This window comes from Pipra filicauda, unplaced genomic scaffold (genome assembly GCF_003945595.2).
Source record: "Pipra filicauda isolate LSUMZ 115617 unplaced genomic scaffold, ASM394559v2 scaffold36_size6622888_pilon, whole genome shotgun sequence".
NCBI lineage: Eukaryota > Metazoa > Chordata > Aves > Passeriformes > Pipridae > Pipra > Pipra filicauda.
The window spans coordinates 5,548,213-5,617,747 of NW_024104498.1; the positions used below are offsets into that span (position 1 = coordinate 5,548,213).

The 69,535-nt window shown below is 45.3% G+C and overlaps 4 protein-coding genes across 6 annotated transcripts; 1 reads left to right on the forward strand and 3 right to left on the reverse strand.

The window, feature by feature from the left end:
- Positions 1-6,480: 6,480 nt before the first annotated feature.
- On the reverse strand, positions 6,481-17,470 carry TAL1 (TAL bHLH transcription factor 1, erythroid differentiation factor). 3 transcript variants are annotated; one of them, XM_027747249.2, is made up of 5 exons: positions 17,383-17,470; positions 15,881-16,030; positions 14,278-14,706; positions 13,428-13,519; positions 6,481-9,021 (listed from the first exon to the last, which is right to left on the reverse strand). In XM_027747249.2, coding segments are annotated over exons 2-5 (942 nt in total). In that variant the 5' UTR covers positions 15,883-16,030; positions 17,383-17,470; the 3' UTR covers positions 6,481-8,602. The 3 variants fall into 3 exon arrangements, with proteins under 3 accessions (XP_027603050.1, XP_039240673.1, XP_039240674.1); XM_039384739.1 differs by lacking the exon at positions 17,383-17,470 and having other exon boundaries at positions 15,881-16,041; XM_039384740.1 differs by lacking the exons at positions 15,881-16,030; positions 17,383-17,470 and adding an exon at positions 14,845-14,851.
- Positions 17,471-21,895: 4,425 nt separating this feature from the next.
- Positions 21,896-27,298, reverse strand: LOC120323906 (SCL-interrupting locus protein-like). The gene is made up of 4 exons (XM_039384717.1): positions 26,740-27,298; positions 25,877-26,069; positions 25,004-25,257; positions 21,896-23,175 (listed from the first exon to the last, which is right to left on the reverse strand). Exons 1-4 carry the CDS (start codon positions 26,754-26,756, stop codon positions 22,359-22,361), a joined length of 1,281 nt encoding a protein of 426 aa, XP_039240651.1. The 5' UTR covers positions 26,757-27,298; the 3' UTR covers positions 21,896-22,358.
- LOC114001787 (STIL centriolar assembly protein) lies at positions 26,749-41,513 on the reverse strand. The gene is made up of 14 exons (XM_039384716.1): positions 41,443-41,513; positions 40,292-40,399; positions 38,799-38,914; positions 38,504-38,691; positions 37,298-37,545; positions 36,398-36,481; positions 36,189-36,275; positions 34,413-34,560; positions 33,175-33,284; positions 32,242-32,356; positions 30,406-31,458; positions 28,943-29,108; positions 27,955-28,180; positions 26,749-26,818 (listed from the first exon to the last, which is right to left on the reverse strand). The coding sequence occupies exons 2-14, from the start codon at positions 40,381-40,383 to the stop codon at positions 26,770-26,772; spliced, it is 2,682 nt and encodes an 893-aa protein (XP_039240650.1). The 5' UTR covers positions 40,384-40,399; positions 41,443-41,513; the 3' UTR covers positions 26,749-26,769.
- Positions 41,514-42,082: 569 nt separating this feature from the next.
- On the forward strand, positions 42,083-56,822 carry CMPK1 (cytidine/uridine monophosphate kinase 1). Its single transcript, XM_027747232.2, has 6 exons — positions 42,083-42,327; positions 51,077-51,223; positions 52,088-52,240; positions 53,730-53,806; positions 53,896-53,992; positions 54,466-56,822. Exons 1-6 carry the CDS (start codon positions 42,253-42,255, stop codon positions 54,505-54,507), a joined length of 591 nt encoding a protein of 196 aa, XP_027603033.1. The 5' UTR covers positions 42,083-42,252; the 3' UTR covers positions 54,508-56,822.
- Positions 56,823-69,535: the final 12,713 nt, after the last annotated feature.

Genomic DNA, 69,535 nt, shown 5'->3' on the forward strand with positions numbered 1-69,535 from the left:
GACCTGTAGAGGGTGGAAGAGTGGGGAAAAGGAAGGAGAGGGAGAGGAGAGAAGAAGGGGAGGGAGAGGAGAGAAGAAGGGGAGGGAGAGGAGAGGGAGGGGATGGGAGGAGAGGGAGGGGATGGGAGGAGAGGGGAGGGGAGGGGATGGAGGAGGAGAGGGGAGGGGAGGAGGGGAAGGGGAGGGGAGGAGAGGAGAGGAGAGGTTCGGAGAGGAGAGGAGAGGAGAGGAAGAGAAAAAGAAAAAGTGGAAAAGAAAAAGAAAAAGAAAGAAAAGGGGGAAAGGTAAAGGAAAAGGGAAAGGAAGAGGGGAAAGGACAGCCTTTACACACTTTATTTGGAAGACACCAAGATCCCCCAAGCCCCCACTGCCGGCGCTGCGGTCCCTCTGGCGGCCGCGGGCGGAGCGGCGGGAGCGGGGCAGCTCCGGCCCCGTGTCGGCCCCGCCGCGGGGCGGGAGGCGCAGTTGCTGCGGTCGGTCCGATGTGCCGTCTGTCTGCGAGCGGGGGTTCCCCCAGACCTGTTCGCAGAAGGCGCCACCCGGGCGGGGTGAGGGGCTCTGGTGGGACCCCACCGGGAACAGCCCCGCTGGGACAGCCCCTCTGGCACCCCCGGCACTGTGGAGGCGTCGAGTGCGAGCTCTTGCTGCAGGGCGGATGGGCGGGCAGAGCGGTGGTGTTGGCATTGTCAGCGTGGGGACAGTGTCCCCGCTGGAGGGGACAGACAGGTTCCCGCTCACGCCGCCCCTCTGCCTGTCCCGTTGCGGGGTGTGGATGTCGGACCGCATCCCCAGTCCCCGGCGCCTGCACGCAGCGATAGAGGGGGCAGCTCAGAGCAGGACGGAGCCAGCTGGAGGGTGGGTGGCCCCAGGAACGGGCAGACAGCCGAGATAGGAGCAACGGCTGCCACTGCTGGGCCGGTTCAGCCTTCCCGTAACCCTAAGAACACCCTGGGAAAACCATGGTACCTGCTGTGGATGGTTTGGTGCTATTTGACCCAGAAGAAGGGATAAAGCAGCTCAGGGTTTGCTTGGATGAGGCAGAGAGCAGCTTGGGAGTGATTTCTGCTGATGCAGCCAAAAGCAAAACCACCCTGGTGTTTTGTCTGGTGGGGACAACAAGCAGGGCAGCGTGCAAGGGACAGAGGACATGTGTGTGAGCATGTCATGGGCTTGGGTGACTTGAAGACACATGCAGGACTGCATGTCCACATCCATCCAAACGTGTGTTTAGGACTGGTGCATCCATGGACATGGCCACAGGTGTGGGACCTGCAAAAATGAGTGTGTGCATTCGTGAGTGTGTTTGTGCCCCATCACACCTGTAATAAATAGCACATGGGCTGTGCATTTGTGAGCAATTAGTGTGCACACTCACCTGTCACATGCAGGCACAGGTGTTCGTGGAATGTGAGTGTGTTTGTGACTCCTTGTCATACAAGTACTGATGTGTCACTGCTAACACACCTCAGTGATGTTCCACATTGGAGCCTCATCCAGGCCTGTTCCTTGCCTTCCCCCTAGCCCAGTATTCACAGGGCACCAGTTCACCAACAAACACAGAGCCTTCCCCACCCCAAGCAGCAGCTTCCCACACACAGCATCCATAATGGTACACTTTTAACAGTCTCCATCTACCTGCCAGGCCACCCCCACCAACCCCCTGCTCCCATTTTAATGCCATTCCTTGGGATGGAGCAGACTGGATGCTCAGAGGAGCAATGCTGTGATGCTGGATAGTTGCAAGACGCACGACTGGGACAGTGTTGATATGTTTTACTTCAGCTCCAGTAGTGTGTGAAGGGATATATCACAGCAAGCAAAGTGCTCTGGAGATGTGACAGCTGCTGTCTGGAGATGTGACAGCTTGCTCCCATCCCCTCCCAGGGATCCTTGGATGGGAAGCAGATGAGGTGGTGACTGGACCCTTTAGACATGAAAGAGGGCCCTGTATTTGGTTTCTGTGGGCTCTGGGCAAGCCCTGGGGCAGCAGAGTGCTATTCCTGCCCCGGAGACTGTGATGTGGATGGTGATGATGGTGTAAGCAGGACAGCTGTAGGATAGGGCTGGTCCTGCTCCCTTCCCTTCCCTGGGCTTTGGCCATCTCACCAGCTACACCTCTGGGGTTGTTCCCATCCTCAAAGGGCATCCAAGCAGCCATGCTCCTCTGGCCACTCTAGGCTGTGATGCTTGGCATTTTTGGAGCCATTCGCTCCTCCCAAGCCCGGCTCTGGGTCCCACATCAGGAAGGACCATGGCTTGATGACACCTCACACCTACCACCTCCTCCAGCTGTCAGCCAGCTCATTTCATATGATGCAATCCAGGATGCTCTGTCATGGCTTTCCCGGACACCTTTGGGCAAGTCCTCAAACCTCTTCCAGCCCAGTCACCTCCTCCCCTTGTTTCCAGCACTCCTTTAGCAACACGATGCCAGCCTGTCATTTTGCAACACCTGCCTGTCATTTCGCACCGTGCATGCACCGAGGAGCACGGTGCCACCGCGGCTTTGCCGGCCTCTTTGCCAAAAGCCCTTTGCTGCAGGACCCATTCCCACCTTGGCACGGCCAGATTAAGCTGGTGCCATCCAGGATTTACCGGAGGGATAGGCAGGGAGCAAAGTCCCCGGCCCAACCACGTGCTGCCGGGCGGGTTCGGCCCCGGCACATCAAAGTGCCGGGGCAGTCTTAACTGTGATCCAGACGCTCCCTCCCATTTCCTGCTGGATTCCCGTCTCGCTCCGTGCCCGCATCAGCAAAACAGAGTGCAAAAATAGAGGCCGGGCTTTACCATAACACAATAGTAAATTGTTCCCCGGAAAGGTCACTGGGGCGGCTGAGAATAGCTTCAAGATCAGGGGAAAAGGAATGTCTACCGGGGGGACAAGTTTGACGGTGCCTGCTGGACACCCCGTCAGTGGTGCAGGTCCGTCCTCCCGAGCCCCTGCAGCCTCAGGGCATCCTCATCCTTCCCCACCCACCCCCAGCCCTGATGAGCTGTGGGGCTTTCCCCTCACCCCGGGACCAATTTTGGGATGGAAAAAAAAAAAAAAAAAAAAAAAAAAAAAAAAAAAAAAGTGAGAATAAAGGTGAATGGAGAGGCAGGAGGACCAGAGAGAAAGAGCAGAGGTGGGAGGAGAGAGGGGATCCTGCTTGCTGCTCATCTCCTTGCTGTGTGTGACAGTGTGGTGTCCCCTGGGCATCACTGGCCGGCTGCAGCCTTTGTGCGGCGGTGGGAATGTCAGGGATGAGCCCCTGGATGAAGAGCATATCGAGCAGTCCCAGAGAGCCATAAATTACTCCCTCCTGTTGTCACTGGCCTGTCGTAGCGAAGAGGAGAAGCTTTCTCATCGGTTGCCAGGGTGGGAATGTTTGGGTCCTGTCGTTCCTGTGAGCATATTTAATTCAATTATGTGGGAATGCCCTTAATGAAGCAGGTCCTTGCTCCTGGCTTCAGCAGTGTTCCCAGGCAGGGAAGCCAGTGCAGGCTGCCCTCAACATGGCTTTGCCAGAAAGGCTGTAATTAAAACCAGACAATGAGGCTTGAAAATAAAATCTACCCAAATTTTGGTTGGTTATGGGGGTTTCTTTGTTTGTTTCTTGCACATCCCTTGCACCTTCTCTTTTATTTATTTCAATTTTATCCTAAAGCTACTTCCTCTCTGTTCTCATTCCCCAGTGTCATCCATACAATGGCAAGGGAAATTTTCTGCCACTGAGAACCTACCACCAGGTTCCTGCGACACATTAGAAACACGGGTGAACAAAAAATACCCTTAAACACACCTGTTTCAAGCTTGTAAAGAAATCACTATTTGCCAAAAGGTTTCCTGCACCACAGACCAGAACCCCCATCACCTTGTGGCACCACCAGTGAGAAATGGTGGCAATGCCAAGGGCAATGCCACCCACAACACCCTCCTGCTGCGCTGATCCCTTCTGTGCCGTGGAAACCAGGGCTCTAAGGTGCTTTTCCCAACTTTCCTTTCTGTTTTGCATGAACAGAGGAAAAAAAAGAGGTTGGGTTGGGGGTTTTCCCCCATGTATTTGAATCCACAGAGCAGCGCACATCACCATTTGTAACACAACACGACTGTGAAAGAAATTACCATTTGATGAGAAATGAATTAAATTTTCCACCAGAAGATGAGAATGAGAAGGGCTTCTGAAAACTACTTTTAAAAATAAATGCAAAGGCAGGTGAATATCTGCTACCTTCTGTGAAATATGCATCTTGGTGGCAGAGCAGCAGCAAGGTCCAGATGCTCTGGAGAAGAAGATAAAGGAAGAAGGATACTCTTCTCAGCATGGCCAGCATAAAGCCACCAGCCACCCAGATGGGGACAGAACCCCGAAGAATGTCCCAGCACAGCAGCGCTCACGGTCTCCCCACCACCAGAGTCAATCAGGAGTGATGCACATTGGCCATCCCACCAGGGAGCAGGTGGCACTGGCAAACTCTCATCCCTTTCCATCGGTTATGGAGCTTACATATGTGCCCAGAGTGGTTTGAAACCTTCACCTGGAGGATGTTTTTCCTTTTGCTGGTGGCAAAAGCCGTGTGGCCATGAAGGACATTTTAACTGAAGGAAGAAAAAAAGCAGAAGGGGGAGGTGGAAGCAGAATTGCCCCGGTGATGGAAGGAGGGAGGGAGAGAACCAGGAGGTGGGAGGCAGAGATAACCAGTGGCTGAGCTATCAGCTCGTGCTGGGCTGGCAGCAGGGCGAGACGGGTTAAACCAGCTGTGCAGCCCTGATCTCCCAGCTCCAGATAAACACCCAACAGCCACACACTGCCCCACACCTGCCCCGTGCCTGGTCCCAGTGCCTGGGATGAAACCAGCCCTGTCCTGGCTGCAGGGGCTTTGCTCAGCCTGGTTGTCAAGGGGTGCCCCATGTCCCTAGTCCGGGACTGCACCTGGGCAGGGCTCCCTGCACACCCAGGTTGGAGGTTGAAACGGGGTCCCCTCTTTCACACAGGGGGAAATGACACCCAGAAACTTTAAAAGCAAGAGTTGGCTGCTTGTCTGCTGTGGAAGAGGCTTTAGCAGCTAAACTTTTGGAGGCGATGCTTTAAGAAAGCCGAGGATGCTCTAAAAGGCTCTGTTTAAATAAGCAATGAGTCTGAAATTCACAGAAATTAAAGACAAAAAAAATACTTGAGTTACCATTCCTGGTCATCTGCTCTGTGCTATTGGTATGGTGTTGACCACTAGCAGCAGCGTGGCATTTTATGTGTATATATATATATAATATTATATTATATATGTAATATATATAATATATATAAATTAATATTATATATATAATATTATATATATATTAACATACACATGTTCAATGGACTACTTAGCCTGTAAACACTCCCTAATTAATGTTATATTTTTTTTAAAAGTATTTGTGCACATGGCTGTGATAACTTTAAAAAAAAAAAAAAAAAAAAAAAAAGAGGAATTGCAGTCACTGCCTATTAAATCATGGCCGAATTGTCAAAGGAAGTAGCACGGCTCCCCAGCAGCCCCTTCCTTGCACACTCACCCTCGCCAAAAGGAGGGAAAAGGCCACTGGAGCCTTTGGGGGACCTGCAAATAACGCGCTGGGGGTAACGCTCGCCTGCGGCGGGGGCATTGCTTCATCGCCCGCCTTCCTTCCTGCCGGCCCCGTGCGCTCTTCCTCCCGCCTCTCTCTCTGAAGAAGCCCAGCCCAGGCTGGACGGTGTGAGTCAAGCAAAGAAAAAAAAAAAATAATACGTCCTTTTGCAAGGTTTTTACTGCCTGATTATGACTTCTGGTGGCTGGGAAGGGGCCACTCTGGCATCTTCATCCCGCAATGAAATACTAAAGTAGTGATGGGTTCAAGCGATGAGGTGGGACAGAGGCAGACAGCAAGTGGAGGCTGCTTTGTAAAACTTTATTTAGAAATATTCTTGATATATTCATTATATATATATATTTATATATACACACACATTACAACAAATGTGTTTTCTAAATAGCACGTCCACAGAGGGTTTAGACTCAGGGTACCAGGTCTGGTTACTTCATTTCTGCAGAAAAAATGCAGAAATCCGAAGGGAGCGTGGCAGAGAAAGGGAGGGGGCTGAAAAAAACCCAAAATCGTAAGGCAGGAATTCACTCACACGGTACAACATTGCCCCAGAGCGCCGCTTCCGACAGAAACAGGGGATGATGGTCGGCACAGCGAGAGACGAAGCAGAGAGGAGGAGAGGTGGGCAGAGGAAATGTACCATTCAAATCACAATTAAGTACAACTGTACATACCCCAGGAGACCTTACAGTGCGCTCTGCCAAGGGCTACGAGCAGGCACGTGTGTGTGGGGGGGGGGTGTTTGAGGGTGCTGCCAAAGTTGTACCATTTTCCCAACTATTCAGCTACCAAAAAAGATTTAAACAAAAAATAATAAATTTGTGCGGAATGAGGAATTTCTAGATGTTGGTGGTTTGTTTTTTTTTGTCTTGCAATAGTTTAATAAAAAGGTTGTAAAGGGTTATTTTGAGACCAAGAATGGCTTTACCTGTGTGACAGCATCCCCCTCTCTCCCCAGAGGGTCCCCTGGCAGCCCTCAGTGCTTGCCTTTCCTACCCCTGGCACCAGTACCAGCCCAAACCTCTTCCTCAGTGTCACTTTGTCACCTGCCAGCACCTCTTCCCTGGCACAGCCCTGCAGGTAACCCTTTCTAGTAAAAAAACCCATGCATGGACAATCCAGACCCAGGAAGTTTTCCTCCTTTTCCCCAGTTTAAGATGGGGGAGATTGGTGCGTTCCAAGATTTGGGGTCTTGGAAATCCTTACATGGGCCAGGATCCCTTCTCAGGCAACTAATTCCACCTAATAAGCCAAGCCACACGCCAGACTCTTAACTATTATTTACAAAGAGGCATCAGAACCCGGCAGGGATGGAAATGACAGAGCTCTGAAATAAGCCTGGATGGGCTTGCAGACACCCACTTAAATTCTCTGTGTTCCTTTGTACCTCAGCATCCTTGGGAAGAAACAAGTGAGGTGGAAGGTGTCCCCACTTAAAAAGATTTATCCCCTTCCAAAGGATGTTTGTGTGTGGTTTGTTGGTTTTGGGGCTTTTTTTACTGTAGCATTGTAGAGATTTCTGTGCCTTCTCTGCAGAAGGAGAGGATGGACTTGGGGCAATTGCCCCTTCAGGCAATGGGTGGGTGGGTGGGAAATGATGGGATTGATGTGGTGATAGCACAGGGTGGTCCTCAGCTCCCAGCCCCCACAGCAGCAGCCTCCTGGTCCTCAGTCCTTCTGTTTCCCAAACACCCTCCCGGGGGGGCAGCAGGGATCAGAGGACCATCTCAGTCACAAATATCAACTTTGCAGCAACCTGAGCACTTGGGAATGGAGGCTAATCCCACCACTGTTGTTAGTGCTTCCCCTGCAAGGTTCAGTCTCATCAGTAAGGACCTCCCTAAGGCCAGAATAAATCCAGCACTATGGTCCATACTGTGGGCATTGGCACAGCTGAACCACCACCATTTTCACACAATAAAATCAGAAACTTCAAAGCATACCATTAAAACCCTTTTATATTCCTATGTACACGCACACTGTTGATACATCACTGACTCCTTTTGCCTTTTTGTTGCTTTTTGATCATAAAAATCCTCCAGTCCAAGGAGATACTCCACTAGTAAGTATTTTTTTCCCTTACCAATTCCGAAATTCATCTTTCTTGAGAGAAATTCTGGCCCTAAGAAACCACTGGGAAAGCTCTAGTAGACCACAACAGGCTTGGAGCTCACCTGCTGAGTGTTACCAGCAGAAGAATTAGGGACTGGGAGGGTGGCAGAAAACACCTATGTACCTTTTCATTCAATGGATACTGCATGACAGTGTTAAACAGAAGTAATCCCACGTCATAAATACTACAACCCCAAACAATTCAAAGTTAGGTAGAAGGGAAAGGAGGAAAGGGGAAGAAAAAAAGAAAAAAAAAAAAAAAAAAGAAAAAAAGAAGAGAGAAAGAAATAGTCTTAATCCTTTTAATAGTTCTTTTGCTGAGGGTATTTTTTCACCTCTTTAAAAAGATACAGACAAAAGCTCTTGGACAACAGGAACACGTGGCCCCAGCTCCTGTTCAGACCAGCTGTGTGTGCCACAGGCTGGAGAAGTGCTGCACTGGCATGATGCAGCAGTCTCCAGCACCACGTGGAGCAGGAAAGCATCGGTGGCCTCTGCCAGCAGTGAAAGAGGAGTTTCATGCCTCAACCAGGCGACTGTTTAAAAAGCAATGGTCATCAAACGGTCTGAAAGCCCTCTAAATGCTGGAGAGGCGCTGGCCACGTCTCCTCCCCCTCCTCAGGGTCACAACACGAGCAGTATGTACAATGAAGATGACTTCAATGCTTTTCTTCTTTGTACGATCACGTACCTAAATACTGAACGTCCATCTGGGTTGGTCTCGTCCTCAGCCAACGTTCCGGCCGCTCCGCCCCGGGCTGGGGAGAGCGGGGAGCCCGAGCTCCCGGGGAAAGGCAGAGTCACGGATCCCGCGAGCACAAGTTCCAGCATCCTCACGCTCGGGCCTTGCCTCTCCCCCTTGGTGCTTCGGGAGCAGTGCCAAGGTCATCACCGCTGCGCGTTGCCTTCTACGGGGAGGATGGCGTGGTGCAGGCTCCGCGTGTGCTTCGAGTCCAGCGTTTCGTGCTCTTCCGTGAAGCTGTCCGGGCTCGCCGCTCCGTCTAAAGAGCTTCCACAGCTAGAGTTAGGAGACAACATGTCCTGCAGGAGGTCTTCCTGGACTATCCCAGAGTCTTTGTTCACTTTGCCCCTTTGGTTTCCTTCTTCCTCCTGGTCGTTGAGCAGCTTGGCCAGGAAGTTGATGTACTTCATAGCCAGGCGCAAGATCTCGTTCTTGCTCAGTTTTTTGTCGGGCGGGTGGGTGGGGATGAGCTTGCGGAGCTCTGCAAAGGCTCCGTTGACATTCTGCTGTCTCCACCTCTCCCGGCTGTTGGTAAAAATGCGGCGAACCACCTTCGTGTGAGGACCTGGAATTCCAACCAGATAGAATTAGGAGCAGGGAATAACAGGTCAGGTTTACTTTGCTGAATAGGTCACTGTTTCCCAAATTGACTAACTGACTTATTCTAGTGACTGACATCAGCAAGGCGGTGAAACAAGAGTTTCCAGCTAACTGGAAGCTGATATGATGAGCTGAGATAGCCATAACTTCTGTTGAATCCAGTGGAAGGGAAAAATGGAATTGCATCTCTTTGGGTGTCTCCTCAGATGTGTAAATTTACCTCTCCAAGGAGGAAGGCTTAAGCCATGACACGTGTGCAGAAGGCTGCTATGCTTTTAGGGTATCTCAGCTCATTAACAAGGGTAACTCATCAACAAAGGTCCTATTGAAAGCTGATCTCACTAGATAGTTTTATTTTGTATCGCAAAAGTGTCTAAAGGACACATCATCGAGACAGGAGGAAATTGGCTTGAGCAGAGGCTTTGACAACTCTAAGACCCAGAGACCCTCCCTGCTGCAGGCAGGATCCAGTGCTGATAGAGATCATAGGATTGCCACCAGCCCTCTGGGTGTTTTGTATGAAACAGGATGGTGGGATTCGCCCCATAGCAATGAGGACAGGTAGCAATGTGACCCACAGAGTGAAGGCAGTGTCCTTGCTGGAAGGGTGATCATGAGGGAGGATGAAACAGTTTCACAGCTGAACCGAGGGCCTCCTGCTCTCTCTACATATCACTGCCACAGGGCAAAAACTCCCTCTGACACTAACTGGAGAAGTGAAAACATTGTTTAATTACGTGTGAATTCCAATTAAATCCCTGACATTTTACAGCCGTATTTCTGACAGAGCATATTACACAGGATGGACAAAACACACCAATTCTCCTTTCAGATCACCAGGGTAACTCCTCTTGCCTTGAGAAAAACATTCCTTCTGTGCTAGAAGGGACCCAAAAGCACATCTACTCAAAATATACTGCGGTACAGGAGCGACAATTCTGTAAATCAGGATTGCAGGTCCTTGGGTCCATGGAAACCAGCTCACATAAGGGGGCACTACCATAATATGCTTTTATTATTACAGCCTTTCCATCCTCATCTCCAGGAGACATCAACAGTGGAAGGTCACATCAATCTCATGGAAATCTGGGAGACTGACCATGGCAGAAACTCCCAAAGGGTGGGAAGCATCACATAAAATGAAAATCATCACAGAATGTGAAGCAAAGACTTGCAGGTAACACATCAGTGAGTTGTACCCCAAAGGACTGTGGAATCCCCATCCCCACGGTCTCTCCCTTGTATTCCCCACATTGAGACACTTGCCTAATTACTCCCTTCTGGAGGGAGCAAGTCCCTGGCTGTGGGAAGCAGTTTAAGCTACAGCTCTGCCATCACCCAGTGAAACCAGCACCCTGTGGGACATTTAAACATCATTATTCTTGCCTAGCAAAACTCTTGGCTGCCCTGACTGTGACAGAGCAGCTGAACAAATGTGACTTTGGAAGCATGCTACTAGGCTGCACCTCGACAGATTCCACCTTCCACAACACAAGAAGAGGAATCCCACATTCCAGATGATTAAACACCATCACACTTCACTCCTTTCAGGGGAAACTGAGTCCCTTCAGTCCAGCACATCACACAGAACACCCTGCACTGCAGGGTTTGTATGCGGACACATTCCCAAACAGCCAGGTTAAAGGTGCCACCTTCTCCAGAGTGTGAGCAGTCACTTCTCCTTACAGAATGCTCAGGAGCAGGGAGGCCTCCAAAATCACAAAGAGCCTCTGGAATAAGCTGGGGGATACAGAAATGAGAAACACATCTTCTCTGACCTCTAAGATTCCAGTCTGATGCTTTAATAAAGGTAATATTGACCCCTAAACAGCACATAATGCCCTTTGTATGAATTAATTTGCAAGAGCTCATGGAAAGGGAAGGCCTCTTGTCCCTGATGTGCACAGTCTGCTGTGCTACAGGATTGTGGTGGGGACCAAGGGGACCTCAACAGCACTATTAAGAAGGCATTGAAGAATGTGCTATAACCCACTACAATAATACAACAATTTTAACACTTCAATGCTCTTTCCAGAAAAGATAAAGAAACCAGCCTTGAATCCAGAAAAAGAAGTAGCTTAAAACCCATATACTCCCATTAGGTTATAAGAAAAAAAAACACATTGGATATTGTTTATTAAAAACCAAACCAAAACAAAAAAAGACCCCAAAACCACCTCAAGAGACTTCCAGTCTTCACAGGCTTCAAACATATGTCTGTGTTCACTGAAAACTGACAACTAAAAGGCATCTATTCATAAACAGGTCAGAAATCAGAAAAAAAAGACTTGTTCATTTTCATCCAGGGGCACCCAAACCAAGCTCCAGTATATAACACAAATCCTGACACCACTCATATTCTTGATTCCTGCATGAACTGAATTAACAATATCTTTTGGAAAGAGGTCAGGTTTGGACCAAAACATGTCAAGCAATGGAGAAAATTAAAATGCCCCATAGCTGTGTTATAATAGAAGATCTATTTCTTATAAAGAAATTTGCCTCACAATTAATTCAAGCAGTCAGATGAGAATTTTTGCCTGGATTTTGTTCCAGTTGATTGACTGATGCTTTTAAAATTGTAATTAGAGATCTAAGGAAAACTAATAAAAAGATGAGCTTCCAAAGTTCCAGGATATACTTTTTTACTGATACTTTTTCACGTTTTTATCTCCATTTATAGTTATTTTTAAAGAAGATATTAAATGCAACGAACTTTCCACAAAATAGATAAATGAATAGTTGCAAAAAAAATCCGCTCATTTCCTTACAGAGCAAACCAAACACCAAGTGCTCGGCAAGACTTTTCTGCCCTTCTGCAGCTCCCAAGGGCTGGGGACTCTGAGGAGTGATGCTCCTGTGTGCCACAGATGTCACCTGGCAGGTGACCACCAGAGCGATAAGCAAAGCCCATCAGACCACACAGACGCCTCAGCATGGGATGTACATTCCTGCAAATTGCTCCTGTTTAGACGGCATCGTCTGATACATATTTTTCTCCCCCCAAAAAATGTTGAGCCCCGTCTTGGAAATTCACATGAGCCAGAACTTTCAGGATTGGGCCCAATCTGTACACCTGAATCAAAGAACATATCCAAAAACTTGGTTGCAACCAAGTATGTCTGTAATCCTTAACACCTAATTAAATAGCAAGTCAAAAGCTTTAGTCGGACAATGTGATTTGATGGACTTTTCACCGTAACCATTAAGCCCCAGAACTGAAAGCCGGACAAAAAGCCCTTCTTGTGCCAGGGCTGTGACATCCCCCTGTCCCACGGGACTCCGGTCTGAAAGGACCAGGAGAGCACAGAGTGGGGAGAGAGAGAGACTGATTAATGCAGATAATACCCTGAGTCCGTCATTTCGGGCTGTATTGTTTTAGAGTGATGTGGATTAGGATTTGATCTTAGATTAGCCGAGTAGAAGGCACAGCTAGCTAAAAAGAAGGAAAATAATTGTCCAGCAATTGAAACACAGTGTTTACAATTGCTAAAGAGAAAACACGTTTCAATGGATCTCGTGTGTACGGGCTGTTAACTCCGCAGATGAACGGGTTGGCCTTCCACGTGTAAATTGTTCTTGCGAACACCCCTTTGCGTGGGCAGCGCTGCCGCCTGCACGCCGCATCCCGCACCCCACGCCGGCTGCCGGGGAGCCGGCAATGGATCCTGCACTGCCTTCTCCCTCCTTTCCATTCTCTGAAACTATCCCGCGGCTCCGACAGGAATGCCCATGCCTGGGATCTCTGCTCAGACACCAGGCTGTCACTCGCCGTATTTGCTCCCGCGCTCTGCCACGGGATATTTCTCCACGGCAGACAGCAGCAAGGTGTGGATGTACACAGAATTAAAATGCAAAAGGCAATCCCATTGCGCCCTTGCAGACCTCAGCACAGGGTTAGCTCTTTGCTTCCAGGCAGTTTAAAGGCAGTTTGTCCTTTCCGCCCAAGGCTGTGGTCTGCATTGCGAATGTCTCCTGGCTGAAAGGGTTTACAGACACAGCATCTCACTACAGTGGCCCTGATCTGAACTTCAACAAAGACTTACATTTAGGGTCTTCCTTCGGATTTGATCTCTGAGGGGTGTAATTAGCCATTACACTGAACTGCTTCGCTGGGTGAAGTCAAACCCACCGAGCACGCTGCTGGGCGTTAGTGGGGACTGGTGTGGGCTCCACTATCCCGAACCTTACCGCAGAGCCACCCCTGACTCCCTAGACGTCCTATTCGCATTTCACGGTTTGGGGCTTTAGTCCTTTTGTTATTTGTTATTTGGGGGTTTAATCCCGGAGTATGGCGCCGTCCAGCAACTTGCCCCCCTCAGCAGAAGGGGATCCCCCTAAAGACCTGGCGCAGGGGCGAAATGCTCTCACCGTCGGTGATCTCCATCTCGTACGGAGACGGTCTCCGCTTCACCCGGTTGCTGCCGTACATGGAGAAGGAATCCGGTTCGCCGAAAAACCCGCTGCAAACGAAAGGCAGAGAGGCCGTGAGGACACTCCGGCATCCCCCCGCCCCGGCTCCCGGTGGGGGGAGGCAGCGTCCGGGGGCAGCTCGGGGTCGGCGGGAAGCAGAGCTGCTCCGTGACCTCGGAGCGAGCTCACGGCTCACGAAGCCGAGCCCTGGGTCGTGAGGCGACACGACACGCGGCCGCCTGGGGACACGCAGCGAGGGACGCCAGCCCCCCGTGAGCAGGGGGATGTGGGCAGCTTGGAATATCCGGGCTGGAGGCTCCAGGCAAAACCCACCCGCATCCCCGCGGCTTTGTGTCCTCCCGCAGGCGGGCGCGAACGTCCAGCCGGGCCGGGTCCGCACCGGGTCCGTCCCCGCACCCCCCCCGGGCTGGCCCAGCCCCTGCCAGAGCCTTTGCTGTCCCTTGCGCTTATTTGAGGGACTCGTCGGAGAACAGAGAGAGTCCGAGGAGCTAAACCAGCTCTGGCCCGTTTACTGACGGACTCCCTTGCTCTGCCCGGGACATTTCTACTGTGTTTTTTTTTTTTTTTTCTAGGAATGACAGTTTTTCGTTTCCTCTTTTTTTTTTTCCCCCCCCTCTCTGCCCTTTTCCCTTTCTTCCTTTGCAAAGTTGCATGCAAACCCGCGATGACTAAGCCCCGAGCCCCGCTCGGAAGAAGAGATGCTGCAGCTCCCCTCTCTTCCCCGCACCTCCTTCCCTCCCTCCCCGGCACCGCATTCGAGCGGGGCACCCCTCGGGGAGACACGGACCTGTTGATGGTGGCCAGCGGCTGGCCCAGGTTGTAGAGCATGGCCCTGCCGTGGGGCTGCAGCGGGAGCGCGGGGGGGCTCAGCTGCACCATGCGGGCCTCGCAGGCGGCCTCGGCGGCGCGGCACGGCTCGGCACCCGGCGCTCTCTGCATCGCCTCTCCCGCCGCCTCCCGGCCTTTTATGTCCAGGGAGCCCCCCCGGCGCACCAGCTCGATGACGGGCACAGGGGCGGCGGGGGGCCCGGGGGAGGGCCGGCCCGCCTCCTTGGACGCCCCGTTGAGCAGCAGCTGGGGGTCCGCCGGCGCCTCCATGCCCCCGCGGCTGCTCTCCGGCTCGCTCGTGGTCTCCGCTTCCGAGTCGTGCCGCCGGGGGGGGCGGGCATCGCGGGGGTCACTGGGGGGCGGCGGGGCGGGCGGCCTGTCCATCGTCCTGCGGAGAGAGGCAGCGGTGAGGGGCGGCCCCGCTTTGGGGAGGGGGGTTTACCCCTCCGCAGGTACCGCCCCGACGGGGGTGGCCGCTTCGGGGCTCGGACTTGGCCGGTGAGAAACGGGGGGAGTTACAAATCACCCTAAAATCATTTAGAGTTTGCTGGCGGCACCGGGGGGTCTGCGGGTCCACCCCGCCCGAGCCGTGCGGGGCCGTGACGTCACGGAGCGGCCCTGCCGTGACGTCACGGAGCCTGGCGGAGCGGTGCGGCACTTTTGACGTCCCGCAGCGCCCCGGTCCCGCAGGACGCACCACCGGACCCGATCCCCCATCCCCCGGTACCCGCGGAGCGGTGGCACTGTCGGGGCGGCCGGTGCAGCAAGAAGGGCTCGGCCAGCGCCCGGCGCACCGAGTGAAATTATGCGGCCAAATGATGGAGGAGGCACAGCGCGCGCCCCCGCTTTTTTGCGGGGTACTTCTCTCCGCATCGGGGGCCCCGGCGGTGTTTGCCGACCTGCGGAGTCAGCCCGACCGCGGCCCGGACTGCCGGCAGCGGCCTCAGCCTCAAGAGTGGCCCCTTTTCCTCCCATGTCTAGTTTTCACTATTATTATTATTCGTAAAACAGCGAAATATACCCGAAACCACTTTTTGGGGGAGAGGGGGTTAAACCAGCCCCTAACGGAGCCAATCCCCCCGCGCATTCACTACAGCAGGAAGGAGGAAGGGGCCCGGCCGCGGACGCACACAGCATTGTCCCCCTTCTCCCTTAGAACGAATGCTGTCGCGACAGGGCACCTCGCGCCGAGGGCAGGCAGCGATATGGAGATTATTGCCATGCTTTTTCTCCCACATATCCCCTCGTTCGCTTTCAGATGTTTTGTTCGTTTGTTTGTTTGTTTGGTTTATTTTTTCCCCATATAAATAGGGAGCTTCACGGAGCAGGGAGCTGCCGCCCATCCTTCTCGCTCCTTTGCCTTGGGTAATTTTTTTCCCGTTTTTGATGGGCTGAATTGCGACAGAAATCCCATTTTTTTGCCATATCTCACCATCTCTCTGAAAAATAAAAAAAACCCCAGCCACCCGACATAAAGCACAAGCTCCCTGCCTTCCCTCCAACCCTCTAGAAAGAAAAATCTAATTGCCTATTCCGATATTGTATAGGAAGAGATTACTCACATGTGTCATATTTAAGTAGGGACACCGCAAGTCTCTCCTGTTTCAACAAAAGCGCTCTCAGTGTCAGGCTGAATTTACTCCTCCCACCTCAAGGTACTTACGACTTTACAGAGAGGAAGGACACCCGCATCGGGATAAAACTGCTAAATCCTGGGAGGAAGAGAAGGGGGGGGAGAAAAAGAGGAGAGGGTGGATCTCGTGGGTCCGGATTGCCAAAGATCAGTGGAGAGAGAAGGGTGCAGGGGAGAGGGAAGGAGGGAACAGCACCCCGGGGCGGCCCCTGTGACAGGGGACAGCGGCCACCCCCGGGTCCCCCCCCCGCCGCCGCCGGGAGCCACCGCCTCGCACAAGGGGCCACAACGAGCGACGGGCACGGCCTGGCGTGGAAAAAAAAATAAACAAGAAAAAAAAAAAGGCGTGAAAAAAAAAAGGCCCTAGGTTTGGGGTGAATTGGGCGTTTTTTTGGATACATTGCAAGCCCGATCTCTCCGGGAGGAAATCCCAGACGGGCCCGGACACGGGGTTGTTTTTCTCCCAGTGGGCTCGCACGAAGCGGCCGCGGCGACGGCGTTTCTCCCGCGTCCGGCTGGAAAATTTAATTCCTAAAGGGGCAAATTAAATTCCTCAAGGGGCCGGTTACCAGGCGCGCTCCCGGTCGAGGAGCCGCGACAGCCGGGACCGGGCCGGCAGCGGGGTGAGTCCGCTCCCCGCCGCCGAGCAACAGGAAGGCGAGGCCGGTTCCCCCCCCCGCCAACGAAATCACGAAAAATAAGGCTTATCTCTTTGTAAAAACAAAAAAAAACAAAAAAAAACCAAAAAACCCAATCCCGATGGCGTCTCCCCCCGCTTTCGTTAAAAACGAAATTCATAAACCCGCACAGATATCTGCGGTATTTTGCCCTAAATTGGGATGGTTTCGTTTGGAGAACGGAGGGGGGGGGGGGGGTAATAATTCCCCGCCTGCTCGTTTCTGCTCCGCAAAATCCTTTTGTTTTCCAGCAGCCGATCGGCAGGAAATTTCCAGCCCGAAAGCGCACCTCTCCCGCCGATCGTTTGTAGGGAAATCGCCCCAAAAAGAAGGGGTGAGAGGGAGCGGGATATGGGGGGACCCCCCTCCCGGGAAGAAGCGGTCAGACTCTGGCCGTCGGCCATGCCGTGTCCTGGTGTTTTTCCCTTGGGAGAAGCTGGGGGACCTGGGCCCAGTGGGTGCTTCACACCCGCAGCCGGTCCCCGGGGGTCCCGGGGCGGTGGGGGTATCGCACCCCACAATTTCAAAGGGGAAAGCGCGTTCTCCTCCTCACCCATCCCGCATCAAAGAATAAAAAAAGATTAAAACCCAGCGGCGGAAAAAGGTTTTGTGTTTTTTTTCCCTGCTTGCCTGCCTCTCACATGGGGTAGAAGCCCCCCCCAGAGCCCCCTCGCTGCCCGCCGGAGCCCCCCAAAACCCCATCCCGCTGCCCGCACTGCCCAGCTCGCTGCAGGGCCGATTCCTCTTTACTCACCATTTGCTTTTCATTGGGAAAAGTGAGTGGAGCCATTTTGTGGCCTACGCATCGTGGCTATATTTGTAGTAAGTGTTGGGTGGCTTCAGCTGGGTAGGCTCTAATTCCACATCACGTCCAGTTTCCTATTTAGTATGGAGAGCGGAACACTACTGCAATGTGGCCGAGAGAGATAAAACCCCAGCAGTGGCCCGCCTGCCCTGATAAGCTTCTAAACCCATTATTTATGAAATGATTCATTATTATTTGGCAATTTTATCGAAGGAAAGCGGAAAATTATTGCAGGGATATGCATAGGAATAACTCCGGAATGCATGCCTTCTAGCTTTTTATGTGTGTGTGCTTAGATGCTCTTAAAAAGACACTGCAAAAAAAAAAAAAAAAAAAAAAAAAGTAATAAAAAATTGCACTGTGACTGCCCGCATCTGAATAGTGATTCTTTATTTTAGTCCTCTTGGAGGTTATTATGCCCCTGTTTCCCCCCCTCCCTTTTTTTTTATTATTATTAAATATGGAACACCTACTCCGTTCTTAATTAAATTTAATGAGCCAAAATAAATTGTTGGAGATGCTGAGAGAGGGGAAGGGGTGTGTGCTGATTTGGGACGAGAGGAGGTAAATAAGCACATCTAGAGGAGATGTTTTGGAGAGAAGTGTCCCCATCCCCACCTTCCTCCCCCGTCCTGTGTGCTTTTTTTTATTATTATTAAATATGGAACACCTACTCCGTTCTTAATTAAATTTAATGAGCCAAAATAAATTGTTGGAGATGCTGAGAGAGGGGGAAGGGGTGTGTGCTGATTTGGGACGAGAGGAGGTAAATAAAGCACATCTAGAGGAGATGTTTTGGAGAGAAGTGTCCCCATCCCCAGCCTTCCTCCCCCCGTCCTGTGTGCTTTTTTTTATTATTATTAAATATGGAACACCTACTCCGTTCTTAATTAAATTTAATGAGCCAAAATAAATTGTTGGAGGTGCTGAGAGAGGGGGAAGGGGTGTGTGCTGATTTGGGACGAGAGGAGGTAAATAAAGCACATCTAGAGGAGATGTTTTAGAGAGAAGTGTCCCCATCCTCAGCCTTCCTCCCCCCGTCCTGTGTGTTTTTGCTAAAGGGCTGAACTGGAACGAGCTCCCCGTATTCTCTCCCGTGCTGGGGCGGGGGGAGTCCCAGCATCTTTGCGAGGCTGGGGGATGCTGGGGACTGGGAGCAGAGCAGGTACCCAGCCGGCACCTCACGCCCTCGAGAAATTTGGGATGTAAGCGGAGCAGCCTGGAGGAGAGGGATCTGGGGAAGGGGAGACAGGGCCCTGGGTCTCCCTGTAGCAATGCGGGGCAGCCAGAGGGGCTCGGGTCCGTCTGCACGCCCCGTCGGGGAAGGGGCTCGGCCCGGCCGCGGGGGTCTCCGAGCCCGGGTGGACAAGGACTCCCGGGCCTTCCCAAAGCCGCCGTGCAGCCGGAGCGGCTGCCAGGGACGGGAGGCGGGCGGTGCGGGAGTCGCAGTGCCCTGCGCGGGGGTCGCAAGGCTGCGGGAAGAGTGAAACCCTTCCCGAAATGCCAGAGGCTCCAGGCATGGAAAGAGGGGAGAAGGGGGGCCACTGTAGGGTCGCAGACCCCTTCCTCCGGACGCCCACGGGTAAAGCGGTCCTAAAGGCTCCTAAAGGGAGAGGTTTTTCGACAGCTCGGGGATCGGCCTGCACGGGAACAAAAAAATCAACGAAATCTCCCCCGGCGCGGGGTGGGAAGGAGGGGGCCCGGGCTGAGCGCCTCCCGGAACGCCCCCCGGTCCCTGCTGCGGGGTTTGGGCGAGGTGGCGGCCCCCGGCCGTGAGCGGAGCGCGGGGCTCGGGGGAGAAGCGGCGGTGCGGACCGGCCGCACCTGCCCGTGCGTGGCGGGGGCGGCGGCGGGGCTGGGGTGCGGGGGTCGCTATTGTCTCCCCGCCACCTGCACACCCTCCCGCAGGGGGGAAATGCCGGAGCTGTTATTCTTCCTTTCACTCCTTCCCCTCAGCCTCCCGCTCTGGACGCGGCCGTGGGAGAGGTTTCCCCAAGCTCCCCCCGCGGCACGGCCGGGGCCGGGGCCGTGTCCCGGCCGGCAGGAGCCCGCACGATGCCGGCAGCGTGAGTGGGGCGGCGGGGCAGGGGCGGTCACGACGCGCCGGAGAGCCCGCCGTGCCTCCCGCCAGGAAACACGACCATTTTCAAGCCGGCTCCTCTCACCAACAGGAAGCGTTAAAGATAGAACAGCCGGGGCTGGGCGGGGGAGATTAGGAAGCCGAGCATCTTCTGAGCACCGAGGGCCGCTGCGGGGCCATTCCCAGCCGTGCCGGTCCCCGCTGCGATGGGAGCCGTGGCCGAGCTCAACCCACCTCCGCCCGCACGGCCGTCCCACCCCGAGCCTGAGGGGACGTGTGGCACCTTTCCCTGCCCCTGCCCTGCCTCAGGTGGGCTTCCCGGCCCCTCACCACGCTTTCACTAGACAAGAGGTAGCAAGTCCGGCAAACAGAGTGGGGAGAACCAAAAAGACACAGAGTAAAGCAGTCAGTGATGCTCCGAGGAGGACCAGCACCTTTTAATCAAGCACTATAAAAATCTTTTATTATAATTAAAGATAGCTAGAAATCACAGAAGAAAAATAAAAAACCACCCCAAACCCAAAACAATAAAATCTTAAACTGTGCTGCCCCACCCCCATGTCATTCCCTTGTGAGCCAGTGCTTGAATTTGGGCCCCATTGCCCAGTTAACAAAGCCAGACCTGGCTTTCCATGTGTTTTTTACTTCAAACTGCAGTAGATGCTTCAGGAAAAAAAAAAAAGAAACACTCAGACATCTTGAAATTACTCAGCACCACACTATGAAAGGAAAATGCCGCTTTAGGGAAGGGTGGTTTTTTGTTGCTTTGGTCAAGTAAATTAATGTTTCGCTCGCTCAGAGGTTGCTGTCCAAGATTATATGATTTGTGTAACTTAATATAACACCACACCCTTGTCCTGAGCTGTGTGCAAGTAGTTTGGCTTTTGTTTTCAAATTGTTTCTAGCCCTCGAGCATTTGAAGAAAGTCTTTAAAATATTAACCAATACAACTGTCATCTTCCTGTGTTTCCAGACATTTTACAATAGGAAACAAAGAACAAAACCCTGCAACAATAGCTCAGAGGTATGAATTGCCTCATTCATCTCACTGGAATGTTCAAAAACATTAACTATTTTTTGACTGATTCAGCAGAAAATGTGCTGGCAGATAATAAGCTTATGCCTGATCCAGAGAAGATTCAGGGACTGAGAAAGGTTTTATTTTTCAGCACAGCAAAAGTAGCACCTTTCCTGAAAGGAAGCAAATATTCTTGTTGATGGAAGAGGCTGTGTGAGAGGAGAAATTCTGACATGGCTTAAAGGGAGCTGCTGCCTTCCTCTCTCTGTACTGGCTTTGAAATGGCACATGGCTTATCTCACCCCAATTCTGTAATAAATTAATTAGCAATTAGTGCCCAGTCAAACATACCATGAACTAACACTGCAGTCCTTCAGATTTGACTGGGAAAGGCCCAGGATTTTATAGGAGGTTGTTTTAACCGTTAGTTTAACAATCAGAGCAGGAAAGCCAAGGTCAGCACCACAGCCTGAACTGCTGTTGAGACAATGTCATCACTAAAACAAAGTTTGTTCCAGCGCCCATTAGAGCACGTTGATGTGCTACAGGCAGGGAGAAAACACATGGCTCAACCTGCCATCCTGAACTGCCCTCCCATCAGGAACGGTGGGAATGGGAGTGAATCACCACTTCCAGCACCGGTGTCTCATTCCCAGGACCAGGAGGTCAGCACAGGGCTGTGTTACACCACAGCCATGCATCCTAAGCCACGTCCTCAGAGGCACTGGCCAAAGGTGGGCAGAGCTGTCACAGCCAGCGCTGGGCACCCGGCAGGGCTCCAGCACCAGGGACAACACACCCTGACCCCAGAGAGGCCTATGACACCTGAAAACTGAACAAGAGTCAGAGTCTTAACAGAAATGGGCCTGTTAAACAATACATAATATTCCACAAGGTGAAGAAGTTGGTTATCAGCAGAAGGTTATGGAAAAGAGCTGTTTCATTAATAGACAGACTGCACTTGTATATTAACTCAGAACAAAGTAAATCTAATATTTTTGCTTACCCCGCCACCCAGTATCAGAATTCTTGAGTTCAGGAGCAGGTGAACCAGTGAACTTCCAGTTAACCATTCTAACAGTGACTGGGAAGCTGCATGTGTCTTAAATAAAGGCACCATCAGACAACTGAAGACTAATTTTTTTTTTAATGAAACCTTTGACATTTATAAGCAGTATGTAATCTTAAATAAATAGAAAACACGGAGGGGAGAGAAAAAATTCACAAAAAAAGTTTTTAAAAAGTGCTAGTTTCCCCCAATTTCCTTCAAAGATTTCATGATACAGAAAGTTACATGTGCCATTTTGACTAAATTCAAGATAATTTTATGCAAAGTAAAGCCACAGTTATACTTCCCCCCCCGACACAACCCCCACACAGTAATCCAACCATTTCATCAAATTTCTAGAAATTAGTGCTTTAGCTCTGCCCTGCTCTGCCATACATGGTATCAGTGGCTCACAGTTGGCACAAACATGTAAAAATCAGTGTTTTTAAAAAGTCAACAGAAAAACATTTAAGTAATCACTGTTAAAATTATATTAAGAGTATATCTTGGGCTCAGGTTGATTCAACTTTCATATGCTTTAAAATCACACCTAACTGTAAACAAAAGTGCACATGTGTCAGTGCTGACCTGCACTGCCTCAGCCAGGCACTTAGAGGTGGCTGTCCCTGACCTGGGCTGAAAACTCAGCTCTGCGAAGTTTTACACTGCTGCAGCAGAAGGACCTCTTCAAAGACAGCTTAATCCGTGGTTTCCTATAATCTTTTACAGAGAGGTCCCTCTGATTTGTAACAGTGGTTGCCAGCCATCTCGGGGGACGGTCAGAACAACTTTGGCAACTGCCTCAGCTGTTTCACATCAAGAATGGTGCCAACAGAATTTATGCTGTTTGACTGGTTTAACGTTTCGAGGGTTGGAGTACGTAGATTTCCAGGGAACACCTGAGTATCTCCGTCTTTCCTACCAGGTTGTTCAGTGAATTCAATCCTCCCAGGTAGCAATTTGGTTTTTGACTTTAAATCCTTTAAGAACTGAACTGAGTTCTCATCTGCTTGAGCTGCTCTGGGAGGAAAAATTTCATTTGCAATATTTCTTAATACAGGGTTGTTTAATTCTGGTGGAGAAGTCAACTCTCTGCTGTGACCTTTTAGGTGAAGGGGAAGTCTTCCATCAATTCTTTTGGATAATTCAGTCCAGTGGCTGAAGCTGTCCAACACAGCAGCACAGTTTTTGCCTGGCATGCTTTCTCTTTTGACAGTGCCAGAATTGCCATCTGGAACCTGCAGTTCCTCTTCGTCTTCACTGCTGTCACTGCCCTGTATCAGCCCATATCGCTTCATGTACTTCTTGGTTGCAAAGGACATATTGTTTGGTGAAATTAAGCTAAGACCTACCATGCTCCTGTCTGCATTTGAATGCAAGATGTCTTGGAAAGAGAAATCTGCAGGAGGATTTTGGCCTGAGCGACTGAGAGACAGTCGAGATAACTGGTTTTCACTGAGATACTTGAGTGCTATAGCGTTTGCTTCCATGCTCAGATCAACAACATTAGGAGTTAAGCCACACATGCTGACATTGGCAAGTGACATATAATTTAATCCAGGCACCACTGCTTCAGGATTTATGCACGCCAAGATGCTGAAATAAAGCATCAAAAAGTTAGTTTAGCATTACAGGGCAAGCATGAGGTTCACAATATAACAATTTTGCTCACTGTAATGATCTGTCGTTCCTCCTGAAGGCCACAGCTCCATCAGGCTGCTCAGCACCCAGACTGTACATTCTGTGTGTACTGAGAAGCAGCTACTCAACCCCACAGTATCCAAACACTGTTAGAGAATGGATGATATTCCCTTCTGATTCAATACAAAGTGCCCTCATATGAAGAACTCACCTCTAGCAGGTTTCAGAACTGGTTTTGGTTTTAAAGCAGGTTTTTCCTCAACAGTGAGGTGACATTATGTCTCTGATGCTCAGACTTTAGATTTTACCATCCAACCCAAATTTTATAACTAGATAGAAGATACAAGCCTAGTGACAGAGACCAAGAACAACTCTTTCCCTTTGTGTACCAATTCCAGGATTTTTACAGAAACTCTGACATAGTGTCTCTTTCCAGAAGCCTGCAAGGTTCTAGTTTTTGAAGGCATCCTTCAGTAAGGAAATGTTCATTCAGTCTGTTGCTTGGTACACAAATTTCTTGCATACATTATGTGTTAAAGACTGAAAGGACAAACTCTGGTACACCAGCAGTGGTTATAAAGCAGTACACTCAGTACACGTGTCATATACTAGTTCTCAAACCCAAACCCCTCATGTCAGTAGTTAAGAGGCTTCCTATTTAACTGAGCACCAATTCTGAAGTTTGCTTAGGGAGAATAAACTGGCTCAGAACAACAACCACTCATTATGCTGTGGAGTTGCACTGTTGTTTCTTTCTCTTCTGAGCTGTAGACCTTTTCTCGGAATTGTTTATCAGTCATGAAAGAGGCAGAAGGAAGAACTCCACCCCGCTCCCCAAGTTTGAAGACAAAAAACCCCAAGAGTTCCAGTTCTATCCTATGGTTCACTCATTAGCACATTAAAGGAACACTGACAGACTCTCCCAGCTGGGAGGGTAGCCCAGAAATTCCAGAAAAACACCCAATAAAATTCAAACAAAAAGGAGAGAAAAGAGTTAGAAACTGTATGACTGGATACAGCTTTTGATACGTGGCTGAAGAGATGATTAATTAGGAGGTGGCTAGTTTTTTTGTTTACATAACAGCTACATACAGGGATCAAGAAGACAATAAGTATGAAAGTGAAGCTGTACCAGGCAATCAGCCTATGCCCAAGCAGCTACAGAAGTAAATTCCTGTGCTAAAACCCCTTCTTCAGAAGTTACTTCCGCTTCTTCCTCTGTTTCAACAAGGCTGTTTCCCTCCCCAGCCTCTGCAGTCTCTCCATTCAAGGCAAAGCACTGACAGTAACAAGCAATTAGGACAGAATCAGTTTTGATTAGATACCAAAGCCATGATAACAATTTCATGTACACTGGTGAAGTGCAAGACAAAGGTTAAGAAGCAATGAGAAAATACACAGCTCTTTAACATTCAGTCTCCCAAATCCAGTGTTTCTCTGGAATACTTTGACATAGCCCAAAGGATTGAAATTACTCAAGCAGCCTCATTATTCTAGGAAATTGCATGCTACTGCATGTACAATACTTCAAGGATCACCAGATGCTCTAGCAGCTAGAACTACTTGTGTTATATTTAAATAATCTGACTTACTAGCAGAGCTCTTAAACCTATCTGAAATGCCCATAGCACGAGCCAGTGTTTCATCTTTGCAGGAAATGTAGATCAAGTTGCAACCAAATCCCCAGTGGCAAGGAACACAGTCTCTTCTCTTTACCCATTGAGCCAATCTTCATTTTCAGCTGGATCTACAAATTACTATTCAAAACCCACCAGTATTTTACCTGGCATTCTCCACTTTGTGTGTATTTTTCTTCATATTGTCAGGCGAGTCCAGTGTCACTCCAAGACTCTTCAGCTGTTTGAGTGTAGCACTAATGACACTCTCTTTATCCACCACTCTTGTGTCAGTCTCTGAAGCCACTTCTGTTGTACCATCAATATCCTGATACTTAGGACCATCATCATTAACAAATACAGATTTTACAGGCAAGTGATCTTGCTCTTCTGAGGACTTTAAGAGGTGGTTTACTTGGCCCTACAGAAAAAGGGAGCGGGGAAGAGAGCACATGACAAAAAATATGACATGTAGGACTTGTCAAAAACCTAAATCCTGGTTTATTCTTATGCAATTTCAAATACAACTTGATGGGTTAATAGCTTATTCTGACAAAGAAGGCAAATTCAGATTCAGTTCAGATGCAATCACTTAAAACTCAAGAGCAGTGTAGTCAAACCCTGGAACATCTTACATTTCAAGCTTTCTGTAAGAGTCTGTTCTGAATTTAAGCACATCATATGCTGATATTAGTCAAGATTAAAGTATCTACCCTTTAAGAGACTTGAAGGTAAAATGCTCTGTTATTTTAAAGGCCACTAATTTGGGAAGTTACCGGCTGATATCTTTGAATTACTATTTATTAGACAGTAGACAGTACCCCTTGTATGCACGAAAGAGTGAAGTACAAAATAACCACTTAAACCTTTAGAAAAAAAAAAAAAAAGAAGAACCACAACTTGGAACTTTCAGTAGAGCACAACATGTGAACTTGAAAACCACACGCAGTTTTCACTGATGCCAATACCACATCATAACTTCAGCGGTGGCTGTTTTGACTGTTGCACTCAGTGCAGAATATGAAATGTGCCTGAATTACCAGTAAGTCCTGGTAAAGCCTGTGATCCCCTGAGGGATGCCGAGGCAGCAGCGAGGCGGGTGGCTCCGAGTTCTGCTCACTTGTTACCACCACCTGGTTGCTGGCTCCCTCTGATGGTTCCTTCTGTAAAGACACGCTGACACCTTCTTCCATGGATGAGCGGCGAACAAGTGCTTGGGAGACGTTTCCATTCCTGGAAGAGGACACCAACAGAGCTAGATACTCCTTTGAAACAGAAGAAGCATAATTATCACTGCATCTACCTTATCATTTCATGAACAGAGGAGGATTAAAATCGAGTACTGGAAACAGATCCTTTTGGTTTGTCTGCTGCTTGGAGGCTTTGCTCCTTTCTGCAGTCACTTTCTTTCAAAAGTCATTTGAGGATTGAGGAAACAGTGTAACACTACAAGAGTTTTTCAAAAGACGATTTAAAAGTGGCAATGGCTTCTCTGGACTAAACTCTCTAGTCAAAACTCAATGACACTCTATGACAACCTTAAGGCAGATGAAAGGAAGGTTATTAACAATTTGAGTTCTTCTTATGTTTCAGCATTTGTATGTGCACTTGAAAGCCCTCGGGAACAAATATCTTCCATGTGCTTTGAAACATTTATTCAAAAATTGGTTTTACCAAGGTGAGTAACTGATCCTGTGGTAGTTTAAAAACTCCCCAGACACTTACAGGTACACACATGCACACTCAGTATCACGAACTGAGAACAAACACCTAGTTGAAATATTTCCCAAAATCAGATGTGAAAGAGGAGCAATAAAGGGTAAAACGGGTAAATACTCTAGAACGAGTTACAACATGATGTTCTGCATCCCCCTCAGCCAGCTGGTGTGTGCAGTGCACAAACCTTTTGAGACCAGACATATCAATGCTACCATCATCCTGACGAGATCCTTAAGCGACCCTCCTCCCCCTTCCTGTTCCTCCTGAGGAGACAAGTGTAAGATAAGGGAATTTCAGAACTCAACTGATCAATTGCCTGGGTTGAAAGAGATAAGATTTAAACCACGTGATAGACCAGATAGTCAATGTAGGTTATCAGCTACTGTTACACTAGCAATTATTCATCATTTCCAAAAAATGTTCCCCTCCTCCTCAAAGAAATCTGGGTGATGCTCTACATTCTTACTAGGATACTTATACTATTTTGCAGGTTTATGAATCCAAGTTGAAGAGAACCTTAAATGGCATCATCCTAAAATACAACATTCAGAAGACTGATTTGAATCCATCATATTTGTGGTAGCAGTATATGTTTGCAGAGAGTACTTTAATCAAGGACTATGAATGTTTAAGTTATAGTTTAATTACCAACATCTTTCTCAATATGATTATTTTAGAAACCTAATTTAACTGGAAGGGTATTCTCCCTCTTTTGGTTTTTTACACTTAGAGAATCTAAGTGCTAAAAGTGCTAAATTTCTGAGCTATTCCCTATAGAATATATGTAGAAATAGCATCCATTTAGAAAATTAAAGTTATTTTATAACTTCCAAAATCAGTTTGGGATTAGTCGTTGCACTATAAAGAATCTGAGTTTAAAAATCATTAAACTAACAGCAGTGAAGTCAGTACCTGCATTCACTACACACAAAGTAATTAGGTATAAAATCTAGAAAAATTCAGGGAACAGTCACGTAATCATAAACTCTTCATCCCAAGACCCTCAGAACTGGAAGAGTTCTGAATGCTGACAGGGAAAAGCCACTGTAAGAAAACAACTGCCTATAGCAGCATCCCCTTTTTCAGTCAGGATTTAAGGTAAGAAAAGGAATGCTGCCAGCACCGTACATGCTTTTAGAAGTTAAAGGCTTTTACCATCAGCTCCTGCTGATAGGTAGGCAAGCTAAACCTGCATGACTGATAAATGCAGACTCTAAAGGCAACTGTGTTTTGGTGAGCTGCACAATTCGATGCACAATTAAAAAAGAAAGAAGGAAAGAACACAGCTAAAGTCAGGTGACTATTTATAATTTCCGAGGATAAAAATGTTACGAAAGTAGTAACTTATGAAAGGCAGTTCAGCCTATTATGTGAACACGAGATATTTCTGGTTACTTACTGGGGAATGCTCTGATTAGTTCCTTCTTCCACCAGATGAGTACTCTCTACGAAGCTGGGAATGTCAACCACTCTTAAAGAAGAAGCAATACTTGTATTACTTGCATCTTGTTCAGCACTAATTGAAATGCTTATGTCTTCCTTGGAAATCTCTTCATCCTCTTTTTTCCCCTGGGGTATGGAATCGTCTTGTTTCTCTGAGGCTGTATTCCAAAATAAACTAGCACCTAGGACAAAAATTAAAGATTTACCCATTTAAGAAAGTCACTACTTTCTTCTGAGACGCTTTGGCTTTGTAAAGCCAAAGGAATAATTTTCTCCAATTCACGTGTTTTTTTGCCATTTAAAAAGTGATTTAGGGTTTAAATCAGCTAAGAGTTGCCAAAACATCATTCAAGTCCTAGTTTCTTCCAAAGCATACTTGACAAAAAGAAATTGTCATATTAAATCGTTTTAATGCACTGACCTTGAGCCTGTTTGAAAGTTTCCTCCAGACTAACCACAATATTTCCACGGATTTAACAGGAACCAATACATTAATATGTAACTTTACAGATACAGCTGCATAACTTGCCTAAATTAAAGCAAATACAGTCTCCTCTTCATGCATGATTTACAAACAACATCAATAATATATTTATTAGAACCCTATATGGCACAGAAGCTATTACTTTTTGAAACTGTATTAATTCAAAAAAGATGTGGATTTTTCTTTCAATAAGGCACAGTTTTAAATACAAGATCTTTCTAAAGCTATTGGACAAATAATTTTTTCAGTGACGGCAGTCACTGCCATTATAGCTCAAAGACAAAAGTAACTCCAGCCTAAACTTGCAAGTAACACCAAGAGAACTTAGCTGGCTTGTGGATCTAGGTGCACGTTTGCACAGCTTCAGCAGTTCTGCAAAACATTCCCTCCCTGGCCAAATAAATCCCAGAAACACCCAGAAAAAGCGGTGCCAGTCTATTTTAAAAGAATGCAGCGTTACCTGTGCTCACAGCAACGCTCACACTTCTCCTCATGTGCGAACGTGGTGAGGTCTGTGTTTCCATAGAAACGAGGTCCCTTTGCTTCTCAGGCTGCAGAGCATGGATTGCTGCTGCCGGCTCGGAGGAACAAGCCTGGCGAGCCTGTGCTTCCAGTAAGCGTTGGATCTGTAACGGTTATCGGGAAGTTACGATTTGCACAATTACATATAAACTATAACAGGCAAAAGTGAATTACTAAATTGGGTCCCTCTGAGATCTGGATTCAAGTCCAGGCTGCACTGCCAAAGAAGTTCTGATAACCTTCCAGTTCTCAGCAGCGCACACAGCATTAATCAAAACACCAATTTTGATGCTGGCAGAGCTAGCAAAGAAGAGGTTTAAGCACACTGGCAAAGCCAGCACCAAGACAGCTTGAGTAAAGCCTATTTGCACCACACTTGTTGGAAGTATTCCTTGTCCCTTTCATTCATACACAAAGCCTATTACCGACTTACCAGCCAAGCATTTATATGCCAACTGTCCCTATACCAACTTTGTATTAATTACTAAACTAAGCACTTAAGTGATAAAATTAAGGTTGCCCAGGAAATCTTCACTCTAAGATTTGCATCCATTCTGTCCACCCATTAGTTTGCAGCTCCAGGGAAAAATAACAGTAAAGGTTGCATTTCTGCAATAAGGAGAGGTGTGTCTCATGCACAACCCATGTTTGAGAGCTTGATTTGACACACAGGAAGTATACCAAAAACTTATTTCAGCTGTAGTTTTCTAGTTTAAGTACTGTAAACAACTTTCCGATTTGTATCATTCATCATCAGCAGCAAAATTTAAACTCTGGCTCTTCAGCCTCAAATCATACTCTGCAAAATACAGAGACAGCAATTTAATTAAGGGGCTGATACTTTGAAGAAACTTAACCTGGTAAGGTAACAGAACTCAGTGAGATTCCCGAAGTCCACTTTTCCAGCACAGCAACAAAGATCTAATGAATCCTGTCAGTCTGCTGCAGACAACTGACATCTTCAAAGCAAAAGCTCAGGGAGGTGCAGACTTGCAGGTGGACAAAGCAACAGATGAGAACATTCCGTGCTTCATCTGTATGCTTACAGTAATTTCAAAGCCTAAGCAGTAAGTTATTGTTTTTACACAGACAAACATACATGTGACAAGGCATTTATATATTTTGCATTGCAAAAGAGTGCTAAAGGGAAACTTTCATGTTATGGTAATGTGATAAAATAAACACAAAACTGAATCAGATGTGAGCCAAATAGTTTTCATTTAAGGGACACCAACGAGCAGAGCTCATCAGGACCCCTCTCCATCCCCAGACTGCAGCTGGTATGACAGCCTCCCTTGCTCCAACACGGAGAGACAACAGTTAATTTAATTCCTTTGGCAGTGGAACTATCAAATCATAATCACTAAGAGGCCAGAGGAGAAAGCTGCCATTTCCACAAACCTGAGCTTGAAGTAATTTGAGTTGTCTATCTTGCTCTGTAAGAACCCGGTATGCATCTGGAGATAATCCCATCATTCCATTATCTGATCCTGCTTTAGAAGCAGGCGTGTGCAGGCAGGGTGAGTGGGTTGCACAGAACTGCGGACTCGAGGGGCCCGCACTTGACGGCATCCTCGTTCCAGGTGATAAGCTGTTGTCCAGAGAACAGCTCCCTGCTTTCCCATGACAGCTCGGGCTTATAGGGCCGCTTGGGGCATATCCTGGATTGCAGCAAATATTTGGGCAAATGATATTTTGATGGAGCACTGCACATGGCTTCTGTTGAGCCATCTCCAACTGGATCTCCGCTCCATGTTTGGGGTTCATTTTAGCAATTCCTTGCCACGAGTTTACCGGATTATAGTGGATGGAAGCAGGACACTGACAGCTGCATCCTGGACAGCAAGGTGGCACTTGAACTGGCACCTGCAGGTCTGGTGGGTGTCTGCAGCTCTCTGGTGGGAAAGCAGAGTTGTAGAGGACTGGCTGTGTAACAGCAGGAAGCTGCTTGGAAGAGGATACCGATGTTCTCCTAACTGGAGGATCTCCCTGTTGTGTGACACTTTCGGGATTTAATACAAGTCTCTCTGATGGCTTTCTGGCGTGGTGCACAGATGTATCTGGGGAAGGCCCACTACAAGGGGTTGAAGGAGAAGACGACCCTGAACTTTTTCTTGATTGAGGGCAAGTGTTCTTACAGTGCATCTGCTGCTGTACTAGAGCTTGCTTTCCTCTGGAAGGTATTGAAGCTGGAATTTTCTGGTTTATAGGATTTGGTAATTGCCTCAAAGAGGGATCTCCCATATTAGCAGAAAAGTTCTGCCTGTCTTCAGAGTGCTGGGTGGGGTGACATGTAGATCTCAAGCAGGACTTCTTTTTAATAGGCTGATTTGGCACTGAGGGTAGACTTTTAGCATTTGAAGTCCCCATAGGCTTAGACAATTGTCCTGATTCCACGAAACTCCCATCCAAAATAAGTGACAGTTCTGGCACTGAAGGAAAAATCCTGGTAACCTGAAAGGACAATTACACAAATTTAAGATAATTTTAAAATATTATCTGATCATTACATGCAGAATTTCCTCAAAGAAAATGTTTTAATTTAAAATCAACGTATGACGATCATCAGCTCGAAATCAATTACACATTGAATACATTCCTAAAAGACTGGAGAATCCAGATACAGAAAAAGCAGCAAGCTCTCTAGGGTCATTCTTAAGGGAAAAAAATTGCTTTCATGCAGCATAACAGATATGTGTACCAAATGAATGGTCCATGTCATTTCAAAGTATGCATATTTCCCTTCTAGAAGGGAACTACGTGTCCCCTCTTGCTATTTTTAGACCCAGGAGGTTGGTACAACAGAACTTATTTAATAATCCACAACTGTCACATCCTTCTAGACCGTACAAGGGCTGTTATTTATTGTATTTGTATACACTTCAGTAAAAAAAGGACAGCAGATCTTTATTTACTTATTTACCCAAAACTACACGAGTTTGCTGTCTCTGTCGTTGCTTCCGACATCACAGCTCTTCCACTGAACAGCAGCAAGATTCCTAAAGTAGAAACTACTATCTCTGTTTCCAAATCCTAGCATATACAGGAATTAAAGTGTCTAGAATACTGGAAGAAAGGCAGGTTAACTACAGTAGGAGTTAGGCCTCTCAATTTCTTCAGTTCTGTTTTCCCCTTCCAGCACTTTGGGACAGAGGCTTTACACTTCTGGTCCCCTTACAATGAGTTCTGCTGCTCCAACTGTCACATTTGAGATGCCCAGAGCAATTATTTACTTACCTGTTGACTCACTGGGTGAGGACTTGGAATTGGTCTGGGGGATAAATCCTCATCTTCTACACCAGAGTCGTGATCGCTTGCTGACAACTTGCTGGGTGAAGAGCCCTGGAGAGGACTAAAACCAAAATAAATCAAAGTAAAAACGTTTGGTTGTCAGATTTGGCAGCAGTAACATGAAATTTCATGTTTTTCACTGTGCCATCTACAGTACAATATCAGCATCATTTTTCCAAGAAGCAGTTGCTATCCATCTTCTCCCTGGTTAGACAGGGAGTTCACACAGCAAATAGTTTTAAGATCAAACAGTGAAAGTACAAATGCTGCTTCTGGGCAAAGAGATACGAACCCTCCCTCCCCACAGCCTCACATATACACATCTTTTAAGTGACATTCTAACAGCAAAGCACTGATTTATACTAAAGATAGAAAGTGCTACAGTAAAGATTGTAACATTGTTTGAAGGAAAATAAAGGCCACCTCAGTTACAGATAAAAATTTGATGGATAAGCCAGGTTATTAAAATTGCTAAATTTCAACCTATCCAGGTCTTGGAGCTGTGAGAAGTGGGAAGAAAAAAGGAATTTTTACCAACTTAAGTAGATTTCAATTAGAGATTTGCTTCAAAGGACAGATCTCAAAAGCTTAATACAGTGAACTAAGCTTCATCAGTAAGGAAGCCTTTTTAGAAACATTGACTGTATTACAACCACCAGTACCAAGAGCAGAACTCTGAGTAGTTTCTCTCGGAATACAAGTCAACTCAACCATCTCACGTGAAAAAATATTAACTCTAGGAATAATAAAAGTGCATACACAGATTTTAATGCAACAATATGTATACATAGCTAAACTGACACATGGCACAGAAGAGGTCAGAAACCTCATCAAATAAACATTTAATTTTTGCATATAAAAGGCATCTGAAAGATTTACCTTCTGATTGGAAGTTTCTTGCAAACTCTGCTGAAGAACTCAGTTTCTGCATTTTGGTTTTCTGCACTCAACTCAAATTGGATAGGGGTCTTGTCTGAGGGTTCAACATTCTGGAAAGAAGTGTTCCATATTTGTGAAGCATGAAACATTCAGACTTTCAATCACTGAGGTACCACTCCCAAAGAAACAGTTTTAAGGACGTTTATAGGATTATTTTCTGCTTGTCCTCTACTTTCAAATTTTTCACCACTACAAGGAGGGAGGCAACTTCCCTTCCTGTTTAACGCTGTTCCCCTGCTACTCTGTGAAGTGGTTGGGCTAATTATAGCCATGAGCAGATGCTTCCTTGCTGTAACTGCTCAGACACTCCTCCACAAGCCTTCACCACTATAGGAAACAGCAAATGTTCCTATACTGCTTCACACACCAGAGCTGGGCAAGTCCTGGAGGCAACAGAAGTGAATCTCTGTTGAGAGGATGGTCATCTTCAGAAAGCTAAGCTGCACTTAGGCTAAAGGTGGAAGGCAGCCCTGAATAGGGAAATTTAATTGGAAGAACAGGGTAAACACAGCACAGGACACACACTACAGTTGCTGCTTCTTTGCCAGAGCACAGCAGCACTTATTGGGCAGATTAACAATTCAACTTCAGATTCTGAACAAGCCTAGGAAAACATGCAAGGGAATGATATTTCCTAGAATTTCCTCAAACCTTACTAGTTATGTCCCAGAGGCTGTATCATAAAATTCTTTCAAAGAGTTACTTTGCAAAAAGGTAAAATTGTTTGTACTTGATTACTGTAGTGCAACAAGAGACCTGTTGATTAGTGACCACTGAATTCCTTTTTGCATTCAACTTCAAGCAAAGCACAGTCCTCAGCTTTGCTCTCTAGAAAGCATCACCCACAGCAGCTGTTAGATGTGGCCAGTGCACACACAGCACACCAGATTAACAAATGCTACAGGAAGTCGAATCTCTGCTCATAAAGCCAAAGTCACTGGCAGGAGAGCACAACACAGCACATTTCAAAGACAGATCCTTAATGCTGTTAGAAAAGTGAGCAGTGTTGACTTTGGAAGTCATCTCTCAGTTTGAAGGACAAACTGAATTTACACTAATCACTGGGAAAAGGTAGCTTTATAGAGCTACATCATTTTCAAGCACCGTAGTTCCACTTGGGTCACATTATAAGTCAATATTTGAAGTACCATGATGCAGTAGGAAACCAAGCCACTTACTTTGAAGAGCTGTACTGTCTCATGGCAAGTTAAGATCTGAAACCCCAGTTCAGCCTGTCCACTGCAAGGAACACACTCATAAAACTCTGGTTCCTTGTGTGTCAATGAATAAAGCACAGTAAGAAACCTCCCAGATTCCGAAAACACCCTAAAATAGAAGAAAAACACGTCATTAAAAAACTTAAACATGAAGAAGGCCCTTAGATTCTCAATACAGGGAGCAAATTTTCACACAGTTTAGCAAACTGGTGAATCACAGCACTTTGAATGGTACTGAGCTATAGATGAAGCAGGTGGATTTATGATTGAAACCACATACAAGAATCAAGGAAAAGTAGAGAAATTCATCTCCTTTGTAGTTCAAACCTGTATGATCACTTAGGACTTTAAATGACTTCCTGGAAGACTTCAAGAATAGCACAGAAGAAAACATCTGTAAAAATGATACTGTGTTTAATTTTCTTTTAAGAATCTAATTGAAGATGAATTATAGAGACACTTAGTGGTTCAGTTATCCCTAAACGTCAAAAAAATTCTCAGTAGCAAAGAAATTAAAAGAAAAAATTATATTGAAGGTTTTTTTTTTCTACAAGCTGAGAACAAGGAGTAACAAGTCAGCATTTAACACAAAAGTTCAAGGACAATGACAATAATGTGTTTCCAGGAAAAGGTAGCACTACTTTCTTTTTATAGCACTTGTAAAATGCTTGTTTGTGGAATTTTTTTTTGTTTGTTTTTTCTTTAAATAATATATTTCTCTAAAGCAGTAGAAACAGGATGCTTGGAAAACGCATTTACATACAACTTCAAAATTATGCTTACAATTTAAAGAGTTAAAAATGTTTGAGGCAGATTAACCAGTTAGCCTGCAGAGGTTAATTCTGTTTGCATGGTTCATCAAATCTGTCTAATCCAGTTCCATGATGAAATCAGTGAGAGATAATGAGAGTCAAGCATCTAACTTCTCTATCTAATAATCTAATTGGGCTCTTATCTGTATTTAGATGTATTTAAGTTGTTAAGGCAAGGAAGTCTATTCTGTAAGTACACACACATTTGTTCACCAAATGTGGTTTTACTTTATAACTTAAAAACAGGTGTGGTCAAGCAGAAGAAGTGCTTATGCATAGAGCACATTTTAAAGTTTCATTTAACTGAAGTGCAGTTTTAAACTGTAAACACCTGAACTCCCTCCCAGCTTCCATGTAAATATAAACTGGCAAACATCACAAGTGAAAAGATTTAGAGAATGAGGAATGATTATCTACTAACATCATAATGAAAAAAAAACACCCCCGAATGCAAATACTATTAAAAAACCTGACTATTTAAGAGGAAGGCATAACAGGGCAGTATTAGCTGCAAAGCAATATGCTTTAATATGTTGGTCAGGTACACCCAGGGAGAAAGCCTATGTCAAGGAAAATACCCATAAGAAAAGTTCAAAACCAAAACTCCATCGCTGTTTAAAGTACTATTTCCTGCTTGCAGCTTCTTATTTAAACTAAAATGCAATGACCTTCATATTAATGTTTACCCTCTTCTGTCTTTGAGATATCAGCCCAGCTTTCCAACGATTCAGTCACAGAAAACTCTTGAGGCAGAAGCCAAAACCAGAAAGAACATTTAAAACAGACAGCCCTACCTCTGTACAACATACATATCACAGAATTCCCTCAAGTATCTTTGAACAGAGCCCATGCTGCCATGCATTTCTGTGGAATACATTTTCAGGCAGCCAATAGCTTCTGTGTTTTACCCATAAAAGTGACTTGCCTTTCTTGAATTGAAGAACTGAACAAATATCGCAAGCAACAGGCCCAGACTTGAGGACTACAGATATGAGTAACTCCACTCAGCCAACTAGAAGTAAGAAAAAATATCCAGTTAGAGCCAGTTCTGTTACCAAGCTTCCACTGTGTAATCCCTCAGATACATGTCAAATCAATGTGTATTAACATGGACAAACAGAGCACAACACTTACACTCCAACTAATGGCAGAGCGTAAGCCTTGGGATCAGACTCAAGCAGCAAAAGTAATTTCCGTGTTTGGTCCATAGTAAGGTAGCTGAAAGAAAGCAAAAGTTGGGGGTTTTTTTTAGTATTTTGGAAGGCAGTCTTTCAGAAAAAAATCCTGAAGAGGAAAAATACAAGTTTAGAAAATACTGTGAGAAAAGAAGTTTGGGAAAAAAAATAAAATAATCAAAACTGCTCTTATTCCACATTTACAGCAACTCCTCAGCTTTTCATCAAGTCCCCATGTATGAAAGAATTATCAAATATTCTAGTATTTTAGTGAATACTGGAATTAGTATTCACAACAAATCCAGAAGTGCAAGTCATGTTAAATTTGAAGAGTAACTTTCAGAGAGGCACTCAAAGTCTCTCTCCAAATAAAATGACATTCAGTTGCTTCAAATTGTTTCCCTGATCTATCCTTAGCTCATCCTACTAAATTAGTTCCCAGTCAGAATGATGATTCCCCAATACCATCTTAGAAGCACCATTAACAAAAGAAGCTTTGATTTGCATTCATCTGATTTTCATTCCCAGGACAAGTGCTGCTGTTGTTTAAAAAGCTGGATGGTGTTTATATTTATTATGTTATCTAGAGGTGTGCCTCCCCACCCCAGCAGGAAGATCCTTCTACTGAAGCCAAGAGCAAGAACTTCTACTGAACCAGTTAATGTTTTTGCTCCACCCCATTTCCTGTTTCTTCTTCACAACTTTCAGTATTTTTCCAAGACCAGAAGTTATGTTATTTTTATGCCAGCTATTTTACTAAAAAGAAAAGTACAGTTGAGGTTTCTCCTACCTACCTCCTTTAAGAAAGGCAACAAACTGCCAGGCAACTTTGACAGCTTTAGCAATACCCTTTACTCACCCACATTTACAGGTTCCTTGAACTTGTGCAATACTCATAGGGCTGTTCAAATTTCTTGCAAGGGCTGTTGGAATAATTGGGACAGACTTCACGGGGGTGTATTCCAAGGTATTTGCCACAGTAATAGAAGCCCAGCGAAAATTAAAATGTAGATTATCCAGGTTTTCTGTGAAAACAATGTGAGCTCTAATAGTGAGCAGTTTAGAAAGATCCAGTGATTCTTTACTGCACAGACTGTTCTGCAGACCCTAGAAGTAAGGAAAAAAAGAAGAGTTAAATACACTTATCTTCCTGTGATTACCACGATTCAGGATGTATTACATTAGGAACTCAAATCATTCATCATAGCTACTATTGCAACAGGTACTATACAAAAAGCCATTAATCCAGGTCTCCAAAGCTCACTGCTCTACCAAATATAATGACTAATGTAGAACACGCTTGAAAATTAGTGATGCATACCTTAGCTTTGTTTTATGATGTATTAAAAAACTTAGGGTTATTATATTTTTATATGAGCAACAGACAACTAGAAGGCTCAAGCTGATCTGTTGAAGTTTTCTTACTTGCAATCAGGAAATTTGTAATTTAACATCTGGATGTATAATCATGAGAAAATTTAGATGTGAAGCAAGCTTAATTTGTGCTATAAAATACACACTACAACAACTACAGGGAAAAATTTACAGGACTGGACAGTGGATTTAGTAGACTCTATGTCTACAGCAGAGCACAGAAATGACAGGCACAGTAACTATGGCTACTAACCTACAGAAGGCTTTACATGTTTCTTGTGAGTCACTTCCCTAGCAACACCTTATCAACAACTGCCTAAATACTGCAATTCATCCATAATAGTTTAAAAAAGAAAAAAAAAAAGCTGTTTTCTCTTGTTTAAGTAAGTTTGCTGCAATCGCTGTTTTGCTGGTTATGGTGGTTACACCAGCTGAAAAACCTTGGTCAGACAGAAAGATTTTAGTCCAAGATTAAAGACTGTGGGATCCCCAAACACCTGTGATAACTAACCGATTTCAACAGCTTTCAATACACTTTTCAATGACACTCAGGCAGCTCATTTCCCATAATTAACTACATAGTCTTGCCTCAAACATAAGCTTGTTGTGTTGGAAATCAAGCCCTGTGCATAGTCCAGCCTCCTGCCTGGAGGAGTTTACTGTTTAAGAGACCCAGCTAAGAGCTGCCAACCTTGAAAGCTGAGCCGATATCTTCAGCACTGTGCACTATAACATTATCTGAAGAAGGCCCCCAGGCACTAACTGTACATGGAATCAGAAAGTCTCCAGGAAGAGATGCAGTCGGAATTTTGCCCGATCCGCCAGCAACTTCCCGACCAGGATCAAAGCGGTCGACTGTCAGCGTTACGCCTTCCCCATCTTTAAAATAAACAAATAAAGTTAAGAGTCCAAAAGCAACAACTCAGGCTACTTAACAGCTTACTCAACCAGCCAATATTGACTGTCTACCTGATGCTTAACATTACCTTCGCTTACTGCAAGGGTCCCAAGCAGAAAACAGGAGAGCAATTTCTTTTCATTCTGCTTTGCATGGCGATAGGCAAGGCGTAAGGTTTTCTCCAGCAGAGATAACTTGGGGTTTCTGAGGAGAGACAATAAGCAAGTTTAAGTCACAAACCACCTTAACAAGAATATTTGGCTTGACTAGTCCAGCAAACCAACATCAGAAGGGAAACAATTTTTCCCATGGAGAATAAATAGCAAGGAGAGAGAAGAGCTTTTTCTTTTTTCCATGGAGAATAAGTAACAATGAGAGGGGAAAGCTTTTTCATCTGAAGGGCACTGTTGTCACAAAAACTAGAGATGAACACAAGTGAATTATTTTAATAGCACACAGGAAAAGTTAGAAACACTAAAAGCAAAACAGAGAACCTTTAAAAAGTCTCATAAGTTTAAAGAGTAGAATAGGCAAAAAAGCTTAACTAATTCTGAAGTGGTGTTAACTCATTTTAGCACTATATTTACTGTGGATGCTTAAAGCAGCAGCACACTGGGCCCAGTGACACAGGAATGCAAGTATGGAGAAAGGTTAGGTAATTATAAAACCCCTATTTGGTAAAAACTGTAGTAAATTGGAATCTAGGGCAGTAAATACATCAATGTTATTTTAGCTTGAGAGAGCTTATCTGATTTTGGCCTGAAAAGCAGTCAAAGTTGAAAATGAAGCTACTGGTTTATGTAAATATGGTAATGGTGCCTCATATCCTACCTGCTCAAGATTAAGAGAAGTGCCTCCATAAAAGTAATTTATTTTAAACTTTGTTAAAATGTTGAGGTTTTAATATTAACTCAAAGAAGACTGTGTGGCAAATTCAAGTGGAGGCCCCTTACGTAAGGGCTACCCACCACAAATATCCACATACTTGCTCTAATAACTACAGCAAGATTTTTGTAGCACCTACAGAAAAATCACCCATATAAGTAATAATCATTAAATTTTACCCTCCATTTGTTTTTCAAGTCAGATTTGGAATATCCTGCCCTAGAAATTCCAAAGTGCTTCAGATTTGCCCCTAGACCAATTCTAAGCAAACAATAAGAACCAAAACATAGGAACTTTTAATACTTTAATCCAGATTACTGAAGCAAGTCAAATGTTTAGCTGTAAGTTTTACCTGAGACACACCATCTGCATCCCATTTGTAAAAAAAACCATGTTTTTCTCTGTATATATTTAGAGACAAGGAAAAACATGTTGAAGAAAGCTACAAACATGCAGCTACTTGAGAAAACTGAAAGAAACTAAGTTACTTTAGACTGAGACCCCTCCAACCCCACTTGACTGTGCTACCCCACGGAAAGGGAAACTCAAATCTTTCCAATAAAAATCCCTATATGCTTATAACATAAGTCCTTGTGCCTTGTCATACAACAGCATTAAAAATTCAAAAGGAGGCTTTGAATCACACAATTCATAATTTATTTTAACCTTCAGCTTCACAAAGAGGGTTATTGATACCTGTAGTAGGTAACATGTGCGCCAATGACATCGCCCATGGGGACTGGGTCCCAAAGTGCACACTTGGACAGAGGGAAGCTGAAAGGGACCATCCTTTCGGGAACAAATCTGGGAAGAAGATCACAGAGATTAAAAATGGACAAAGGTACATCATTATTTTATTATGTTTAAAAGAAGGAACAAAAGTGTGACACAGCAAAAACAAGAAATAGGATACGTAAGCTGTTGGTTTTTTTTTTTTTGTTTCAAGTCCAGCTCAACAAAGCAGAAAGTTTGTCCTACGAAGTTGTCAGAGTTACAAAGTCAACACAAAGCTTTTATTTTCCGCCTGACAGTTTCTTCATGCAGACGAGAAGTCAAAATACAAGTTTCCAGATAAAGCCCAAGAGAAAGCTGCTCTGGATAGAGTTTATAGAAGAAGAGAGTTATCAGTAATTAGGAACTCCCATAGCACACAGAAAAGCTTGATTTAGCAATTTAACATGAGTGCAGCCTCCCAAAACCGTATTTTAGTCACTTTATTTAAAGCAAGCACACAATCCACTTAAGCTTTGAAGGCCTCTGAAATAAAGCTTTGGCTTAACTCAAATAATATAGTGCAAAACTTGCCATCAGACTTCAAAGAGCCCTGAAGAAATTAGTATGTAACTACGTTAAATTATTTACACGAGCAGATTTTTTTTGAGTTTTGTAAACCAACTATATCAAGTAAAATACAAAACAACTGACAGCCCACATCACTTGGCAAATGCCTCAACACCTTTTAACAAATAAGCGAGAAGTTTATTTTGTAGTTATTTGAAGCGCGAAACTTTGCCAAGAAAAGGTGCTTCCTTTGCGTTTCCTCACGCTACCAGGAAAGGACTTTATTTTTAAGGCAGTCCTTTAAGGAACTCATCTACCTCTCACGTTTCTAGCGGCACTTAAGTGATTCCCGTTATAAGTCAAAAATAAAACAAGTCAAATAAGCCAAACCAAAACAACCCCCAAATTTAAGTTTGCAAAAGGGGAGACTCCTTTAAAGACCCGGTTTCCACTAGTTGTTGGCAAGCACGAAGCAGAACCCCTCCCTCCCGTAGCTCTTTATACCCAGAGGGGCACTCGCAGAGGGGCCGGGGGCGATGCGGGCTCACCCGGCGCAGAGCGGGTACCTCAGATCCAGGTCGCGCCGAATGGGGGGTCGGAGCAAGGCTGCAGCTCTGCCCACCCTCCTCCTCCTCCTGTGCCCGCTGCAGCCCGTGGGGCAGCGGCGGGGCCCTGCGGGAGGAGAAGGGCCGGTGACACCGTCCCCGCAGAGACCGGTGAAGAAACCCCAATCCCACCGCGGTCCCGCCGGTCCCGTCCGCTCCGGCGCCTTCTGCGGCCTCCGCCCGTCCCCCGCCCCCCCGCGGACCAATCAGAGCGCGCGACCCGCCCCCTCCACCCGCTCCGGACCAATCGGCGCGCGGCGGGCGGACCGCCCGCTCGGCCAATCCGAGCGCGCCCCGGGCAAACCAACCGCCAGCGCGCGCGCAGGGGGTTTAAAAATGCCCTTAGCGGGGCGGGCAGCGCGCAGGCGCAGTGCGGCGGCGCGGAGGCGTTGCCATGGCAGCGCGGGGTGCTGCCGGGTCCTTCCCAGACCGGCTGTGGCGGGCGAACCGAGAACCGGCACCGCCGGGGCGGGCGAGCCGTGAGCCGGCACTCCCAATCCTGCTGCAGCGCCGCTCCGGCTTTGCCCGTTCCCAGCCGTTGTGCCGGTCCGTGAGCCCCGGCGGCGCCCACGTGTCCGCCCCGCCCCGCCCAGGACCCGGAAGCACTTTCCTGCCGCGGGGACAGCGCGGCGGTGGCTCCGCCACAGCCACAGCCCCGGTCACGGCCCCGGCCCCCGCCCCCGCCGCTCCCCGCCCGCCGCACGGCCGCCGCACGGCCGCCGCCCCGCCGCCGCTGTCCTGCTGCTGCTCCGCCGCCGCCTCCTTCTCCTCATGAAGCCCGTCGTCGTCTTCGTCCTCGGCGGGCCCGGAGCGGGCAAGGGGACGCAGTGCGCTCGCATCGTGGAGGTGAGACGGGGCACCGGTGGGGGCTCTGCGGGGCGGCCCCGGGGGGCTCTGGGAGGTGTCGGATCCCCCGCAGTGGGGTCCGTGACCCTCCTTGCGGGGATCGCTTGGGGCAGCGTGTCCTCCCCCGTACCTGCCCTGCGGTCTGGTCTCTTATGGAGCTGTCGTCCATCCCCCGCCCCTTGGAGGCAATAAATAAACATAACTGACCTACATCTCCCCGTTAGCGGGTGAAGTGGTGGGGCAGCCCCCACTCCTGCCCCTATCAGGCCGCCTAGACTTTATCCCTTCTCCTGCCTTTTCCCTCAGCCCCGCGGGATCCCACTCCGCCAGTGGGTCTGCCTGCGCTGGCATCTGACTTGGGGACACCCATTTGGGGTTTTTGCATCCACTTTGGGGACACCCGCTTAGGGTCTGGAGGCTGCCCCGCTGTGCCTTGGTGGAAGGGCGGGACAGAGGCCCTGGAGACATTCCCGGCTGCCCGGGGGGTGCTGCCTTGCCAGGCCGGTCCTGCAGCCCATCCCGGGTCAGTGGCTCTGTTACACGTTGGCACGGCCACGTAGGTGGCTCAGATGCTTAGACTGCCGGTGTCGTGGCCTGGAAGTGGATCTGAGGTGTCCCACGGCGATTGGGAACACGTTGGCTTCACATGTGTGGGATCAAGGTCCGTGTCTTCTGAAGCCCGTCCCATAAATGTAACAGCTGGCACAGCAGGCATTGCAGGGTGTTGGCTTTCTGGTTCGGTGCCATCTCAGTAAGTTGTAGAACTAAAATGTTAAAAATAGAATGAAAATTTGGTTCTGTGACAGAGTACAGTAGAGGTCAAGGAATGTCCTGATCCCATAGATCTCGTTCCTGCTTTTCAAAGAGACTAAAACTGGCAGCATAATTTGACAAAGCTTTCGGTTATATTATCAGATTTTCAGTTTTCCAAATACATTTTTACAGCGCTCTGAGACAGAACAAGTATCTAAGAAGGATCGGTGAATGCTGCATGGTGTAGTGCTGCCCTTTTAAAAACCAAAAACCACAGGGATAATTATACTGTATTCAGGTGGATAATTACGGAAGTAGTTAAGGCAGAACGCTTCCAAACATGTGTGTATGTTGGATTTGAAACAGCTCTTTGATTTTTTTTTCCATTTTTTTTTTCTGAGCAGTTGTATGTATTTTTACTGATTAAAAGCCATGTAGGATCAAAGCTTATCCATACCCTCACTGAAAGAAATGTCTAAGAACTGTGGTGATGCCCTTGTTCCTGAAACGGTTGGTGGGAAAGAATCCCAGAACTCCTGGAATGGACACGCTGTGTGTGTTGTCTGTTCTGGTGGTGCCCTGGCAGTGCTGTTACAGTTTATCCACGCTGCTGTTATATCCCAGACCTCAGTATTGTATAACTGAGTTACGTGAATTTGGTCCAGACTGAAAAATGCCGTTATGACTTTAGTTCTGTAGGATTTCAACCTCAAATTACAGACTCGCATTCAAACCAGCATATTCATTAAATTAAATTGTGGAATGAAAGGTTCGTGGTGCTCATAAAGCCTTTTTGGTAAGGTCAAATTCAGCCTCTGGCATGCAGCAAACAAATGAGCTTAAACTATAGGGGAATCTTGTAGGCTGTCATTAATGGCTTTCACCAAACCATTAGTGTAGCCTCAGGGCTGAAGTACCTTGTGTGTGGCTGCTGGCCTCTGTTTAGAAGTATAAATGCCTTTGGCTGGATAGGCTGATATAATTGGATAAAGACCACTTTATTAGGAGGAGTTCAAATGAGCCATTGCTGCTCAAATTGTATTTGCAGCTAGAAAGGGAAGCTGGAAAAGAAAAATTTTGCTTGTACTGTATTTATTTTCTTCTCTTCTCTAAGCCTGGAAAGGGAAATCCAAATTATAATGGTGCAAATTCGCTGTAGTTCTGCTAATCCTGTTCACTACATGGAAAGAAGTTTATGGAAGTCAGTGGGCTGGCAGTGGAAAGCACTCGGACCTGTTGACTCCCATAGAAGGCCTTCCTGCTTGCTCAGATAGCTCCGTGGGAGTCACTGGCTAAAACCTGGGGGAGAGAAGGTCTGAGGTAGCTCGAGGGAGAGTTGGACTGATGCAAAGCTGCTGGAAAACTTAGGAAAAGCGGACAGGAGCAGGGAAGTGTGGGTGAAACACAGCTGAAGTACTGAAGAGCAGTGGCTTTTTTAAGCACAAATCCTCGGCCTGGCCCCTGGCAGCCCCCAGAGAGCCCTGGTGCAGGCGGGCAAAGGGACCTAACGTAGTCAGTGCTGTATTTAGGTTGAAAGTGTGTTTTTATTTGCATTTTAAACCCTGTTGGCAGCTTGCCACAGAGAAAAGGGCCTGTAGCTGAGTCATAATAAACCTCATTCATCCTTGTTGTAAATGGACTGAATAATATCAGTTTACATTTGGAATGAATCTGACCCAGTATCTTGCTCTAAATCTGAAGGTTGTGCTGAACAAAAAGTCAGTATGAGCTATAAATATGTCTTGGTTGCTATTCATACTGGAGATCTGGGACAGAGCACATCACATGTGGAAGAAGTCTCATTTGGCTGAGGTGAGATCCTGTATTATTTTAACATCAAACTATTTTTATTAAAAACCAAGGGTGTCTGTGTTTTGTAAAGGTGTTACGTTACTTAGTACCTTGGAATGATTTCTCAAAGAAGCATTGTAATTGTTTTGCTGACTACGCTTTACGTTCCCAAAAAAGGGAGATGGGCATCCCGTGTTGTAGGTGAAATATGTATTTGTTAAGTACTAGCCTAAATCATGACTGCTCAGTATGTGTGTGTGCTGAAATCCCTGATTCTAGAGAAGGCATGTATTCATGCCAAACTTGGACCCCAATGGAGAAATGATTTGAGGGAAGAAGACATAATAACAAGCGGAAATGGGTATTGACACAGTGTAGGGAAGGGAACAGCAGGTAAGTGATTAGGATTCTTTATCTCCACAGATAAGGTTGGGTGAGACAGCTGAGCCAGGCTGGCTTTCCCTGACACAGAGGGAAGACTTGACTCTTGTACGTTCCACGAATGCACAGAATTGTCAGGGAAATGCAAATGCAGCAGAACTGCTGCTCCTCTGGAGCAGTTATTCCTATTTAGATAGGGATAAAGCAGAATTCCCTCTTAAGTTCTTATCCTCTCCCTTCCAGCTCTGCAGATTAACTCCTGAAACCTTCCACAGCTCTGTTAGGTGGAGCTTGGCATCATCTGGGACTGTCGTGTAGCTGTCGTGTGAGGCAGAATATTTGAGCGTGTAGTTGAGTGATGTCATTTGAATGCAGGTTCTTGCAATAACCTTCGTGCTTTCTACAGTGTATTTTCTGTGACTGTGAGATAATTATGTGTGCATAGGACAAAATGAATGATTCTTATCGCTGACTTCTGAACTTTGCTTATGAAATCACGGTGGTAAAGTCAAGGGGAAAAAAATACGTTTGTCAAATCTGCACAAAATACAGTACTTGAATTTTAAATCCTTACAGCCTTTGCCTGAGATACAAAGCTCTTTGGTTGGTGCAAAGAATAATAACTAAAGCATTTGTTGTTATTTCAAGCAAGATTTGACTTGTATGTTTTGTCTTTGTTTTAGCAAGGTGATCTGTAGGGATTTGGGGTATGCAAGACATCCCTTTAAAAGTGCCTAAAATATAATTCACCTCCACCACAACCCTAGACTGTATATTTGTGGTTAAATCTAAATTAATTCCGCAGGGTGGGATGCTGAGCCTTCTCCTTTTATAAGAGCATAAGTTAATATTCAAATAGAAAAAGCTGTTAAGTTGCTTTGGATATATGATAAGAAGATTTCCTAGGGTGAAGGAAACAATGCAAAGAACAACTCACTGTATCAGAAACACTCCTCTGAAAGTAGCAGAGGATTTAGGTTTTGCTGTCATGTAAATTGTCTTCTGGAAGTCTGCTGAGAGACAGCATTAACTTCCTTGAAATAAAAACTTTTTTTTAATTGTTTGCTTTAAACTCAACTTCTGCAAGCTCTTTCATGAGTGTCCGATATTAGTATTCTTCTTAGCCTTTAGTTCTCATAGTTGTTTTTTGGAATAGGAATTTATATTTCTGAACTTTGGAGCTTTTTTTCTATTTTTTTTTAAATATGGTGAGTGATAATTTAAATCTTCCCCCTGAAGATTTATCCCTGTATGCTTCCATTTTGCAGAACACTGGGTGTTGAATTTTGGACTTCCCCAAACATACTGGGTGCCTTTTATTGAGCTCAATCCTCCTGAAGCACTGGGGTGCCCCGTTTGCCCACCTCTTCCCTGCAGGCACTGTCAGTGGGATGCCCTTTGTACATTTTGGTTTTGTTAATGTGGTTTTTTTGTTTGTTTTTCTTCCCCCAGAGGCAAGAAGATATTTCAAACTAAGAAAATGTCTTAAATTTTTTTTTATTTGGAATAAGCAGATGGAAGGTCTGCTACTGCATTATTATCTGTATCCCAAAGCTTTAATTCCCTGTGCTAACAGGACAAGCAAAAGCTTTCTAGGTTAAAAAAAAATATGAAGGTTGCAGGCTTCACACAGTTCTATTTTTATTTTAACTAGTTCTTGAATGGTGTATGTAGCAAAAACATTGGTTTTTTATTAAGGTTGCCCAGGTCAGCACTAGGGCAATAAAAGTTTGTATTTTATTTGTTTAAATCTTAAGCCCTGTGACTTTCATTTTCGAACTAACAATGATAAGCTAAGCTAAGAGTCAAGGTCAGAGGAGTAATTTGTGTTTCTCTTGCTTTTTCTTGGCTTCTGCTCACTTAAGGAAGTCTCAAGCTGTGTGTTTAGTGGAGAGATGTGCTGCTGGACCACACAGGGCTGGATCAGAAATAAACGCTGTGCCCCTTGAAAGGGGTCTGTGTCAGGAGTCCCCGCGGCAGCTGCCGCTCACCACTGATCCTTTCTTGCTGCCTCGAGATTGCCGGGGCAGACTCTGCCTGATTCCAGCCTGACACAGATATGACTCATGTGTTTTCACTTCTGTTCATCTGTTTATTGCATTTACCGAAAACAAAGCATGTTCTGTCTGTGGAGTGGAAGTTGCAAATCCTGGCTGACAGGAGAAAGCTGGAAGGGCTGTGGGACGGGAGAGGAGGGCATCCCAGGGAGGCTGCGGTCTCGGGTTGTCATTTGGAGATGTGGAGCACACAGCCTGTGTGTCCCAGTTTGTCCTGCTGCCTGGGGACTGAGTGAGCAGGCCACTGGGAGACAAACAAGTGAGCAGTGCCCTGCTCTGCTCTATCCAGTGCTGCTGAGTGCTGTTCTGAGGAACACCGCTGTGGTGGGATTGATGGAAACTTGAGCTTGCCTTCCCGTTTCACTGGGATGAATTTATTTTTTTTTTTTTACTTGTTATGTTTTATTTTTTTTATTTTTTTAAAACAAAGGTGGAAGATGTCTAAAGTGGTGCTGAAGGCAGAACTTTTTCATTCACAGTTGATTTTTGTATGTTTTGAATTATGGTTCTCCTAACATAAAAATAGTTTTAAAAATAATGAGAACTAGTGCAATAGCAACTTAGTGATTTGATCTTTTTTTTTTTCCTTCTTCTAGAACAGCATGCCAGTCTGCTAGCATAGCAGAAGACATTATCTCTGAAACATTTCAGAATAGTTAATTCCATATTTTCTTCTTTCTTCTCTGTAATCTCAAAATCTGTCCAGATTTTAGGTGCTTGGCGTCTGAGTATTTGGAAATTTTTTTTAACCTAGTTTCTCTTCAAGTCCTCCTTTCAGCCTGACATTATGCATCCTGCAAGAACTGGAGAAACTGCTTTTTCATTGTTTGGCAACCGCAGCCCTGCTCCCTTTTTGATTGCAGAGGAGAAGGATTAGGCAGTAGTGGCAACAAGTCACGTTCTGGGGATTGCACCGAGATGGACTTGGCACTGCTGGAAAGTCCTGCTGGCACAAGGCAAACCTTGTGAAGATACAAAAGTGTTTTGACCCTTGCAGTCACATCACAGCCCCTTCTGCGAGCTCTTGGGGTTGTGATGATTTGCCCCAATTCAGGACACTTGCTGAGGGTTTATCTCACCTAAGATGAAAGAAAACTTTGTGCCCTGAATGCCTTGATTAAAACTGGCAAGAGTAGCTCGAGTGCCACATCTCTGAAGCCTTCTGTGTGTGAGCAGCAGCCAAGCCGTTCTCCCTGCTTGTTTGCATTGTTTAAACCGACATGTTTTCCTTGGCTCTTGGCTCAGTACAGTTAACAAATACATGTTTTGCCCCTGAAGGAGAGGTTTGTTTTTCTTATTGCCTGGTTAAGCCATTCTGAAGGTTACTCTTAAATACATATTATTATTATCTAAAACAAGTCTATTTGTACAACAGCACTTTAAAACACTTCTGTCTCTTCCTTCCCAGTTTGGCTGTTAAAAACTACTTTAGTTTGCTGTTGCAAAAGACAGAGAATTCCAAAAATTGTCTGACTCAATTTTGTTTTCATGCATGAAAAGGGAAATGCCAAGGAAAATTAAATGGTTTGGTAATCCTCTAAAACTGAAGGGATTATATTTTCCTCCTGTTTTCTCCTTTGTAGAAATTTGATGTTAAAAAAAATCACTGTTCTTTAAATTCAGCAAGAAGAACTAGATGTTAATTTAGTTCTTCAGCAGAGTAATGTTTCGTGCTTATAAGGAAAGATTTATTCTGGTTTATGGCTTCTGTAGGTCATAGTTAATATTTAGATTTGCAATTAAGTAGGCATATCCAAATGCAATGCACATTAAAGCAGGAGTACAGTGAGCTTACAGAGAATGTCTGGAACAGTGAAGCTTTTTCTTCACAGTTATTTACAGTAAAATCTTACTTCTTTTTTTTGCCAACCGTGTACAGTTTTGGAGATTTACGTAATTATATCCCTTCTTAAATTATGACTATGGCAGAACTAACTTGCCATGCTTTTGTGGGTGAAATTGGAAAGCAACTGAAATGTTTTAGAGTCACTTAGTGGGTTGTGTAATATTTCTGTTGTACCTAGTCCAGTAGCCAAGTTTTTAGTCCCAAGTTCACAGCCTCATGAAGTGTATAGTCACATTATTATGCCTCTCAGACACCTTGTTTGGAATTTGCTTTGGATGTTGCTGCAGCCAAAGTGCTAACCCTGAAGTTTTTTGCTGTTGCTTTTGTTTTGTGTAAAAACTTTAAGATGAAAATGTGTATGTGTGCTCTTGGATATCCAGCTAGCTTGGGTAATAACTAAGGAGATGTCCTTATTGCCTGTTTTTATGGACTGTACTTGGTCGAGGAGCATAGTACATGTGGTCAGTTTTCTTGTGGTGTTAAATGAACTGAGAAAAACGATAGTTTGGTGCTCTGAAATCTCCTTTATAACAATGCCTTTCTCTTTGGTAGAAATATATTTTTATGCTTGCACTAGGTGTCTATTTACAATGAGAAATTCCTGAGAAATTCAAGTGTAATAAATACTTTTCATTGGTATTTTGTATTAGAGACCTTTTTTAGCTGTAGTTTGAGGTGAAAGAGAAGAGCAATGGTTTGTGCTGTTTTCCTGCATGTTGCCATCAGATTGATGATCTGAACCTGATCTCTCTGCTCTTTCTGTTTACTGTACACGGCTGACAGAGGGTGGCACCAGTGTAGCTGTTTTACCTTCATCTGCCACGTCATCCTTAGGAAGAAGGCACTATCCTCCTCAAGGGCTGCCCTGAGTTTGTCATGTTCATCCCAGGAAAGGAGGTAGCAGGGGCAGGCGGGGAGGAGTGGGTTTGGAGGAGTGCAGGAGGACTTTTTGTGCAGCTGCCGTGTTATAGGTGATTTCACCAAGGTGGAGGCGGAAGTTGGTGCCAGAGCCACAACAGGAACATAAGGATTTCTGACTTATGCTTGGGATATTACTCCAGCTCCAAAGGACCTGGAATCACCTCATCTGCTTTTCTTTAAGTAGGTAATTAGACAAAATTATTGTCTTGTCTTGTTTCCAAAGATAACAAGATTGCCTTTGAAAGCCATACGCAAATACCTGACCAAAGCCCTCTTGAGCATTTTACTCAGGGATGTCCAGTTCTGGGCCCTTCACTCCAAGAAAGACATTGAGGTGCTGGAGCATGTCCAGAGAAGGGCAACAAAGCTGGTGAATGGTTTAGAGAGTAAGTCCTATGAGGAGCAGCTGAGAGAGCTGGCATGGCCTTTAACCTGGAGAAAAGGAGGCTCAGGGGAGACCTTGTCACTCTCTCTACAATTATCTGAAAGGAGGTTGTACAAGGTGGGGATCGACCTCTTCTCCCAAGCAACTAGCAACAGGACATGAGGAAATGGCCTCAACCTGCACCAAGGGAGGTTCAGGTTGGACATCAGGAAGAATTTCATCACTGAAATGGGTGTCAGGCATTGGAACAGGCTGCCCAGGGAAGTGGTGGAGTCGCCATCCGTGGAAGTGTTCAAGAAATGCCTGTATGTGGCACTTAGTGCTGTGGTTTAGTTGGCATGATGGTGTTTGGTCAAAGGTTGGACTTGATGATCTTGGAGGTCTTTTCCAGCTTTAATGATTGTATGATTCTGTGGCTGCGCTTTCCATGCGTGGTGTGCTATATTGTCAGACTGCTCGCTGAAGAGCGAATAGATCCATCACCAGCAAGATGCTGTTCCTTGTGTTTTTCTGTTGCAATGCAAAGATAAATAGGGTTGACACTGTTGCCTGATGTTAACCTTGCACATGTCCGAACTGAAGGGATCCTGTGCCTGTTTGTTTTGCATGTTCCAGAAATACGGCTACACGCACCTTTCTGCCGGTGACCTCCTCCGGGATGAGCGGAAAAGGCCGGGCTCACAGTATGGAGAACTCATTGAGAACTACATTAAGGAGGGGGAAATCGTACCAGTTGAAATAACGATCAGCTTGCTGAAGAGGGTAAGGAAAGGGCTATTTCCTTGCAGGGTCGCTCCTGCAGGCTAAGCAACAAAGCAGTGGCTGTGTTCTGATAGAGCTGCCTTTCCTCCAGTGCGAGTACTGTGAGTTGGCAGACACGTAGGTGCTTCTCTCAGCAACCATTTGTGTTTCTTTCTGTCTGCTGGAGAGTTAATGTCTTCTGATACCTGGGGATCTGTGGGAAGGGATTATTTTTATTTTATTTTATTTTTAGTAGCTCTAGGGAAATCAGTGAAACTGTATTTTTTTTATTTTCCCGCATTAGCTGTTGACCCTCTTGGTCTGCTCGGTCATATTTGATTGGAGGGTAGAGGCCTTAAAGACACTAAGATTTGTAAGTTTTATCAAAATAGATACTCAGGTGAAGGAGAAGAGCATCTACTGATGTTCTCGTGGAAAGGTAAGCTCCAGCCTTTATTTTTATTACATGTCCATGAAAACAGTGAGAGTACCTCCTTTAAGACAGAAAAGGCTTCTGTTATTCATGGCATTACATTTTTCTGGAGCTTTTCTGCTGGAATTAATTCTAGATCAGGAATGTGTTGATGTCTTACTGTGTAACAACACTTTCCAGTATCTTGTGAAAAGTCAACTTTAAAGCTGGGATTGTGTTAAGAGATTTTGAGCTTTATGAACTGATTAATTCAGTGTGAACAATAGCTACGTTGGTGCATCAGTGAACTAATTAGCACGCATTGAAGGTGAAACAAAAATACATTTTGTAAATCTGCAATAATCCCAAGATAAATGCTTTTCAACTTACCATGTCAACATTTGGGGGTAAATTAATAAGTAGATAAATCAGTGTACGTGTGGGAGACTGTGAATTGAACTATCTTTTATCAGGCTATGGATCAAACAATGGCTGCCAATTCCCAGAAGAACAAGTTTTTGATTGATGGATTTCCCAGGAATGAAGATAATCTTCAAGGCTGGAATAAGACTATGGATGGAAAGGCGGATGTTTCCTTTGTTCTCTTTTTTGATTGTGACAATGAGGTAAAGAAGTGTGTCATTCTGTAACTTCCTTTCTTGCAATATTGTGAGAATCATTCAAGAAGAAAATAAAACTCTGTCAGATAGAATGGGCTAGTTTAAGAGTAGAAGGAAAACTTGGCCTGTGATTTGGAAGGATTTTTTGGCACTTGTTTATACAGATGAAAAGCTGCATGTTTATTGAAACAGGCAGCTGATGACTCTTGGTCTAATCATATGTGAATAAATTATTTTGAAGAAGTACTTCAGGTAATTGCATTCTTAAAGAAAATTTATCAAAACTTTAAATACATTTTACAAAATTATTTGGTTACTTTTCAGAAGATATTACTCTGTTTACTCTTAGTAATTTGTTGTTTAGTCCAAAATGAACTTGATACAATGTCTGCTTTAATTCTAAAGTGCAGCAGCAATCTTTATTTTCATACTAACTAGCTGTGCTATAGGATAGCAGTAATCAATGTTCTATTCAGCAAGTCATTAGATTACAAGGGCATTTTGACAGTGATGCATTATATTCATTTAACAAGTGCCATGATATGCTGTATTTTTAATATGTCAGTGCCCTTGAGGCGTAACATAAAACTGATATAAGAATCCCAGCACCTTAAACTGACTTTTTTTCCTTTTATCCTTTTCCCCAACTTCCTGAGGTTTTGTTGCATTTTTATTTTAACTTACTTGCATTTATTTTTTAATCTGAACACATAAGGGATTTTTTTTCTATTCGAAATCTTAAATAAGATTAATTTTTTCAATTGGTGAGGAGTTAATTTGGGATTCTGATTTTTTTTGCTAGATCTAAAAATAGACAGTGCCTACGTGATCTTCTTGGTTTCTTTTTTTTTTTTTTTTACTATGATTGCATTCTGTAAGAAAAAGTAATTTTTAACCATTGTCCTCTTGCATCAGTAGGATAAATGTATTCATGAGGTGGCCATGTGTCAGCTTTGCTTATTTAACTTTAGGTTTAAAAACTTAGTCCATTGGGAAGCTTTTAACTATGGTTAGTTCTTTCTTCATTTTTTTACTTATCTTTTGAAGTCTTTGTTATAGTCATGCCAAGTAAGAACATTTTACCTGACAATAACTTAGTTTTGTCAGTTTGCCTTACAAACAGTGACTTTCAGGCAGGCATATATTAGTAATCTCATTTGACATGCTGCTTTTCAGAAAGCCTGAACACTCCCTTGAAAATCTGGTAATTTTCTTCTTAGGTTGGAGACCCAGTCAAACCACAAAGCTTGATGTTACTTTTACTTCCTCTGACCCCAAACCCATTTTAATAAACTGATGAAGTGTAAAGCTACCATCCTTTTCCTCTGGAAGAATCTAACTTTCCCTGTGAGTTCTGATTACCACCACCAGATCTGGACAGCATTTTGTTTCTCAGGCCTATTTAGATGTTCAGGGTCTTTGTTTTGTTCCTGCTTTCGAGATGGCACTTTGTGTTCTTGGTTTTAATCATCCTTTTGATGTTTTTTTCTTGTAGATCTGCGTTGGCCGCTGTCTTGAAAGAGGCAAGAGCAGTGGTAGGAGTGATGATAATCGGGAGAGCCTGGAAAAGAGGTACTGTCTTCAAAACTTTTCAGTTCCCTTCTGTTTATGTTTTACTATGTAATGTGTTTTTGGTTTTTCTTCTCTGTGCTTTCTCCTAGAATTCATACATACCTGCAGTCCACTAAGCCTATCATAGATTTGTATGAGAGAATGGGAAAAGTCAGAAAAGTGGATGCCTCTAAATCTGTTGATGAAGTAAGTGTGTAAGCCAAAAAACTGTGGGGATGGCAGTGGCAGGGTACATATTTTTGGCACTCTTCTGAGATGTGTCTATGTGTGATTAGTGTGCTAATTAAGCACTGATGTGTATTACTGAGGGAGGTTGTGGAACTCTCGTTTTGACTCTGGAAGAACCGAATGAGATGTGAATAACTTTAGGAAATTGATTAGTTCTGCTTGAACGTGAGCTCAACTAAACATATTTTCAGTGTTCCTGTGTTTAAGTGCCTTGCCTTTTTCATTTTCATGAGCTTTTGCTCTTCTGAAGTAGTGTTGCTCTTCTGTCTGTTTGCCAGAATTGATGCCAATTTCACTGTTAAAGAATTACTGTGAATGTTCTAAAAAACCCTATATATTTTTAAAATGCTGTCAAATACTATTTATGTTGTTTTGACTTGAAGTAACTGTTTAACACTTCATAAAATTAATATTTTTCTTTATCTTTTTAGGTGTTTGAAAAAGTTGTACAAATTTTCGACAAAGAAGGCTAATTCCCTGCTTGAAACTTCATTTAAACTTGTGCTTGAATCTTGCTTGAATAGCTGCTACTGCAGTCCACTCTTTGTAATTATTTTAAAAGATTTTTTTAATTTTTTTTCACATATCTAATGATGATTGTAAAAGCAGTTAATTAGAAATTGATCTGTTTTTTTAAATAGGAAATCATTTCTTGTGGCTATAGTATACAAATTTCAGGGTTCTCTGTTAGTAGAAGTCCAGTTACTCACATGGCAGAATCACAGTTAATACATCTCTCTGAAGAAACTATTTATTCCGTCACAGTTCTGTGCCTGTTATGGGCAGGCAGCCCTTTTTATTCCTTACTGCCATACACCTATTTTTATTTTTTTTTAAGGATTAACTGAACAGCAGCATTAAGCAATGAAGGACCCATGTGCCCTTGTTTGTTTTTTGGATGCTTGGACCAAATTTAGCAAGTTTTTTTTGTTGGGTTTTTTTTTTTCAAAATATAATTTTGTCAAAAAGTCACTGATGTCCCCAAACACGAATTCTGGAAGTCAAGCTACAGTTAATATGAGAATCTGTTTTAGCAGTTCTCAAAGAACTATTAAATGTGCTTTTCAGGAATAGACATACAAAATACTTTATGGAAAGTGGTGCTTTCTTATGACTCTGGATGTAAACTGTCTTCTAAGTTCTTGAGTACCTGGATGACTTGGCTCTGGGATTTACCTTGTTTTCATTTGCAAAAGATTAAGAAAGTCAATTTAATATTTCAATGCTCATTTATTTTAAATTATAGTTATATTCTTAATTACAGCATGGTCTTCACAAGATGGCAAAGCTCTTAAATAGTGTAGTAAAAGCAAAATCTTCTAACAGTTCTGTCTTAGGTAACAAGTGGAAGGGATTTTTCTTTATTATTGCTGAAATACTGTGTTACCAAATGCTTTAAGGTTTGTTACCTGGGGAAATATTTTTATGGTTAAACTAGTGAATTTGTTTCCCTAAAAATGTATAATTTTAATAGCTGTTTGTTTGAGAAGTTTGTAAATTATTGCACTTTTGTTACAACGTGGTCAGCTGAGGGGAAGATAACTGCAGAAAATGTTTCATTCCCTTAAACAGATTGAGTCCTGCTTCACCACGTTCTCTTGGAGTAGCCAAGTACAGTCAACAGCAAGCTGGGATAAGCAGAGAACTAATTGAAACAAACTGGTTTAAATGTTTGCACAGATGTGGTGCAATTTTGTCTTTTGTTTAACCTTCTCTCTCCCTTGTATAGCATGCATAGGTCTGTGGGGGCCCAGCCATGCATTCCTTGCATGCCCTGAGCTTCCACTGAAGGCTTGAAGGATGAGAGTTTTAACTAATTTTAGTGATAGAGTGGTTCTTCCTACATTAACTGACGCTATAATTGGTTTGTGATATGCTAATTACACGGAACTGCAATTTGGAAATCTCGACGTTCAGCTTTTCTTTAGTGATGACTTTGTCCATTTAGGAAAAGGTTTAAATTATGCCTGGCTTCTAATTAGAATCAGATGTGTTGGTCCTCATCCTGCAGTCAGATCTGTGCAGGCAGATTTGTATTTGCAGGAGTTCTCATCTCGCTGAGGTTGTTGAGGCTGCTGATCTGGGGACGAGATGGGTACAGAAACAAAGGGTAAAAAACTACAGTAGCTTTTCCAGTCTGGTAGGAGTTCAGACAATGGACTGGGCACAAATAGCTGTTTACTACTGCAGAATATATGGACCATGACTACTTTTGTGAGTGTGGGAGGCTGATGCTTTCACTGCGAGTTTCCCCTTAAAAAAAAAAAAAAAGAAAACATGGTATTTAGTTCTTACTATATAAGTATACTGACATAGGATAGGATCCCGCAAAACTGCATGTTTTGATATGAAGGTTAGAATCAGGGTTTTTCAAAAAATATTTCAAACAGGATTCTCTAATCCAGTTAGATTTAATTATCTTTTGTTTCTAAGTTATTGGTTTTTATGAGTTCTGTTCAGAATAGAATATCCATTTTCTCTCATCCTACACTTTTCTGTGTATTTAAGTGCTGAAACAAAAATAACTTTTGGAGCAAGTTTTAGAAAAAAAACCCCAATGTTTTGGCAGTATTGAATTTGGAGTGGATTGTAATGTGTCTGTGCAAGGACTAGATTTTTTGTCATTTTATTTATTAAAGATGCCATTAAATGTGTTACCACTTCTTCCAAGTTGGACTTATGATTGAAATAAAGATTAAAGGCAATATGCCAATGTGTTGTGTCCATTTAGCAGCAAAACTGTATAAAGAATTTGAGGAGATCCAATAAACTCTCTTCTGTGGCTTAATGAGTGCTTGGATACCTGTCACAAGGGATATTTTTCATATATATCTGTCTATATAAAGTGAGTTTTTATTAGCATTACCTACTTCACGTGGCTGCATACACACAGGTACATGTATAAAAGTTATAAAAGCTCAGTTTTCACAATAAAAACTGAAGTCCTGAAGACCCTGTTAGGCAGAGGATAAGACCAGGCAATTGCCTGGGGAATTGGTACCTTTTCTTGGTTATGTAGGTTTATCAGATGACTCTATTTGTATAGTTGTGCAATGGTAATTCATTTGGCACATCTGTGAAAGAAAAGGGGCTAGAAGTGGTCTAGGAAACACAAACCTGTTGTGCAGCTGCTGTTGGAGACACTTTTTGTCTTGGTTTCTCGTGCTTCCTTGCCCAGTCACCAGCTGATCTGAATGCCATTCTGCTGCCTTGCATCACATGCCTATGTGCTGTACTCGACTGTGTTCTTAAAGGAGATTGGCACAGCATGATATCCTTTATACAAGAAACTGAGAGGGTGCCAGGCTTATTTTAAAGTAACCCATTTTGTGTAAAGGTTTGCCACAGAATGGATTGTTTTGTCACGCGTAGATTCCCAGTAAACAACATGTTGGACTTGGAATCATAGAATAATTTATGTTGGAAAAGACTTCTAAGGTCATGGAATCCAATCCTTCCAACTTGAAACCTTACTCTGGGAAGATTTGCAGAGCTGGCCTGAAAGGGGTGGGTGAAGGAGGGGATTTTCCAGCAGTGGTAGGTATCTTTCTGCTGGTAAAACCTCACAGACCAAACTCTTGCTGGAACCTCACCCTGAGGTCGTAGCATGTCCTCAGGGACTGACTGACAGGGAGGGGCAAAGCTCCCCATCAAATTAGCACCTTCTGGACAGACATTTTCTGTACAGTGTCCCACTGTGGGAGTGGGGGCAGGCAGAGAAGACCATAAGCATGCAGTTGAGGATTGCCTCAGTGTAAGATACTCCCCACTAGCAACATTTGTCCTTAATAAGAAGAGCTGGCTCATGAGGGTGTTCCAAGGTCTTGTGGAAAATTCTGTGTCTTACAACAGTGGGGATATCTATGTGCTGCTGCCCAGGCTGAACTGGGGAGAAGGGGAGAGTTAAATGGAAAAAACCCTCAGTTCAGACCGGAGCTGCCAACTGTCGTTACCGGTTGGCAGTTTGTAGCTGCCAGCATTTAGGAAAGTTGCAGCTTAGGGGATTACTTTTCTGCTTAGTTTGAGGTTCAATACCAGTTCGGTCCCTGTTGTGACACAGATGTCTCTGAAGGCTGCGAACTGTGACGGCTCCCCTGGCCTTGTGCTCGGGTGGGGAGGGCAACACTTGGCTCCTGGGCACAGTCAGGTTATTTCTTCAAGATGTGGTACAGCAGGACTTGGAGACCTGGGGCTGTGCCCTTGCCACAGCCCAAAGATCCCAGGGGTTAACAGCTGGTAGTGGAAACTGCAGGACAATGTGAAGAGGATTCGGCTGATCAGGTAACAAAGGAGACAGTAACAGAAATACTAATACTTGGTTTCATATAGCAGCAGTGCACACACTCTTTTGATCTGCAGAGGTTTATAAACCTTCCAGTGGAGATAGGGGAGCATGGATGAATTTAATCTTGCAGCTCTCTGCTGTTTTTCGTGGATTGCTTAGTTTAAGATGGTGGTTTTCAGTCTGTGGTCTGTCGAGTATTTCTGTTGGTAACAATAGGCGTCTTTATTGAGTCTTCTAATCTGCTCAGCTGAAGTATGCTCTATCCTCTTTGCTTTCTGCCTTTTAATGCCTTTTCTTTACGTTTGTGAATTGCAGATGTTCTTTGGGATAGGGAAGGGACTGTGCTTACCAATCTCTCTGTGCTGTGCAAAATAAAGAAAATCTTTAAACCTTCAGCTGGAGCAACCTGAACCTATTTCTGACATGAACTTGGCACATAAGCTGTTACAAAACCAACATTGCACGTGGCTTTTTTTTGTTTTCCCAACTACAGAAAATCTGTTTAGTACCTCTGCTCTTTTCTTCTGTGAGTCAGATCAGCTGTGTCTGTCATGCTTCAGCACAGTGCTTAGCAGCAGTTGCATGAAGAAACCTCTTCAATCACTAGTGTTAAACCAGCAGTGACCAGTTATGCTTCAATGGAGGCAAGTGAGATGGTTGAGGAGGAGAGGGAAGATGCTTAGAGAAGCTCAGTCAATTCTGCTTCACTAGCCAGACTTCAGCTTTAGGTACATACCTGTTCTGCACAGCAGTGATGCTTGTGGAGTCCAGCTGTTTCATGATTGTGCTGTATGGAAAATAAGGCAAATGCACTCCCTGCCTACGAGTTTCCTGTCTCCCCTCATCGACTGCCCCCTTAAATTCCAAGGGTGAAGACAGGAATTTTTCTTCGGGATAATGCCATAGAAACTGAACTGGGCAGGAAGAAGGCAACTTGAACCTTGCTTGTGAAGCATGAGAAGCACAGTGTACTTCACTGTGGGCAGCAGTGCCAGGCTATTTTGTCATCCTGGCTTATAACTGCATTCAGACAGCAAAAGCAGAATTTTTCTCTTTCCCCTCAAATGTTTGGCAGAAAGCTCGCTTTTGTCTAAAATGCTTCTTAAGCACTGTGTGAACCATTCAGTCCTAAACCAAATACCAGTTTGAGTTGTGCTTTTTCTTTCTAATTTACAAATAGGAGGGTTTGGTTTAGTTTGTAATAGCTGCTGCAGCGAGACAACTCTTGGAAAATACAAGACGCTGTCCCAAAAGATATTATCTGCTTTGTTCTGGAGGGCTTCTTAGCACAATGCTGTTTCTGTGTGGTAAGAAATGGGAAAGATTGCTGTGCAGCTACCAAAGTGTAATGGGATGGGGATGGTACATGGAAATGGTATCTTGGACAACTTCTGTTCTCAGCATGCACTTTTATTTAGAGCCATGAGATATGAAGAGAGATTTTGGGATAGAATTAGATGAAGTCTTAGGAGTGACGCTTAATCTATTGTGGAGGTCTTCAAGGACTATCAGGATCTATTGGGGTGTATGGAGCATGTAGTGTGTGGTGGTCCTCTCTCCTGACTAAGCATAGGGCTATCTCTTTAGGTTCCTGTTCAGGGCTTTGCTACTGTTGTGTTCTTAAACCAGAGCCAGCTGAGGTCCCCAGCTATGGTCACCAAGTATCCTGAAATCTGAATTATGTTCTAACTCAAATTTCTCCATTCTTGTCTGAGTACCCTCTCTAGTTTCATTTGGATATGATGGAAATCTTCAGTGCCTTAATTTCAGGGGGAGGACTGGCTCAGTTCAAAGTTGAGCTGCTGCCCCACCTCGTACTCCACACATAAGCTTCTGTGAGAGGGAGATGCTTTCTGTGAGTTTTAGTGGCTTCCTTCCTTCCATTTTCCCTTCCAGGCCATGCATCCTGGATGCACAAGATTTCCCAAGGTACAGTAGTATCTCCATACCCCAAGAGGGGAGGTGATAGCTGGACCATGGAAGAAGCCCTTGGGCATAGAAGACAACAATGGCACAAAAAGTCATGGATGCATTTTTCAAATGAAAGTATAATCAGGAGCCACATTTTTGCTGGGTAATCAAAATGTTTGTGGAAAACAGAAACAGGGATAATTTCACCATATTCTTTGTAATTTAAAAATTTCTGTGGAAATAAAGAGCATTTGACCGCTTCCCTGCAACGGCAAGCGTGAGGTTGTAAGAGCTGTTCCTGAAGCAAGCATAGCTTTTGGCTTGCTATGTGTGACTCCTTGTGAAGCTTCCCTGGGCTCTTGGATGCTGCTCTTGCCAGCGAGAGCGGATTGCTTCCAGCAATAAACATCCCACAAAATTATGTATGTTCTTTAAGAAAAGCACCAAGATTTTCTGCTAATTGCAAAAACACATAATGGATGCCTTCAGCATCTGTTATTTATTCTCCAACCAGCTTTCATCCAAAAGTAACCTTTAAACAAACAGTAAGATTGAGGGGTTTAACTGTTCCGATGTGTCACACATGTCTAAACCCTCCAGTTTAACGGTGTTTGAAACGCATGCTTAGAGTTGACTTCTAGAGAGAAGCAGAATCTCTAGCTCGGAGACGTTCACAACCTGGAGAAGGTGATAGTCGGTGCCTGGATGTCTCTGGTGTTTACCTGTGGTCTTTTTTGGGAGCCAAAGACCGGCGGAGAGGATTTCGCTCACACGGCAGTTGCTTCGATCCGCCACAAGGAGGGGTGCAAGGTTCGCGGAGAGCAGGATGCAGCTTGGAAGTGGCGTTCGTGGGATGTACAGTATTTCCCGTGTCTTGAAAGACCTGATTTTTAGTTTAAAAGCCTGATTGTTTTTAACGGTGTAACTTTTTTTTTAAAAAAATCCACATAAAGAAATAGATATTTTTGGATGAGTTTTTTGTTGCACTGAGATCTGCAATGTTGGTAACTTGGCAACAGTAAATGTCATGCCTTTTTTTTTTTTTTTTTTTTTGTCAGTTTATTTAATAATATCTAATGAGAACAACTGGATGGGGCCAACTTAAGTATCGTGGCTGTTCTGTGCCACTACATTCGTGATAGGTTTGCCATTCCCAGCATGAACCAACTGGGAATTTTCCGAGATTGACTTTTGACTTGAGAGCTTTTCACTAGTGAAGGAGTTTCATACCTGGTACCACGGCAGAGCTCCTGGTGTCTCTCCACCCCAGAGTGCCTCAGAAGTGAAATCTGCCCGGGGCTGGCAGAGGGAGGGTTAGGAGTGAAACTGCTGGAAAAAGCTGAGTGGTAAGCACCCGATTGCCTTTCACAGGGGGAATTGTATCCACTTCCCTTTCACAGGGAAATTTTACAGAGGGAAAACACTGTAGCTACACAGGCAAAACCTTAATTGCTTTTTCTGTTGATTGATGTTTTTTGGCAAAATCTTCTAGTTGCCTTTCCATCCTATTATTCTTTCCAAATAACTCTGATGGAAAAGCATGGAGTAGTTTACTCCTTCGAGCACGGCTGTGCAGATTCTACCTGAGTATCCTTCAGCAAAAGCAGCCCCATTCTTCCCAGAAAGGACCTCAGGGTAGGGGAATGGGAAGAGACAGAATGGAGTTGGCATCTTGGCCAGCAGGGTTACACCAACAAAACTTTGTGCTGGGGCATGGCCAGTAATTCTGAACATGGGGCATGAGTAGGACTGGTACCAGCAGCCACCCCCTGTGTAGGCTCAGCATCTCCTGCTATTCCAGTGATATCTGGGTCTTGTGACACCTCCCAGACAGACAGGAGAGCAGCACTGTTGGGGGCTGAGCATTAATGACTTTGCAGCCCCCTTGCAGCATCTGCTCCTCTGTGCTTAGATGTGTTCCTGCTTTCTAAAGCAACCTGTATTACAGATGGGGAGATCAATGTACAAAGGGACTCTCAAACTCAGCAGAAGCACATCCTACATGACTGGCAAAAGGAGAAATAGCCTTTGCAAAGAGCAACCGCTCAAATTTGACCAAACTGGCTCCTAACTCACTGCAGTTAACAGGACAAGGTCTCAGGAAGGCCAGGCTTACTGGGGTTTAGTTGAATTCACTGCATCTCTTCAAGGAGTCAGGAGTCATTTACCCCCAAAGTTAGTCCAGGTGTTTAGGTCAGGATGTTAAACAAATTCTGCTGTTTATCCAAAGTATTGAGAGGAGGTTTTTGTTTGTTTGTTTGTTTGTTTGTTTTTCCAGGGAAATTCATCAATGCAGTTTTTTAGGGTACTTTCTGATGGTGGTAGAGCAGTGCCTCAAGAGCAAGTTATTCTTGAGTCAGAGGGCAGAGTCTGAGAACAAAAACTGTCTTGGAAGTCCAGTCCTCCTTGAAGGATGTGACATCTGTCAGCAGTCATGTCCAACCTGCTAATGTCCATCTGTGCTGCAGAATAAAAGACTAGATAATTATGTTTCAGATAACATGTGTTTTTAAAAGTTAAGAAGAACGTCAGTTAATTAAAGTGGTAAGGCACAAGTGACATTATCATTAATAATAAGTCACAGCCTTAATTTGAAAATTACTGAAAAAATGATGCATCCATTAACGGACACTTTGATAGGGATTGCTCTGGAGAGGGGAGATTTTGAGTCTCTTTGGGAGAGCAGGTAGGTTTCTGCGGTCTAAGTAGGCACAGGGTCACCACAGCAGCTAATGAAGGTTGCATGAGGCATATGAAGACTCTTAATTAGCTTGGCTGTTATTCTTCTATCGTGAGCAATTCATCAACTCCTGCCTTATCTACCCTACTGTTCCCTCCCTGAACTGCACAGTCCCTAACCAGTATGAGCTCTGGGGGAAAAGGATAAAAGTGGGGAGATGAGAACCCCCACAAACAGCTGAGGAGATGCTGAAGGGTGCAGAAATGGGGTAAGGTCTTTGGCAAACACCCACATGTGAGAGTCCTTGGCACAGAGTAACCCTGATGTGCTACTAATTGTTCTAATTGGTTCCAGCAGGGAACCCAGCCCAGATGGGTGAGGACAGGCAGTTACTAACTGGGCTCCTGCTGGTCCCCAGAAGTCAGTGTGCAATTGCTGACTGGAGCCCAGGACATCACACCCAGGGAGGGAAGTACTGGTCCTGAAGCCCCAGCTTTGGGATCCAGGGAAGGAGCAGAGGTGAGAGCTCTGGGTTTAGTTATTACTGCATTGGTTTGCTCAGGGACAAAGTTGTTGGCTCCTTTGGGCAGTCTGAGAGGGGCTGGGTGGTGTGAGGGGAAGGTGCTGGGATGTTTTTGAGCAGTGCTGAGGATGTTTGGCTGTGTAGCTTCCTTGTATTTCATAGTGCATTACTGGAGGCAGAGACCTGAGCTCAAGACCTTGGGATCTCTTGGGCAGAGGTCTCCATCAAGCTCAGATCTTTCCCATGCTCCTGGTCCCTTTCCCCACAGGTAAATGCCTCAAAGCTCCCAAGCTGCTGAGGAGTTTGATGTTACTTTAGGGGGACTTTGGTGCCTCAAAACCTCCGTGACTGGAAAGCCTGCCAGTCACTCACAGAGCATGAAATTCGGTTAGAAATCATCTAAGCTTGCGTTTTTTGGGTTGCTTTGGGGTTTTGTTTGTTTGGTTTTTTTCTTTGCTTTCTGTTTCCTTTTTTTATTTTGGTTTGTTTGTTTCTGTCCAATAACCACAAGGAGTAGGAAAGATGGATGCTTTTTAAGTGGATTCAGATTACTGTATCATTTCTTGGAACTTTATTTAAAGGAAAAAAATCCTACCCATCTCCCTCTAACTCCAGTGTTGAAAGCTTTAATGAAGCATTGCTAGCTCTATTTGGTAGAAAACTCCTCTTGCTGCTCCTGTGCTTCAGACTTTAAATTGAGAACATGAGTAAAGGACAAGAGGTGAAAGAAATGCTAAAGATTAAATGAGTTACCACACACCTGCAGCAAGTCAGGGAACCTCCCTTGCTGGAGAAGCTGCCCTGGTTTATCAGACCGGTGACAAGATCTGCCTGCCAGGGCTCAGCCCTGCCCACAGATCAGCATGTGTGATGCTGAGGAGTTGGTCTTTTCTTGGCTCACTTTTAAGTCCGAGCAAGCTCTAAATAATGGGCAGGTGAGCTGCACGAGTCAACCCTGACCCCTCCTCTGCAAGTGACAGAGGTAAGACACAAAGACCACGATCCCACCAGCCCCATTCTCTGTTTCATGCACAGGTGATGCCATTTTCCCTTTTCTACTGCAAAGTGGTATTTTTAACACCTGAGACACATGAAATAAATGAGAACTGCTTGGCATGGTGCTGAGATGCTGCCGTGCCTGGCTGCAGAGACAGATGCTTTGTTCCCCAGCAAACTCAAAATCCCAGGCTTGATCCTTTTTACTTTTAAGTCTGATGGTGTGAGCAGAGGGAATGGTTTCTTTGTGTGCCTAAAACTGAGTGTCCATCCAAATGTGCCTGTGTCAGGTGGGTCTGTGGAGGTGGAAAGGAGGTGGTGTGCTGCTGGCAGCCATGGGCAGAGAGGCTGCATCAGCCTGACCCTGCCTTGTGTAGGATACATCCAAGGTGGGGACAGGACACCCGTGGAGTGGCAGTACTGAGCTGTGTACTGTAGGGGTGAGACCCTGTCTGGGGGATAGGTTCACCAGGTGTGCATCCCTGGGGACATGGGACCCTTGTCTGGGCTCTGCTCACCCCATCCCTACACACACAGACACTGGTCCCCAAAACCTGCTTCTTTAGAGTTGACACTACCAGCTTCCCATGAGGTCCCTGTGGGGGTGAAGTCACCGCCAGCGGAGTTAAAAAGCCTTTCTGGAGGTAAATAAAGCCCCAAGCTGTCCTATTATTTTAAAGAAGCTGCCTCCCACGTGTGACCTTGGGGTGCGTGTTGATGGGAGCCTGCCGCAAGGGTTTAGTCTGAAACCAAATCCTCTCTCCCTCTGCCTTTCTCCCCTGAAATGGGAGCTGTCATCATACTGCTCAGTCTTTTAAGTCAGCCTGAATGCCGATTGTCTCTCTCTAATAAAAAGTCTCTGGGATGCTGTGTGAGGCTGTGGCTCTGTTTTAAGGTGTGCCCTCACTTGCTCTTTGGTATTTGCCTGGGCTTCTCTGCCTTGTGACTCCAGTGAAGGTGCATTCCTGATGAAAGGTTTGTTTTAGTGAAAGTGGGGTTGATGGCAGGGCCTGCAGGTGTGTGAGTAGAACTGTTGCTGAGGCCACTGTAGTCTCTTAAAGTGGGTACCTGTGAGTAGGCAGGGAAAGAACGATAAGCACCCGGGGTGGCTGCAGGTCCCCCTCACTCTGCAGCTGAGAGGAGCCCCTGGGGTCATCCCCTGCCTTGTGGGTGAGACCATGGCTGTGGGGTGGATGAGGGGGAGGCAGGCAGAAATCGGGCTCTTGCTGCTCTCTGATAGAAAACACAACTGTGAAACTGCTTGAAATACCCACCATAAGTAAAAATCCCACCAGCAGCTACCGGGAAGCTTTTGGGGATGGGCCAGCAGTGGGATATTCTCTGCTGAGCCCTGTCTCAAGAGTCTCAGGCTGCTTCAATAGGGAGACAATATATTTCAGGTGAAACATAATCCCTCTGACATAAAAGAAATAAGTTCTCACAGCAGATACCTTTCCTTGCTGACTGTGGCCTTTTCACTTTTTGGCCCCAGACCAAAGCCTACTTGACAGTGAAGTCTTTAAGTAAGTCAGTCAAAGGGTGGTAGAGAAGAGAAGGCAAACATGATGTTCTATGGTATGGAATATCCATTTGGTCAGTTTAGGCCAGCTGTCCTGGCCATGCTCCCTCTCAGCTTCCCTTGCTTCTCCTCACTGGCAGAGCATGGGAAACGGAAAAGTTCTTGACTTGCAGTAAGCTCCACTTAGCAACAGCTAAAACATCAGCATGTTATCAACATTATTCTCCTGCTAAATTCAAAACAAAGAACTGTAAAAGCTACTAGGAAGAAAATTAACTCTCTCCCAGTCAAAACCATTTGCTGTCTGGGGTTAAACCACGATGCTCAGGTGAAACATAATCCCTCTGCCAGAGAAGAAATAAACTCTCCCAGCAGGTACCTTTCTCTGCTGACTGTGGTCTTTTCCCTTTTTGGCCCCAGACCCCAGCCTACTTGACAGGGCCATCTTTAACTATGTCAGTCAAAGTGCAGTGGAGAAGAGAAGGCAAACAGGAAGGGCACAGTGGAAGGGCAGGTTTCAGAGTGACCTGGTGACGGGTGGGGACGCGAATTGTTGGAGCGTGCGTGAAGTGAGTGGCTCCAGCAATGAAATGCTCAGTCTTTCAGTGAACACAAGGAGGGCAAACTGTCTGGCTCCAGGACAATACCTGGTGACTTGTGTAGAGGAAGAGCCCTGGCACTGACCAATGCATGAGGCTGATGAGAAGTGATCTGGGCAGGTCATTCAGAAAATCTGGTTTGCTGGCCTGGGAAGGACATAATCACCTTGGCCTGATGTTATCTGGGAGGCCCTGAGACAGGAGGCAGTGAAATGGGCAGGCAAGCAGGAGCCTCTGGCTCAGAGTCAAGCCTTGGGCTCCCAAGGAGGGGTGATTTTTGTGGGAGAGGGGATGTGATTCACCTGGGCTGAAGAGGGATGCAAGGGGTTAGAGGAGAGCTGACGTGAGGCTGAGCACTGGCTGGGCTGAGTCTGCTTTAGGCCAGCTCAACTTTACCTATGTCCTCTCTGACACTGGGTGCAATAGTTCTCAGATCTGTTTCTAAGCATTGTTTTAATGGGGTTGGTGCTTGATTTCCCCCCCCCCCCCCCCAATGAAATGTCATAAAAATCTGTACTTTTTAAGAAAAGTTTCAATTTTTATCTGGGATACACACCTTTGAAACTATAGACTAACATACCATAGACCCTGGCTGGGCAAGGATGAGGCTCTGGACATCACTGTGCAGTGAGGTGGTCCCAAATCCCACAAGATCCCAAAATGTGCATCTCTGTGGGAACTAGGCAGCTAGCTCCTGATGAGCTGAGATGAACTGACTTTCCCAAAGGTTCTGGGACACGAAAGATAGAGGACTCCAAATCTCCCAGGCAGTGTTAAAGCACCAAAGCATCTTGTCTCCTCCTTTAGTCTACATTAACAGACAACAAACTCAAAGTACCCATTAGCATAAAACCTTGCTTGTGTTGGTTGCTTTAACACTGAAATTGGTGTATTTCTAGGTTAGTCACAAAAATGTCTTGGTTTATTATTATTTTCAATTACATTCTTATTTTTAGATGGCAACGTCATGAATGGGAGGGACCTGCTGAGCACACAGCTATTGCCTTTCTTTGTGGAGAGATTATGTTTTGTTGTGCTTGCAAAAATGACTTCTGCTGCCATGTGTTGCCCTCTAAAAGCAAAAGAATAATAAATGAGAAACAACAAGAACAAGCATCTCAGATATGGTACCTATTTGGAAAGAAAAATCAGGTTTGCTTGTGTGAGCATTGTTCAATTTATTTTGTATTAATTTTGTCTTTTTTTTTTTTTTTTTTTTTTTTTTTTTGTGTGTGTAGCCTGATTAGTTCCACATGTTTTCCCCTAAGGTTTGGACCGTAAAACTGCTTGTCTGAGTCATCAACTAGATAAATAATTGGCAAAATCAAGGACTCATCTCCTAAATCGTCCCCCAGTTGCTTCTGGCCCTAACAGAGCTTGGTTGCTTGTGTGTTCGAGTCAGCTGTGTTTAGTCCCCAGTCTGGGCTTTCACTGGCCCCGGGAGACCAACAAAGTGCCGATTACGGAGCCTCGCATCAGCTTGTCTTGGCACATCTGCTGGAAGAATGCAGGGACCCGCTGGGGATCGTGGTCAGGGCTGGTATTTATAGCCAGGGAGGAGGAGCCTTCCCAAAACGGGCACCCTGGAGTGCACACCTGGCAGCTGTGCCACCCCTCCTGCGAGGGGCTGGCGTGATCTCCTGCAAGGAGGTGGTGGGGCTTCTCCTTCATGGTGGGTTTCCTGAGCCAACGGCTCAGGAGGTGCTGACCCCCACACAGGGGTGCCTGGGGATGCCACAGCGGGCTCTGAGATCTAACAGGCTGATCCTGAAATCCCAGCATCCTTGTCTTCTCCAATGGCAGGTGTCAGTCTCAGGTCCAGTAAGTATAACCACATTCTTGGGTCCTGCAGAGTAGCCCACATGATGGGAAATGAGAAACATGGGTACAGCCCCTTCTTTCCTGGAATCCAGCCATGGGTGAATGCTGGGAGATTTGAGATGGACATGTACTTGCTTCTTCATATGTGGTGGTTGTCTGGTTTCTGAGATAGACATGAATCCTTCTACTCGATAAGAGAGATGTTGGACTTCAGCTCTTCTGTCCCAGTGGCTTGGAATACCTTTTTAGGGGTGTCACTTGTGCCTTGTGGAAATCAGATCCAAAATGTAACCACCCCCCACACACACAGTTGGAGAAAGTTGTACTGATGTCCTGGGAATGTAAAAGGAGCTGAACTGGATGGTGTCTTGTCTGGATATGTTGGGTTTGTTGTTTGGTTTTTTTCTGGGGGGGGGAGTATGATTGCAGTTTAAAATGAAAGCAAGCCCCAAAAGCAGGATGAGAGAACAGTTCAGTGGCGATTTCTCAGCTTAAGGAAAAACAGTGTAAATCTGGAACAGACCCACTGTCTTCAGAGCTGGCTCCAGACTTCTCAGCAGGAGAGTCACAGTTTCTGCTGAATTGGAAAAATAAAGCAGCCCAAATGCCTCTCGTGAGAGGTCCTGGCCCCTTGGCTTGAGTCAGGCGTGTTTGGAGCAAACCTAGTACCTTGGGAGAGATGCCACTGAGCTCCAAGGAGGTCTCTGGGGATGGGGGAAGCAGAACCCTCCCCTCCTTTGGATGGCACTGAGGAGTTAAAGGTAAGTGAAGTTGAAGGAGAATGAATGGATTATTCTTTGCTGGAAAAAAAGGTCAGGTTAACACACTGAAATGTGTGATGGTGACACCCATGAAAGTTAAATCAGCTTGCTGAGTTACAGCTGAGCAAACCTGTGTGCTTTTGTGTACGTGTCCCCATCAGGATTTGAGCTACAGTGGCTTTTGTGGTGGCAGTTTTGGACATGGGCATCCAGAGCCCACTCGAGTCCTCGTTTGACTGGTGCCTGGTTCAGGTGGTGGGTGCAGACTCTGCTGACAGCACGGACACCTGCTGGACTGGGGAGGTGATTGAGGTCTTGTGGTGGTGCTAAGAAGGAACCATAGCACTGTCCTCCTCTTTAATGCCTACATTATCCCAATTAGAACAATGACGAGGAACTTGACAGG

What these genes read in the sequence shown, in the direction of transcription:
- TAL1 (XM_027747249.2), bottom strand. An exon ending in CCGCTGGCCACCATCAACAG is followed by an intron (nt 13,520 to 14,277) that starts GTCCGTGTCTCC and finishes TTTCGTTTGCAG; the next exon opens with CGGGTTTTTCGGCGAACCGG. An exon ending in CGAGATGGAGATCACCGACG is followed by an intron (nt 9,022 to 13,427) that starts GTGAGAGCATTT and finishes TTGGAATTCCAG; the next exon opens with GTCCTCACACGAAGGTGGTT.
- LOC120323906 (XM_039384717.1), bottom strand. An exon ending in GGCTTTACCAGGACTTACTG is followed by an intron (nt 25,258 to 25,876) that starts GTAATTCAGGCA and finishes CTTTTTCTGTAG; the next exon opens with GGCCAAGTAAACCACCTCTT. An exon ending in CACAAAGTGGAGAATGCCAG is followed by an intron (nt 23,176 to 25,003) that starts GTAAAATACTGG and finishes GCTTTATTTCAG; the next exon opens with CATCTTGGCGTGCATAAATC.
- CMPK1 (XM_027747232.2), top strand. Translation starts at nt 42,253, where the DNA reads ATGAAGCCCGTCGTCGTCTTCGTCCTCGGCGGGCCCGGAGCGGGCAAG. An exon ending in CGGGAGAGCCTGGAAAAGAG is followed by an intron (nt 53,807 to 53,895) that starts GTACTGTCTTCA and finishes GCTTTCTCCTAG; the next exon opens with AATTCATACATACCTGCAGT. An exon ending in CCTCTAAATCTGTTGATGAA is followed by an intron (nt 53,993 to 54,465) that starts GTAAGTGTGTAA and finishes TTATCTTTTTAG; the next exon opens with GTGTTTGAAAAAGTTGTACA.
- LOC114001787 (XM_039384716.1), bottom strand. Translation starts at nt 40,383, where the DNA reads ATGGTCCCTTTCAGCTTCCCTCTGTCCAAGTGTGCACTTTGGGACCCA. An exon ending in ATATCGGCTCAGCTTTCAAG is followed by an intron (nt 37,546 to 38,503) that starts GTTGGCAGCTCT and finishes CCTTACTTCTAG; the next exon opens with GGTCTGCAGAACAGTCTGTG. An exon ending in CAAGGAACCTGTAAATGTGG is followed by an intron (nt 36,482 to 37,297) that starts GTGAGTAAAGGG and finishes GCTTTCTTTCAG; the next exon opens with CTACCTTACTATGGACCAAA.